This window comes from Impatiens glandulifera, chromosome 6 (assembly GCF_907164915.1).
Source record: "Impatiens glandulifera chromosome 6, dImpGla2.1, whole genome shotgun sequence".
In the NCBI taxonomy this organism is placed as follows: Eukaryota; Viridiplantae; Streptophyta; class Magnoliopsida; order Ericales; family Balsaminaceae; genus Impatiens; species Impatiens glandulifera.
In genome coordinates this window covers 19,871,034-19,943,122 of record NC_061867.1, presented here as the reverse complement: position 1 = coordinate 19,943,122, position 72,089 = coordinate 19,871,034, and the positions used below count along the sequence as shown (strand labels likewise).

The 72,089-nt window shown below is 31.7% G+C and overlaps 2 protein-coding genes and 1 long non-coding RNA gene across 3 annotated transcripts; all 3 read right to left on the bottom strand.

The window, feature by feature from the left end:
- Window positions 1-14,896: 14,896 nt before the first annotated feature.
- LOC124944028 (probable BOI-related E3 ubiquitin-protein ligase 3) lies at window positions 14,897-16,119 on the bottom strand. Its single transcript, XM_047484486.1, has 2 exons — window positions 15,600-16,119; window positions 14,897-15,528 (listed from the first exon to the last, which is right to left on the bottom strand). Exons 1-2 carry the CDS (start codon window positions 15,864-15,866, stop codon window positions 15,016-15,018), a joined length of 780 nt encoding a protein of 259 aa, XP_047340442.1. The 5' UTR covers window positions 15,867-16,119; the 3' UTR covers window positions 14,897-15,015.
- An 8,631-nt stretch (window positions 16,120-24,750) lies between these two features.
- On the bottom strand, window positions 24,751-30,433 carry LOC124941471 (BTB/POZ domain-containing protein At1g04390). The gene is made up of 8 exons (XM_047481805.1): window positions 30,228-30,433; window positions 29,971-30,088; window positions 29,321-29,831; window positions 29,098-29,231; window positions 28,544-28,995; window positions 26,545-27,648; window positions 26,310-26,459; window positions 24,751-25,402 (listed from the first exon to the last, which is right to left on the bottom strand). The coding sequence occupies exons 1-8, from the start codon at window positions 30,368-30,370 to the stop codon at window positions 24,967-24,969; spliced, it is 3,048 nt and encodes a 1,015-aa protein (XP_047337761.1). The 5' UTR covers window positions 30,371-30,433; the 3' UTR covers window positions 24,751-24,966.
- A 3,046-nt stretch (window positions 30,434-33,479) lies between these two features.
- LOC124944023 lies at window positions 33,480-34,237 on the bottom strand. Its single transcript, XR_007099788.1, has 2 exons — window positions 34,107-34,237; window positions 33,480-33,763 (listed from the first exon to the last, which is right to left on the bottom strand). It is a non-coding gene; the product is annotated as an uncharacterized LOC124944023 (long non-coding RNA).
- Between the last annotated feature and the right edge of the window lie 37,852 nt (window positions 34,238-72,089).

Below are 72,089 nucleotides of genomic sequence, written 5' to 3'. Positions count from 1 at the left end.
AATTGAATCAAAAAAGGAGGGTGGAAAAATCTTCTCCAAGTTGCATAAAATTACCGGAATTTGAGAGTGCAAGTTATCCACTTGGTCTAAGCTAAAAGTTGTACCACTCAAGTCATTCATGAAATTACTTAAATTCGTAAGTGTTCCCCATAAAGATTTAGGTAATAATCGCCTAAATGCAATAGGAAACAACCTTTATAAAAAAAATGACAATCGTGGATTTTGAATCAAATCAACCTTGATTCGGTTGTGTGAACACACCGTGATAAGTTTGACGCATAACCATCTGGAAATTTCAAGGTTTTCAACCATTTGCAAATTATCAAGTTATATAAACATAAATTAATGAATTTGTATATCTATATATATATATATATATCTAAATATAATAAAAGATAAAAATAGATAAAGTAAGTAATGAAGTTTATAGATATAAAGTATAAATGTAGACATAATTACCTTGAAATGGTGATTAACTTGAAATGCAAAATCAATGTATTGATGTTCTTGATTTTGGTGACCAATGTATGAAGATCCTCTCAAGTGTGGTGATGAAAGATAGAGTTTTGGAAAAGAACATGATAGATGAATGATGTAAAATGAAGATAAATGTAAGAAAAATGTAGAGAAGAGATGGTGATGGAATAAAAGAAAATGAAGAAGAAGAATTGAATAAAGTTAGTAAAGAAGTACATGGGTACATGGGGGTGGGTAGAAATAATTAATAATTAGTTAACGTTAAAATTGTTACTAATTAAGATGTATGATATATTTGACATTCGATTTGCACTAGTTCTTGCAAAACACAACTTATGGGTTAGTGCAAACACTAATGTAGTATAATTTCCTAAATGGATTATTACAAATATTAGTGCACACAAATATAGGGGATTTGAATCCCGAGAGTTACAAAATAATTACAATATATGGCATTCGATATGCATTAGTTCTTAATACACATCTTATTTATTTTTTTAAACGAAAATGGGACAACGGATTAAGTATTTAGCCCATAAACACATTTAACCATTTAACTAGGTGCAGAATTTGCCGTCTGACAGGTTCAAACCCAGGAACTTAGGGTTTGTATCCACATCTTATGGTTGTTAGGCTAGAAGAGGGGATCATCTTATTTGTTAGTGCAAACGTTAATGCAATATAATTTTCTAAATGGGTTAGTGCAAAAATATGTGCACATTAATATAGGGGATTTGTACCTGAGAGTTAAAAAAATAATTACAATATATGTCATTCGATATGCACTAGTTCTCGCAACACACATCCTAGTTGTTAGTACAAACGCTAATGCATTATAATTTTTTAAATGAGTTAGTATAAAATTTTATGCACACTAATACATGGGATTTGTACCCGAAAATTAAAAAATAATTACAATATATGTCATTCAATTTGCACTTGTTTTCGCAATACACATCCTATTAGTTAGTGCAAACGCTAATGCAGTATAATTTTTTAAATGGGTTATTGCAAAATTAGTGCACACTAATATAGGGGATTTGTACCAAAAGTTGAAAATTAATTATAATATATGTCATTCAATTTGCACTAGTTCTCGCAATACACGTTATATTGGTTAGTGCAAACGCTAATGCGTTCTAATTTTATAAATGGGTTATTGCAAAAATTAGTGCACACTAATACATGGGATTTGTATCCAAGAGTTAAAAATAATTACAATCTATGTCATTCGATATGCATTAGTTCTCGCAATACACATCATATTCATTAGTATAAATGTTAACGCAATTAAATTTTTTATTGGCCTAACAACTATGTTTCCACTTATGGGTATGCAAAATTTTGAAAATATATTTGAAGTATAAATTTATAAAATTTACTGCAAATATTATTGCGAGAAATTTATGAATGATTATTTTTAATAGGGCTAGCAACTAAGTTTGCACCGATAGGTTTAAAAAAATTTGAAATTATATTCTAAGTAATTTTTATAACTTAATGCAAGTTTTATTGCGAACAAATTATGAATAATTATTTTTAATAGGCATAGCGATTACGTTTGCACTGACGTGTTTGAAAATAACTGACAAGTAGAAATTTAAATAAATTACTGCAAATCCAATTTCGAACAGATTTGAATATTTTAAAAGATATTTTTAAATACTAGTGTAATATATTTTGCAATGTACTCTATAATAGTACTGCATATCTAGTTGCAAAGAGATTATTTTTTGTTTATTGCAATATATAGTATAAATGTAATTAACAAACCATCATAGTTATTTCATATTTATATTTGCAACCATAACAGCCTTAGGTGTATATTATTTGATGGTTAATGGAAATATAAGTTATTGCTAAATATTTTGCAAACATTGAAGCTTAAATTTTTTTGCGAGAATATTTGCATCGTTATTCGTTTTTTGTATTAAGATAATAGTTACAGCCTTATATTTATAAAATTTTCAAAAAAATATTATATTTAACCGAGAGCAGTAGTTATCTCTCGCGAATATATAACAAGGTCACCAAGGGCAGTAGTTATCTCTCGCTGATAGAGTATATTTCTGAGGGCCCTTGAAGTCAGTTCTCGGTGAATAATTTATTTACGAGGGCCTACCTTACGCCCTCTATGACTATTTAATTTACCGCTTCCTTCTTTCTTTTTCTTTTTCTTTCTCTCTCTTTCGCTTCTATATCAGCTTCCTTCCTTTTTTTTCTTCTTCTTGTGACGTCGATCCCCAATCTACAGCATCGAATCATCTCCAGATTTGCTTCTCCAATCAGCATTCTTAGGGTTTACAAACATATTACGTTGACGGTGTTGTCTTCTTAATCATCGCCATATTTGCTTCTCCAATCAGCAGCATCGAATCCCCAGATTCCACGATTCTAAATCGGACGTTTCTACTTAATGGATCTGTACAATCCTAACTCACGGCACATCCTAGATCTCCGTCTAGAACTAGGTATTGTTCTGTTCCACTCACTCATGTCTCCATTCGATCGTATTTCTTCTATTTTTTTTATTTACGTTTGGATCTCTTTGATGGAAGCAGATAAGCATAGTTACATCCACTTAGGGTTTTACAATCGGTTTCTAAACTGCGAGATCACGGTTATGCTTGCATCTTCCTTTTTCTTTTTTCTTTTTATTCTGGAAGTAGTTTAGGCTTCGATGAGATACAAATCTTCTTAAAATGTATCATGTATTCATAATTTGAATTTGGAAGAAATATCATTATCTAATTTCAGCTCCAGTAGTTCTGATGATATATTTATGCCTGCAATCGGAAAATATTGGATATAATTGGTGTATTGCTTGATGAGAATTTAGATTCTAATTGATTGTTGTTCATCCAATAAGTCATCTTAATGAATCTCTTCATCGATTTCGTGATCCTATTGGATGACTTTTCATGTCGTTTCTGTTTTTAATAGTGGAACTCATTAAGACCACAGGTCCTAATTCATTCTCTCCTCCTTGTTTTTACTATAGAAGAAGGGATGGCAATGGGGCGATTCGGTTCGGTGAATGACAATACCATCTCTGCCCCGAATTTACCCACCCCGCCCCGATCCCTGCCCCGATTCCCAACTTAGTTTTTAAATATAAACCATCCATGTCCCGATCGGGGACGGGGTTTCCCTGTGGTGCACCGAAACCGAATAACAATTTAAATTTAAAATATAAATAATAAAATAAAATAATTCATATATTTAGTGTTATAAATTATCAAAATATTAAATATCAAACAAAAACAACATTCAATAATAATAATTTTAAAGTATTTAATACCAAAACAAATAAACTTCAATAATAATAATGTTTCAAAATATAACATAAACTCTAATGGACTAAATCTTCATTCTTCGTCTTCAATGATTAGGATCACATTCTGTATTAATAAAAAAAATATTAATAAATAAAATGAAGTATTATTATATATTTAATTATACATATTCAATAAAAAAAAAAAATTTAACCTTCTTCTTTTTCTCATATTCATCAACTCTTACTACTTTCAAAAACGACATAATAGGCTAGTACCATATTCAATTGGCACTAATAACATTAGATTCTACATTCATAAAAAAAAATATTAATGAATAACAAGACAAAACAATTTTCTTGATTAATAACATCATAAGAATTCATAACCTCTTTCTTCATCCTCGACTTTAACATCTTCATCATCAACATCTAATAAAAATAAAGAATAATATATTAAATTTATTAATAGGATAAAAAGTTTAAAAACAAATCAATAAATAATAGAAAAAGAAAATTATCGGGGACACAAATATTATACAAATTAAATAATAGCGGTCTAAACTAATTGTTTATAATGGAAATAAAATAACTAAACTAACCTGAAATCGAAAATATCGTCATCTCTCGAAGATGTAACAAATATTATGAAAGACAAAGACAGAGATAGAAAAAACTCTACAGAAAAGATGTGATGTCGTATTGTTTATATTAATTAGTAAGAAAATAGTAAAATAATATACAAAATAATATTAACAAAGAGTTCAACTAACCTTCAACCTGAAATATTCTCAAGATTTAAGATAGAATCATGTGTGTAGAAAAAGAAGATGATTATAATAAATCATAAAGAGAGAGAAATGATAATGAGGAAGATGAGAGGAAGATGAAGAGGTAAAAAGTAAAAGATAAATTAGAGATAGCGTCTAGAGGAAAAGAAGATAAAGAAGTTTTGAATGAAAAGAGAAAAGTAATGATGACATTAAATAATGATTTCATTAATTAATATATTTTCATTAAATAAATATAATTATATTTTATAGGTTCGGTTCGGGAATCGATTCGGTGAATGTAAATACCATCCCCGCTCTGAACCCCAGTCAACATATTTCGGGTTTTCCCCGATCCGCCCCGATCCCTTGTCAAAGCGGGGAAAAACCATACCAATCGGTTCGGTTCGGCTCGATTTCAGCGAGGAGGTTTTAAATTGCCACCCCTACATAGAAGTGTTGAGCAATCATATATCAATGAGTTGATATATTGTTCACTGTAACTTCAGCATCTTGGTGCTAATACAGAAACTATTACCATATTTCATGGATTTCTTCGTAATTGTCGAATTTATTTTTTGTGTTTGTGATGTACCAGGATATGCAAGACATGGGAAATTGCCATGACAACTTACTTTCTGCAGCTGTTGTAGCCACAAATAGTACTTATGACACTTATTATACTTCGAAGCTATCTGTAATTCCACGTTATATTTTTTTTTGTGAAGACTCGAACTCATGATCATGAGTACATGAGTTTCTACACTCTATCACTTAGATTTCAGTCTCCACGGTTATGTTACAAACCATGGTTTTTGAAGATAGAATATGTGCATGCATGTGAAACCATTCAATGGTTCTCCTGCCGAGTTCTTCTTAATACTACTAGTACATCCAATTATTTAAATGGCATAAATATTTTTATTGATGAACTATTTGAATTTTTTTATTTCAGAACTTTCAGTGTCATTGCAAGACATTGGTGCCTGTTTTGTGGAGAAAGATGCATTGGATAATGACGATGAAAGTTGTACGATGCCATTCTGTACTCCTTACTAGACTCGTTTTCTCTAGTTGTTGTTACTAATATGTATCATTCTTTTTTCATAATCCTTTTGTTTTGTCAAATTTTACAAAAGTTTTGTTGACTATTTGATAAATCCTTCTGTTCTAATTAACATTGTTAGTTTAATTTATCAATTTGATGGTTCTACTTCTTTAGCTTGATTGTCATCTCTCTTGATGACTATCTGATACCTAGTGATGTTGCTGATGTTTTGATCAATTTAATATGATAATTTATCTTTTGGTTTTCCAGAATTATCTTTTTGGAGCTTTCAAACCGGCATGTAATATTTCCATTACATTTTCAGATGAAAAAACTCAGAAAAAGGTTGGTCGATTTTAGCTCAGCATTTTGATATAATACAGTCTGTGCTGGTTACAATTTCTCTAAAACTTTGTTGATCTGCTGAATTGTTGTGGTTTTATGTTTTTGTGTTTGTGCAAGTTAGCATGTAAGAATATGATCTCCACTGTTTCAACTTTATCACCTCATTAGTTGTTCAGTTTCTCTTGTTGCATTATGATGTAAGCAAGTAGTAATAAGTGAAGGAAAGATAAGTAGGAAACAAATCCAGCCTAATGAGAGTTGTCTTGAAATTAGTGAAGTGGTTGTTCATAGAACGGTTTATGGTTTCTTTAGCTGGGCATGATTTATTTGTGTGCTTAATGTTGATTTTTTTTTTTCTTTCAAGCAGAACTGGTGGATTTTATCTATATTTTTTTGTTAAAAATATCCAAAGATGCATTTAGAAAGTGTTGAGAATGTACAGTAATAAGGTTACAATGTTACATTAATATAACTTTAGCTAATTTGTAAACTCTTACCGTCTGAAAATAACTTTTTAGTTGTCATAACTTGATTTTTGATATGACTGAGTTTTCTATATCCACTTCAGCCGACGATCTTTCATCGAACGGCTTTAAATCCAAGAAGACCAAAGCTATCCAACTATGTGATTTTAGGTACATCTTCAGATTAATACATGATTGACTTCGAAAAAAGAACAGTTGGAGTCTCTTGAGACACAAAGACAAATGACAAGACAAAGAGAATAATTCCAGAACCAGCTGGCAGCATTTATGGCGAGATATCCTCCACCTCTAGATCAGTCGATCTGTATATGATATATTATATAGACTTGTTTTTATTTTTTAATACTTTGATCGTTATATTGGATGATTGGGATTTTGGTTTATTAGATAATTTTATTTCTTAGATGAATTGAGATTTATGTTTATTGGATGATTGTATTTTTGGGATTTTGGTATATATATGAAATTCAGTATTTTTAACTTATATATTATTTATGTCTGAAATTTATTGGTTTAAATAGGTAATTATTCAATTTAAAATAGTTTTATTTTAAAAAAATATCATCATAGCCGAGAGCAATAGGCTTCTGCACTTGGTAAAAATAAACAATCTTCACCGAGAGCCTTTGTTTGCCCTCACAAATACTCTCTTCTTTTCACCGAGAGCCTTTGATTTTCTTCACAAATACTCTATTCTTTTCACCAAGGGCCTTTGATTGCCCTCGCAAATACTCATTTCTTTTCACCGAGACACTTTGAGAGCATTTATCGCCCTCGGTGAAGACTATCACCGAAGGCATTTGAGTTTTCTTCGAGAGTTTTTACTCTCCTTAATAATCAATTTTTTACTAGTGTATATTTTGTAAATTATATTTCCGGATTTTATCTTACGGAAAAATATATCATTATTGTAATAATTGATGCAATATTTGAAATGGTGAATTATTATTTGGTTGCAATGTAAAATGAAATTTTTAAAAATTAGCATTAATAAATTATTTGTTACAGAAAAACGTTTCATTTTGACCATTTTTTTTTAGTGATATTAATAAATGGTTGAAAATTTTATTTCATATATTTTCAGAAATTGACTCATTAAGGATTAAGAATGAAGAGTTTCAAGACCAAACAAACATCATCATTACGGATTTAGAATTATTTTAATAATTTGATATAATTGTTATGTTGGTTAAACTCTTTCACTAATTCTAAAAAATATTAACATATGATATATTTCAATTCATAAAACTTTATTCAACGATCTTACCATAAAATTCTACCAATTCAAGACCATTCAATAAATAAATTGTAGAATGCACATCTATTTTCAACATAGAAATTTGTAGTATTTATTATCTAAAATAATTTTCCTAGAGAAATAAAAGTGTTATGACGTGGTCTCTTTTTCAACATATAAGTAAGTAAAACTGTATGCATGTGACCCTCTTTGAACTATTCCAATTTTATTTTTTTATAATCAAAGATGACGTGCTAGCTAGATAGCTTTAAATTAACATTGGTAAGCTTCATGCTTACAAACTGCCTAATGAAAGCAATCACATTGCTTGTCTTTTCTTTCTTATTTTCAACCAAGGATGGAATATTTATATACCCTTTTTCTCAGTTATACATTTATTTTATTATAAAATAGTGAAAATGTTGATTAATAATTGAACTCATTATCAAATAATTAATATGACTAGAGTTTTGAAAGTTCATGTCTTATAGATTATTTTTAAAATTTTTTTAATGAACCGCTTCAAGTTTGAAAGATGGGTCAACCCTAACCCAACAACCTGATTGGTTGGGTGTGTTTACAGGTTATGTGATTAATCCATATCGATTAGTCGAACTTAGAAATAAAAGCGAAACCAGCGTTTTAAAATATAATAATTTAATGAAATTCAAATTATTGTGATTTTATAATTCTCAATTTTGTTATTCTTAAGTTTTATATTGTAATTATGTTATCTATTTTATTCAAACAAAACATCTTTATACAATAAATATTTTTTATAAATTTTAAAAAAAAAGTTAAAATTTCGAACAAATATTTTTTTTTTAAAATTTTAGAAGTTAACATATTTAACCAATATATTTATTTTCTTAATGAGAATCTAGCTCAAGCTCAGACAAAACTCTTGACACTTGAATTATCTAAAATATTTTATGAGACCATTGAATTATAATATATATTCAAATTATTTTTAATAATAGAATTGAAATAAAATTTTATATTTTTTTCAAATATAAGAATTAGATTAAAACTAAATATTAATTCACGTGAAATTAGAATAAAATTCAAATGTAAATTATAATTCCAATTCCCTTAAAAAAAAAAAAAATTATAGGCGATCAGTTATTTTATGTCATTACTTACTAGAATAGTTAGAGATTGGTTATTCTTAACAGTTTGATTTCCTTATTTATCTCAACAAGTAATTAATAGTATATATAGATAGACTAATGATCATTTTAATTTTAATTAATAGATTCATTCAATAAAACATCAATCTAATATATTTTTTTAACAACTCAATCAAATAGTATTTATTCATTTATCACTTTCTTAACACAATCAATTCAAAATCCATACTTAAATCTACTCGATATCTCAAAGTATTGTACCATTGTTCTCTTTCTTTTGATTTATTAATTGGGATGGGTAGTTAATATTAAATTAATATATTTTATAATTTAAATTGAATTCATTTGACTAGAATAATTTATAAATAACGAGTCAAAATTTCTCATATGAAAAAAAAAACTTGGATCATAGCATTATGTTGACCATTTCAAAAAAAAAAAAAAACTATATATTATATAAACTGTTATATATAATTATATGACATTTCTTGATGTCACATGTATGTTGAGTTTGTAATTAATATGCCATGTTTGAAATACAAATTTTGAATAATGTAGCATTATTCAATAACAAAGGAGAAATACTTTTTTTTGTATGGAAAAACCTTCCTAAATTTATTTACTTTGCTTACCTCGCACTCGCACTCGAGAAAAGAGTAATCGGTTTCAATACGCTCCAATTAGACCAAATTGAATGTGTGAATCAGTTTTTTCCCGATTTAATTGAACATGTATTAACTAACATCGAACCTTTTGCAACTTGATTGAATAAAATTAACTCGATTGTAGTAATAAATAAATAAATAAAAGAATAGTGATGAATTGAATTGGTGGAGCGTAAAGTCGGTTGGAGATAATGCATTCATCCAATTCACATATTGTTTTTTATGAAAGCTATAATTCATATAGTGATAGCTGAGTCTTTGTCATGTCATTATCAACTTTCTACTCCATTTTTTTTTATAACTTTACTTAGAAATAAGTTGAAGGATTCAAACCTAGTAAAAATTATATGAGCCATTTTTAAAATAAATAAAAGTGGAATCTTTTCATTAATTAATTCAATTATAATTGTGATTATTGTCACATTTAGCATAGAGAAAACTGAATTACAAACAAACAAACAAGTCAGAATATCAGTTATCCTATATTAATCAAAAAATGAAAATTTGTGGTGACAGAGAGCTCAAAATTTTTATTTTAATAAATGATCTAAATATGAATATTCGAATTCAGTATTATATATAAGAGATTTAGTTTTTACATGACAAGAATGAAGAATCATAGTCTTGTTTGATTATTAGATGAGGATACTTCTCTCGGAGATATATTTTGCCTAGTGACGACCAAAGTGGGTAGTTGATTTGGGAACAAACTCAGCCTGTTTTCGAGTAAATTGAACTCAAATCAATAGTGAATAATGCATATTTCTTAGCGAAGTATAATAAATACTCATTTAATTTAACGATAGAACTTAAAAAATTATGTCAATAATAGTATGAGTTCAAATTTTTATGACAGATAACCATTCTTTTAGTTGAAAAAAAAAATAGTAAGAAATTTTTAAAAATTTGATTTATCAGATGCTATACATTCCTTAACCAACTTCATCTTCTTATTCCGATGGAGTTTACTTTCATTTAAAGGTAAAAAACGCTTGATAAATTGTAATGTACCGAGAGCAAACAATTGTAAGAAGTACCTATAAAAGGTATTTATAGTTTATTAGCATCACTCTTATAGAGATTTCATACACCATCTTGTCGCGATTCAAAACTTCCCGGTTATGATTCTAGAAATTACCTACATAACATTTTGTTCCCGCAGGATTCAATATGTGCTCTCTGTGACACTTTCGTAAAAATTAGATCAACATATATGTGCTCTATGTGACACTTTCTTACCATCAGATCGACTCTGATACCACTTGTAACGTCCTAAACCTGGGTACCATTACTCAAAAAAAAAATAGACTACAAATACTCAATGTAAATCCCTGTTTCAACCCAACCCAAACTCAAAATTTATAAATAGCATATCTATAGTCTATAAGTCTCACCTTATAATGTGAGTTTTTATCAATGTATGACATGAATAAATAAAATATATTTTGTCATAACTAATTATAATTCAGTTCATTAAAATTTTGTCTTAGATTCTTCTTCTCCACTACGTCTCTTCTTGCACATTGACTGATTCAAGAGCTTGTTTGATCTTGAGTATTTCAGGATTTTTATGAGTTCTTGAGACTTGGATAAAAAATTGTAGATTATTTGAAAACATTTTTAAGATAAAATGTTAAAAAAATATATATATTTTTTTAAAATTAAACTTTATTAAAAATAAAATAAATATATTTTAATTAATAAATTAAATGATTAAATAGTTATAATTTATTGTAAAAATTAATCGATTACATTATTGTCCTCTATCACTTATATGGATAAGAAGGTGATAGATTGATTTTTTGAAAAAATCCAAAAGAAAAAAAAACAAACAAAATCAAGTATATCAAACAAGTTCAATAACAAACAAGAATTAAAGTTATGAGATGGAATCCATTAGTATTTAAACCTTTTTTTCTCATATATTTTTTATATTTATTCCAAGAGCTATTTCATTATAAATTTATTGAAATAAATATGAATTATTTAGAAAAGGTTGATTGCGGATAATTTAAAAAATATGAGTATTTTTTTTTAAAAAAAATATTAATATATAATGATCAAATAAATTTTAATTTTTTAAATAAAAATTATTTTAGATAACAAATTAATAATGTGATTGATAAGAGATTAAAAAAAATTATGTTTGAATTAAAAAAAATACGGAACACTCTCTTAGAGTATTTAAATAGTCTGGTACAAATCAATCATTATTTTATTGATTTTTTATCAATTAAATTATTTAATTCATTCATTAAAATATATAAAATAACTCTCTTTACCATTAAAAAAAACTATTTTTTTCAAAAATTTAACACACATTGTTTTCAAATAAGCATTGAATTCTGTGTTTTAAATGAGAAAGCAAAAGAAAACCTAGCTATTATAATAACCCTTTTGTGTATTGTCCTATTCCTTTGCAAGCTGCAACAATTAACCACATTCATGGCAGTTTGTGCTTTAATTTCTGCAGTGTCCTTCTGATCCTTTTATAACCACCTTCAAATTTGCAGTCTTTGTCTTGTAGCTATCTATACAATAATAATATGTAATTTGAAAATATTATCATACCACCCTTCAATCTTATATTATAATTTAAATCATCTAATTAGACTAATCATTTGATGAAAAGGTTATTTGACTTCATAAATAAAATCTCATAGATTTAAAATCACACCCAAGGGATAACAAATTAAAACTAGTGGTGAGTCGGGTCGTCAAACTTTCATCACATTCTTCTTCGGCTTCTTCACCGTGTTTATAATAAAATTAGGGATGGTGACAAATATTAAAATCGTCGATGGTTCTTGAATTGAGAAGTGATTTGTATGATCGGTGAGTTGGTTGGCTAATCGAAATTGAAAAATTTCAAGGGACAATTGATTCAAAGCCTTGTAGAGGAATTAAAGATTTTTGAGGTCATTTCTCATTATATTTTTTGAATTTCTTTAATTTTATCTAATTTGTGTTGCAATAAGTAGTTTTATGATTATTGTTAATTTGGATTAAATATAAATTAATCACTTATAAATATTTATATGTTGTTTTTAGAACGATAACAAATTGACATATTTAGATGATAAATAACAAATTAAATTATGACTTTTAATTAATGTTGTAGTCTAGAAATAAGTATTACAAATTGAAATACATGCAATATGTACATTTGTTGGAATCAATATGTAAGCTATGAATTTTAAATGATGAAATGGCCTTAGATTTTAAATATATTGAAATAATAAGATATTTTATTATTATTTTAGTTTGCTATTAAAAATAAATTAAATATAATTAAAAAATTAAAAATAATAATAAAGTCATGTTAACTTTTTAAAGTTTTTCCCAAAAAAAAACTTTTCAAAGTTATTGAATGACATGTTATTTTACTATATAATAATAAGATGAGTTCAAAAAATATAATTTTTCATTTTTTTAACTTATTTATTTATTTATTTATTTCTCACTTATCCTATCAAATTCTCTCACGTAACTTTACCATTTAAATTATTAATTCAAATATATATTATTATTTTTAAATATTTCATTAAACATTAATAATTTTATATTTATTCACTTTATAATCTTACTTTTTATAATTCCAAAATAATTAATAACTCAATGAGCTCAACAAACATTTAGTAAACTATTAAATTTAAATATACTAATTATTTAAAATATTAGAAAAAATATTTAAATATATTTATACATAAATAATATCTCAACAAAATATCATGATTGATTAAAAAAAATTAAAGAATTTATTATTATTTTTTTATTTTAGAAAAATAGCATAAATTCTGTATTTTTATAAAAAAATATACTTTAAGAAGAAAATAAAATTATTAAAATGGAATGAAATTAAGTAGTTTTTTTTATAAATAAAAAAATCTCTTTATAATAGGACAGGTTCATTATGGATTATTTAAAAATTTAATAGAAAATAAAATAATGATAGGGAATTTTATTTTTGGTAAAAGATTTAAAATATTAATATATATAATTAAAATAATAATTATAATTTAAAATAAAATAAAAATATTATAGTAAATAAATTAAATAATATGATAAATAAGAGTGAATAAAATAATATTTAATTTGTGTGAATGGTTAAAATAATTTAAAACTTAGTAAATATATATAAAATTATAGTTATTATTAACTTTTTATATCATGATTTTATATTAAATATAATATATTTAATAAAGTAAATAGGAAGAAAGAAAAAAACATTGAAAAAGGACATGGACGTGGTAATTACGGGTAACACTGTTCGAGAAATCCGAGTCTTCCCACGAATTGGGTCCCACTTCAAATATTGTCGCGTACCTTGCTGACATGGTCCTCAATCTTGACAGTTACCTGCATTTAATTATCACATTTTCAAAAAAAAACTCTTTTTATTTATTATTTATTTCACTCAAAATTTAACTCCATTTAAAGTAATTATTTATAGGAAATTTGACCATATTATTAACCCACGCAAATAAATTAGGATTTCCTAATATTTTAAATCATTTATTTGTGACTAAATATGATTTTAAAAATATATATATGATTCCATTAATTGTTTGATTTTAATGTGATTAATTATTTAGACACTTACCTATTTCATTAACTAAGTAAATTTTAAATAAGAAATATGTTATAGGTAAAGTCAATTTAGATTTTTTTTTATTTTTTTTTTACATTTATCAGATTTAGTGCAAAATGACCATTAAACTTAGATATTTTTTTTACTGTGGGTTGTTGTTTCATTTCATTTACGTGACCCTCACCAATAATGTGAAATCATTAAATTATTACATTTAAATAAATAAATAAATAAATAAAATTTGTGGGATTTCATCTTTTTATTGATCTTTTTACAAACACACAAAAACAGTGGTATGAACACGTGGGTCTTTCCATTCCAATTTGAATCTTTTAATTTATTTGAATAAACATAGTTATTTGTAAATGTTTATAAGTTTGTTCATTATAGATTTTATTTTAATTTTTCCAAAATTAACTTTTAAATGAATCTATTCTCACCAATTAAATCACTCATTTTATTAATTAAAATACTAAAATACCTTTTATTTTAAATTATTATTTTATATTTTATTTATAAATATCAATACACTTTTAGTATTTTTTACCTAAAATAATCATTACCTTCTCAAAATCATCACCCAATCATTCAATTTTTTTCTCTCTTAATTTTTTTAAAAAACCCATAAACAAGGCCTAAATTTAAATATTATTAGTATTTAATATATTTTAAAATACTATAAAAATGTGAATTGATAATTTGAGTGAAACTAAATATAAATCATTTTAACCATATATAAAATAATTTGTTTATTAAACAAAACACATTCTTTCCTTATTAAAAATATTTAAATACTTTTTCTCTTATATAACAAAGAAGATCTAGATTTTTATAGAAAAAAGTTTAAAATTACTAAATAATCTGAAATGCCATCTAGATAAAATAGTCAAAATTTTAAACTTATTTATTACATCTAGTTAAAAAAGAGATAAAAAGAGATAAAAATAAAAATAAATTATTTAATACTAGATCTATAAAAGTTATTTTCTTCCATTACTGCAAATTAATATGAACGCTAGCGGTTTTGTTGCATTCACAAATGGGGCAAGTATAAACCGACGACCCGCAAATTCTACAAAGACAAAGATGCCTACACGGTAAAAGCAAAATCGACGCCTCCGCCGTACCACAGCTCCGGCAAAGTCTATCAACTCCGATCACCGGAATTTCATCATTGTTATTACTTCCGCAACAAGAAACTACGTCGTCGTCGCCGGAACCGGCTCCGGCGCCGGAGCGGTTCTTGACTTGAACTAGTACTTGTTCAAGATTGTTTCTCAGAGCGTTTGCTGTTGCTTCATTATTCTGTGCTAAATCTCTCCATAACTGATTCTCGATGCAGAGAGATTTCACTTTATCTTCTAGAGTAGAATTATGATTTATAATATTGGATATCTCATCGTCTTTCAATTTCAATTTCTTCATGATTCCTTGTTCTATTGCATTGATAATTCCTCTGACGTCCCTGTTTCTTCTCTCGGTAATTTCATATTTCATTTTCTCTGCCTGAGAAATCATAATAAGAATCAATTTAAAATCAGTAATCTCAAGTTAATGCATTATTGTTATAGACTTACATGTTGATACACTAATTGATCAATCTCTAGTTGATGCTGTTGTTCGATCTGTGAAAAAACGAAAGAACTGCTGTGATTGTACGATGGAGATGGATCAGTAACCAGATCTCTAGAACGCTTTCTAGAACCACTATTATCCGTAATCGTCGGTGCGGCATTAGAAGGTGTGAAGATTGGAAACGGTGTACTAGTCGTGATTCCGGATTGTTGATGTATATAACCGTTGTTAAAGTCTGTTCGATTGCCTTGAACATTGAGACCTATCATTTTAACCTGAGAAATCGATCAGAATCGTTCAATCGACGATCCGATCAGTTCGAGAAACGATTAACGAAGAAGAATAGAGAGAGAGAGATGAATCAAACCTGTTGGCGATGAGATGAATGAAGATTCTTCTTGAACGGTTTCCTCGAGTGAAGCAGAAGCATGCAGTTGGAACAGTGAAAACGCTTTATAATTCAGAGCGTGTGGGGTTAGAGAGAGAAAAAGTGACTGTAAAAGTTTGTTTTAGAGAGAGAAGTGAAGACTGAGAATTCTTTATAAAGAATGAAGATGATGAAAGGAAGGAAGGAGGGGAGAAGAAACGTGTGATTTCTTTACTTTTAAAATAATAATAATAATGGTCATATTTTTGTCCTTGTAATCAGTGATTCAATATTGGATAAACTTTTGTTTTATTTCCATTTTTTTTATTAATTTTACTCGGTTTTATAAATATTAGTTATTCCATTTAAAGGGAAATTTGACGAAATGACCCTAACAAAATGGTTAGATGCGTGAGTGATAAGCGTATAAATTAAATTGTGTGGATGATTATTTATTTTTTTTTATAAAAATATTATTTTTCGTGTAACATGAAATGGAGGATCGTCACGTGAAGGGAAGACATGTAAAAGTTTAGAATAATCGTGCCCTTCGCGTGACGATCATGCCTATTCGCGTGACGATCATGCTCTTTCGCGTGACAACCATGCCCTTTCGCGTGACGATCATGCCCTTCGCGTGACGATCATGCCCTTCGCGTAACGATCATGCCCCTTCGCGTGACGATCCTACTTTTCACGTGATGATCCTGCCCTTCGAGTGGGATGGGTAATTTCATTCGAACTTTTTGAAATGGTCATTTGTGCAATTTAATTTATACGTTAGTGACAAACGCATTTAAAACTATTTTGAGGGTCATTTTATCAAATTTCTCTAATTTAAGTTAATAATTTAAAATAAATAAAATATTTATTTTTCTACCATTTAGATAGCTTAATTAGTCAAGTAAATAAATATTTATTTTACTCTTTATTTCATTTAATTCAAATTAGTTATATATATAATTATATTTATCATAGAATTGTTAAATAAGGGTTCTTTATTGTGAGTAATTAGAACTTTGAATATTTTTATTAAACTTCATAATTTTAAGTTTGTTAGTGTTAAAATTATACAAAAGTAGTAAAAAATCAAACTAACTTAATTTGCTCAAATTTTGTAATTAAATTTTAATATTAATATTTTAATATTTTTTTAAATACTAAGTAAATAATAAATTAATTTTTTTAATAATTTTAACGTGATGAAGTATCAAAGTGTGTGAGATTTGAATGAATATATCTAAAATATTAATTGACTCTAAATAAGAAGTATTAATTTAACAATTGAGTCATATATATTTATTTATTATATTATAATAATTTTAAAAGTTATAATAAATTAAAATAAAAGGTTTAGGTAATTATATTATTGATTTTTGGGTAGATAAATTAAAGTTTTAAATTGAGAATATTTTTTGATTAATATTTGAAAAGAAAATTACATTTGAGCATAGATAGCAGATGTGCTCAATTTAACTAGTTTTATACCATATGTTAGTTTTTGAATATTTCAAAGTTAGATCTTTTTCCACTATTAATAGTTTGTTGTAGAATAATTCATGCTTGCAGGTTATTTTGTTTGTTTCTTTCGTTGATGAATTCAATTCAGAATAGGGAGTTTTTTTTAGATAAATTATTTTGTTGGAAGTATCAGCATGGGCTGTTTACCATATTTTTTTTTATTTGTGTTGTACTCATTTCGATTTTTAAATTTATATTTTTTAAATAATTTTGAACTTATAAAAATATTTTTTAAATCATATACCTACTTATTGATTAAAAAAATATTTTTTAAATTATGTACCGGCTTATTGATATTAGTAAATAATCTTGTATGTATCTATTATATCCCAAAATAATTTTAATAGGACCAATTTTAATAAATAAAATGTTACACATTAAATAAATAATAAGTTGATAAATATGTTTGTAACCCTAGAAAATACCTTTTCTTGGAAAATTTCTCTCAAAAATCTTTTGATAAAATTTTATTTAAAAGAGTGATATAAAATGTATTTTGATATTTATTATAACAATAATTAATTTTAAATAATTTTTTGAATTTAAAATAATTAAAGCACCATTTAATTAAAAGAAATTTGTATTTTAAATTAATTAAAAAATAATTAATTTAAAATATTATTTATTTGATAAAATTTATTCAATAATTTTTTTATATACGTATATAAATGTATATTTGTCCATAGATTCTTTTTAGTTTTTTGTTTGGTGATAATCGAAAAAAAGTTTTCGCATTATATCCTCCATACCTGTTAAAAAATGATCTCAACATTATAAAAATTTTGGCTTTTAAAAAAGCAGTCTTATTACATTTTATTTAACCAATTATTCTTCAAATCCTAAACATGCCAAATATTTTTTTGCATTTAAATAATATTTAAATTCTAGTACATGCGATTGATGTCGATGATTATCGAGAAATGTACATGAAATATTTGTTTAAGTCATTAGAATTAAAAAATAAATCCAAACAAGCCCTTTTCAAAATATTTTTTATGAAAATATCCTAAAAATATTTTGAAATTATTTTCTATTTTTTTTTGGAAAACAGCTAGTGTCATTTCATTAAAAAAACCCAAAAAAGGGGAAAAAATACAAAAGTTTAAGATCAGATCTAGACAATTTCTAGATTTGACAATGAAATAATAATTGATTACAGACAATAACAATAATCAATTAGAGCCTACAACGTTTTTACTTTTATTCTAATTGTGACATTCTCAAACGAAATATCCCATATCTAGCAGAACTTTCTATTCTCTTCATTCCTTTCGATTCCTCTCCAGGATTGAATGAGTGAATTTCCATCTGAAGTTATATCTCTCCAAATATCTTCAGCGGTTCTACTTCTTCCACTGTGAGTTCTTGAATTTTTTTCTTTCCAGATATTGTAGATTATTGTTCCAAAGTAGCATTTCAACATACTTATATAGAAGAATCTTCCTTTTGTTTTATTCTTCATCCACTCTTGGATTTCTTCCCATATTCCTGGAAAGTTGATGATGTTCATGTTTGCAGCAAACATCCTCCAGATTTGTATTACAAAAGAGCATTCCCCAAATAAATGGTTTATGCTTTCCTCAACTCCCGAACATAGAACACAGTTAATATCAGGAATGTTTATGTATTTTCGAATTCTGTCTTTTGTTGTCAACCTTTTCTTGTATACCAGTCAGAGAATAAATTGGTGACGATGAATAATCTTTGGAGACCATACCACATTATGCCAATCTACCTCATGTCCTCTTGTTCTAACCATTTCTCATGCCTTTCCTGTAATAAACTTTTCATTGCTTTCTGTTTTCCAGCATATTTCATCATTACTTTCATTGAGTTTCTTCTGCCTCATTAGGTTTAGGATTCTATCACCTTTTTGAATACGCCTCAAAAGTGAATCACATTTACCTTCATAGACGTTTCTAAATGAGTACTTGATGTATTCTCTTCTAACTTTGTTTCCTTGCATTTCTTCTTTGAATATAATGGGAATATTATCCAGCCAAGGATCATGCCAGAATAGTACCCCTCTTCCATGTCCAATTGTAGTTTTCACCATTTGAAAGGCATCTTTTCTTGTTTTAGGATTTTCTTCAATGACCATGCCATTCTTTCATTAATGCTTCGTGTCCACATACTCTGCTCTTCTTTCATAAATCTTGTATGCACCCATTTGACCCATAGGGAGTCCGCTTTTTGCTCCAACTCCCATAAGTTCTTGATGGTGAGGGCTTTGTTTCATTGAACACAACTTTTTATTCATAGTCCGTCTTCTTCTATGGGAGTGCAAACATCCTCCAATTTGACTTTTTTTCCTCATATGCCTTGTGTTCCCCAGATGTAGTCTCTCATGATTCTATCGAGTTCAGTCATTACTTTCTTTGGGATGACTATCTGTTGTGCCCAGTAGCCAATAATTTCAAAGATATCTCTTTTAACGAGTTCGATTCTACCTGCATAAGACAGTTTTTTCGTAGCCCAACCCAAGACAAAATTTCTAACATTTTCTACCAGTTGTCTGAAGCGATTGTATCAGAGTTGTTTTGATGACAGGGGTACTCCAAGGTATTTCACTAGTAGTTCACCTTCCTTGATCCCCATAATATTGAATATGTTTTTTTTCCTTTCTTCATTAACCCCTCCATAGAAAGTCTGACTTTTGTCCTCATTGATGTATAGACCTGGCGTGTTGACTGCAGAAAATGGTTTGGGGCTTCTATTTTACAAAAACCATTTTAAAATTAAAAATCCCAAACAAACGGACCCTAGGGTCGGTCCTCTCGATCACGGGCGTTAAACCCTCGGTCGGGTGTGAGAGATCCTTGGTCGAGGCTAAGACTTCTCAGTCGGATGCGGGGAGTCCTCGGTCACACACTGATCCCTTAGTCGGGTGAGAATGATCCTCTATCGGGTGCTAGAACTCCACGACCGAAGCTAGAATTCCTTGGTCGGGTGCGAAGAGTTCTCAGTCGAGGCTAGATTTCCTCAATCGGGTCTAGGGGAGTTCTCGGTCGGGGTTAAGAATCCTCAATAAAAAACCATGACGAGCTTGTTTTCTCGTTCAAAAATCAAGCCAAGGCTAAAAATCCCTCAATCGGGTGCGGGGTTTCTCGTTCGGGTGCAAGAGAGGGTTCAATTTTCTAGGTCGGAAATCGAACCCAATTGAATTCCTCGGTCGGATGCAAAGAACACAAAACTACAAGTTTGGTGATTTTGATTGGAGCCTTTGTTCTTCGATCTGAAGGGATGAGGAGCTTCGTCAGACCTCAAGAATCGTTTATAACATCTTCCCGATGCATCATTCGATCGGGATAATGATCCATTCGAATCGAATAGTTTTCAAGTAAAAATCGGGATTTCGATTTTTAGGATTTATTAGAGTGTAAGGAGTTTTCCAATAGCTTCCTTATACATCATAAGATCAAATGGAACCAAAATAAGAACATTGGCTGTTCGTTTTAACTGATTGAAGAACTATTTTTTTCCAAAATTTCGAAAATCTTGATTTTGAAGCAAGCATGATAAAAACCGATTGGAATTAATCTAAAATCATTCCTAACATCATTTAAAGGTGTTAGAAAAGTTTTCAAACTATAATCCGAGAGCTAGAGTTCTGAAATATGTCGATAGGTGCAAGAGATTGTTAGTACAAGATCCCGTTTAAACCCTAATTGTAGTTAGATATCCAAAAACCTATATGTCAATAGATACGTGAGATCATTTGTACACGATCCTGTTCTAACCCTAATTGTAGTTAGTTATCTAAACTCTATATATCGATAGGTGCGAGAGATTATTTGTGCACGATTCGGCTTACAACCCAAATTGTAGTTAGATATCTAAACCCTATCCGTCGATAAGTGTGAGAGATCGTTTGTACACAATTTCTCTAAACACCCTAATTATAGTTAGGTATCCAAAACTCTATTTTTCGATAGGTATGTGAGATCATTTGTACACGATCCTGTTTTAAACCCTAGTTTTAATTAGGTATCTAAACCTTATTTGTTGATAGATACAAAAAAATTATTCGTACACGATTCCGTTGTAAGCCTTGTTTGTTGACAAGCATATAGATCATTTGTAGATGACCCGTTAACAATCTTGTTTGTCGACAAGGACCTGAGATAATACGTACATGATCCGGTGAAAACCCTATTTGTCAATAGGTCAAGACATCATTAAAGAACGTAATTTTATTAAAGATATGTTGAGTTCGATGATTGGTGATACTTGGAAAAAGGCTTTTGCGCTATATCCTCCGTACCCGTTAAAGAACTGTCCTTACTTTATAAAATCTTGGCTTTTGAGTTTGAAAATTTGGTTTTAATATATTTTGTGTAACCAATTATTTTAGTCCTAGATATGTATAGGTTTTTCTTGTATTTAAAATTATAAACAATATTTAAATGTTAGTACATGCGATTGATGTCGATAATTATTGAGGAAAACACTTAAAAAATCAGTTTAAGGCATTATGATCTAAAAAAAAATTCAAACAGGCCTTTATCAAAATATTAATTTATAAAATATTTTTAAAAAAATTTGAAATCGTTTTCTATTTCTTTCGAATTTTTTTTGGGCTTCTAATTGTTAAAAATGCAATTTAAAATTAAAATTCCAAGCAAACAAACCCTTAGGTAGGTGTCCAGGTTGCGAACTAGTCGGATATAGTGGTCTGGAGCGGGTTTGGCCCCAAGTCATTGGGTTGGACACCCGGTCAACACGGAGGTTGGATTCCTTGGTCGCATGCGCTGGTCTTCAGTCGGATGTAGGGGATTCTCGGTCAAAAATCATGTCGGCCTTGTTTTCTCGGTAAAATATCAAGCATAGGCTGAAGTCCCTCGGTCGGGTGTAGGGGAGGGTTCAATTTTCTCGGTCGAAAATATAACTAGGCGAAATCCTCGGTTAGAAGCCAAGAACAACAAGTGCAGGTTATAAGATTTCGATTGGAACCTCCATTCTTCGATCTGAAGGGATGTAGAGCTTCATCTAACCTCAAAGATTATTTATAACATCATCTTGATGCATCATTCGATTGGGATGATGTCACATTCGATTTGAATAGTTCTTGAACAAAAATCGGGATTTTGTTTTTAAAGGTTTAATTGGGTATAAGGAGCTTAACAATAGCTTTCTTATACACATTAAGATCACGTAAAACCCAAACATGAACACTGGTGGTTCATTTTAACAAATTGAAGAACTTAAATATTTTTTATGAAATTTTGGTTTTTGATCAAACCTGATCGGGATTGTTTGAAAATGATCTGAACATATTCCTAACACCTTTAGAAATATATTAAGAAAGTTTTCGGGTCACTATTCTTGAGTTACAGAAACCTGATTTTGAAAATTTTGAAAATTAAATTTGATCTGAACATACTCCTAACAACTCTAGAAACTTGATTTCGATTTGGATCGATTGATTCAAATTAGTTTCAACAAAGAGCTTATAAATGATCTTATAATTATTTTCCAATCAAAAAATTGAACAATCAAGCAATATTCAAGACTGGTTGAACTGAATTGTGAAAAATTCAATTTGAATTACAACATGAACTGAAGCTTATTGTGAGTTAGAGAACACTCTTAAACTCTTTTAGAAGCTTTGTGTAAATCCAGAACCGAGCACTAAAGCTTTACACAGAACTTCAAAATTTTCAAGAAAAACTTGAAAATTTAATGGCGAATTTCTTTAAAGGTGGATTGAGGGATTGGGGCTTTTGACTTCGTGTTGGATGAAGAGGATTATTTATAACCTCCTTAAATCGGTTGAACAATCAAGTAGAGCGAATTTTAGACAAAAGGTCATTAATGGATTTTGTCTGTTCATCATTCCACTTGATCTTTTAGGTGATGATTGAACTTATGATCGTAGTTGAAATGATCACCAAGTTAGGGTGATCATTTCAGGTTTGAATCAGGCCATTTGGTGGAGTATCGATCGAGTTCCATCGTTGAAAAATCAAAGATTTCAGTCGATGTTGATCTAGTTTTTCGCGAGGAAGAAGACAAACTAGGGTTGAAAACGACGGCGTTTGCTTCTTCCGCGTTTGTGCAATGAGCGAGTCTTGAAACGACGTCGTTTTTTGCCAAAGCACGAACGCATGTGCGTTCCGTCAGCCCAGGGTGTTTCGTGTGCGTTTAGGCTAACAGTGTTGAGGTGCTCGTTAGTTGATTCGATGCTACGCGGACGCACCTTTCTTCTGTTGCAGTGGGCAACATGGTTCGCTATCATGCGTTGGATGAAGCCTCGGCGTTCATCCAATGGTTGTGTGGTCTGTTGTAACAATTTCTCTTATTTTCGAGATCACAGCCCTTTTCCAGTCTTGGATCTGGTTTGAAGTTGATTTTTTCAACTTTTTTTTTGACTTTATTCGAACCTACAAAATACACAAAAATACGTTTAATAGACATATAATTTATTTTGTCGTGCATATTTTGGGACTTTATAAGATAATTAATTTATTATATAATTGATACAACATTTAGATCAAATTATTTATTTTAATTTCTTTTAACCTTTTAAAATTAATTTGAATAAAATGAATACATCATTTATCTCAAATTATTTTTATTTTTTTCCTTTATTCTAATTCATTAGGATTCAATTAATACAATAATTATTTCAATTAATTATTTAATCATAATTGGTCTTGATTTTAATAATTTTGAATTTATTTATTTAAAATAATTATTTTAAAATTTATAAATTAAGTAAAATTTTAGTACTTAAAATTACACTAATTATATTAAATATATATATAAAAAAAAGTCACCCACATAAACTGTAACCAAACGAGCTGTTCATAGTTTATATCGGCTCCAGAAAGTAATCATTGAAGGGAGTTGCATTATGTTATCAGGTAGAATATAAAAAAGTGATGGAATGCCGTTACTTTCTTTCTTTGATTATGTTTTTTTTTACAAATTGTGTTCTATGAGAATAATGCTTCACTGACTAATTTTTCCACATAAACTGATATATTGTACTACGGATGCATATCTATAAACGGTTAACGCTCGGTTTACCAAGTTTCAAATCGTCGGTCTATTGTCGGTCTATTGACAAATTTGTTAAAATACAATAATATCCCACATACACACCGTCTATTTAAGAATTTTTTTACTAAACATTACACCAAAAAATTTGCCAACAATTATAATATTAAATTTGTTATTGTGTTCAGTTTGATAAAAAGAAAATTATAATAAATTTAGTTTAACCAATTCAGTTTAATATTCAGTTTAGTTGAACGGTTTAACCACAAACTGTTTTATTAAAAAAAAAAAAGTTGCCATGGCTATCCTTCCAAACTAAGGTAGTCACCAAGGTAAATAAATTACTAATCATTCGACCATAGTTAATAATAAATATTGTAAAATTGCACAACCCATATTGGGTCTCATTTGAAATCAACAATTCCCTAATATTGCAACCCTTTAAAGAAAAAACACCATTATCATAGTACAACAAGACTTCACATATCACGCATTTGGGAGAGCCTAACCGACGCAGCCCTTACCATATCAACTAATCCTTTGTCGAGAGCTTCAAATTCTTCAGTGTTACGAAGTTGGTTATAAGAACTCGCCAAACAATTTGCCGCCGCTTGAACAACATCCCACTGGGAGAGTTCGGCCGCAGTTTGAATTACATTTAAAGACAAACTTCTAGAAGATTCCAGAAAGCCTATTACCACGTTTGAACAATAATCATGAAGATCCGACAAAAGCCAAATATCCGCAAGCCAAGATAACTCGAGGAATGGATAGAGTTGTTTTGTTTTCTCCTCCATGCTTAAATTCTCCCATAGGCAGCTGGAAACAAGGTCTGGTAATTGTTCTGTGTAAAACCAGTTTACTAGTTTAACTAATGCCTCCCAACTAACAGGAATCTTTATTGCACCTGATAGGCTGCCAGACCACATAGATTATACAACGTAAAAACAGTTAGAAATCATTTTTTATACTTCATGTATCAAATAATTCAAATCATTAACTAAAATTGCGTTATTTTATTTTCTATAACAGCCTAAAATATTAAATATCAAACAAACCCAAATAATCTAGCTTTATCAATAAACATTTGCCTTGTTTGTTTGATGAAGGATCATTAAACAAATCATTTTAATCATCAACTAAATTACATAACTTTTTTCTGAAACATTTTAAATATTAAATACAAAAACTATTCTATGTATAACCCAAAAAAAATAAGTTTCAAATCATCCAGATTATGTACAAATAACCCTACATCAAACTCGTTCAAAGTTCTTTTCCAAGAAAATCAAACTATTTTCGAAAAAAATTCTTTATGAAACAAGCTCTAAAGGGTTTGTTGGGTTATGGGGTTATTTGAGTAACAAAACACCAATGTATAAGTATATAATGATTTTTGTAATTACAAATACAGAACATAGAGAATATTTGATGATTTGAATGATAAGTTATTTAAAATTAATCCCAAATCACCCCAGCTGAACAAGACCTAACCATTCATCAGGTTAGATGTGAGTTATTTGAGATTAATTTCAAATAACCAATTATCCAATCAACAATATGTTCATCATTCAAATCATCGAACTAAAACACTCTATTTTCAAAAATATATATTTTCATTATATATTTATAACCTAATGTTTTTTAACTCAAATCCCAAAATAACCTAATTTTCATTATCTTAAGGTTATAACCACTTAGTTATTCAAATAATCCTATATCGAACAAGACCCAAATGACTTCCTCAAATTCAAATTCTGCACATATATCAATATCATCTCCGTAACCATTTCTGAATTTTCAAATCAAAAACCGCAAGTACCTTTCTTGCATCCCAGACTGAAACAAGGCCTGCCAATAATCGCAGGTTGACCACATTACAACTTTATGAGCATGCACGTGTGGCACCAACGAGGAGCAAGAACTGCAAGTTTGCGTTATCTCACTACTTGTGGCTTCTAAAGTAATGTCGCTGTAAAAGAAGTAAAGAGATGACAATAAAAATAAAATAAAATAAGGTTAAAGAAATATAAAATACTATGGAAGAAATCACATACGAGAAACGGTACCCATCTTGCCCGAGAGCACGTGAAAGATCAAAGCTAGGAAAATGAGACCCCCAAATTGGACGTTTTCTGCGTAGCGTTGATAGTAGATACTTCATGTTACAATGTTTGGCAAGCACACTGAGCTTTTTCAAAACGGTGGGGTCCACGTCTGAGTAACAACCGAAGTAAACGTATTCTAATAACTTGGTCAAGGCACGATGATCCACATGTGCCGAAAGATGAACTCGCTTCCTCCTTTCACACTCGGACGTGGTTATTACAGAAACGTCATTATCATACATCCTTTCTTTTTCGTGAGATAACAAAGAGGGACAGCGAGCCAGTAAGAACACACCATGAACATTAAATGGATCGCCACTTCTATGGACGAGTTCGAGATCGGAAAACTGCTCATTGTGCAAGGCACTTCCGATCCTCTTTCCGAATTCGCTAGTATATCCATAGATACCGAAATGGCTGAGAATATAAACAGAGTACCATTTAGGTCCATGGGAATAATCGCCATTGCAAATGCTCTGGAGTTGACTGACAAATTGGGTTTCATCAATGTCGATATGAAAACGATGAATCCACTCTGATATTGCCCATAAACAAAACAATAGAAGGGAATCTTCGCCATCCCAATCTCCTTCACGAACGCAACAAAAGATTCTGTCACTTGAAGAACTGTTTTGTAAATGAGGAGCCACATTCGACCTCTTCATGCGGACATCATTGTTTAAGCACCAATGCATGAAAGCCAGCAATTCGTTTATTCCTTCTTGGCTTTGAATGAAATGATCTTCATAGTTCGGAAGAGCAAGAAAACAAGCTAAGCTCATCAAATACATGATAGAAAGAATGTTGTCCCAATTGCTTGCCTTATTAAAAGAGGTAACCATGTTGAGTTTTTCAAGCAAAAGCTTTGGATATTCTGTTCCGTTTGTCATTAAAACTTTAGACAGGATGTATCCGGCTTTGGACGAAATGGCCTTCGAAGGAGAATAGATCATAAAAAGAACACATCTTAAAGCCGATTCCTTTTCAAAAATATCTGAAACGTCACTTTGAGAAACTGAAAGTACCCTATGAATTGCATCTACAGAAGTCAAACTGTCAAAAGAAGTTAGAATGTTAAGATATGGAAAGAAACTCTTTTCTGCTTGGATGATTTATGAATTCAACGAATTTAACAAGAAAAAATTGCAGCTAATGGTAATTTGAGCCATTTTATATGTTCAGAAAGCAAAACAAGTCTTTCATGCAAGTTTAGGGAATAAAATGAGCTTCTTTCCTACAGATGTTAGCAATCTCTTGAGGATTGGGGGTGAGCTTATGGGTAAACAAAACTCATAATACTCAACCCAAACTAAATCTACCTAACTCATACTTAATAGATTCTACTCATTAGAACGGGTTTGGTTAAATAAGCCCACAATTCAAAATAAAATGCTTTTTTCATTTTCTTTTTATGAACTATTTCTTTTGTGCATCTCCACTAATTTTCCGATTCTCTTGTTCATCATTTCATATCGTAGTCAAGTCACTTATTCACCGTTCCATTATAGTCGAGTCTCATTTTTCTTTTTGAAAATCCAAGTGAAGATTATTGATATAAAATAGTAAAGACAATCTACAACGTTCAAAATGTTTGTTTCATGATCAAGATAGCCCTGGAGTGAAGAATCCAGACTGAAGTCCTAAGATTTGTTCGCGTAAAAGAAGAGACTTTTTCAGGTAGTTTAGGTAACCTGAACTGAACCTAATCCAAAGTGACTCAACCTAAAAAACCTTTTTCAGGTAAGAAAAACAAACCTTTTGCAGCAAAAAATCTTGTAAATATATGAAATCTTTTCGGGCAAAATAAATATTTATTTGGTAACCCGAATTGAACTCAACCCAAAATATCATACCCAAACTACTCAATTTGGGTATGGGTTACCAATATTTGCTCATCCCTACTTGAGGACAATGTATTTAGTATGCAAAGTGATTGAAAGATATTTACCATGCACAGGCAATAAGAATGTTGAGGCAAGAGTCATTCCTCAGCTCATTCGGGTTAAAACCTTCATTACAATGTGTTGCAAGACCACCCAGAATATCCCAAATAAAGGGCCTCAAAGCAATGAGAATATTTGACCTTAAACCCTTCCGGGCCATGGAAAGTTGTTCTTCTAAAGTTTCCAGATTCTGATATTGTTCAACTTTTCTGGAGTCGAAGCCTTCTGATAAGAGACTAAGGAGTACTTTGTCAAATCCCAACTCCCAGAAATAAGAATGATGATCTCCTTCCCAACGAGTAATCAAAGCTAACCGACATGCTTCCATTAGAAAAGAGAGCCGTTCCTTGGACAGTTTTTCAGCTTTAAAGCTCCAAGTGCTCATTGCACCCAGTATAGCTCTAACAATTGGTTCACAACATATTTTCATAACCGTCGAACATCCAGGTTTATTCACCTGATCTATCAATTAGGGCAACAGAGAAATCATAACATTAGAGGGGTATGTGAATATATGAATTTATAAAGAGAAACTTGACAATCAGCGTTATGCTATTACCATCAAAGATTGAGCAAGTCTAAATCCCTCCGTTTGCAGAACGTACGAGTTCAAACTGCCCATGGAATCTGCCATGAGGGGTAAAAAGGTTTTCCCATTTTCTAGTATTTTCCGAGCTCCATAACCGCACATAGCTGGAATATAGACAAACATACGAAAGACAGGGTGAGTATAGAAAAACAAAGAAATGATTTTATCATATAAAAAAAATGAAGCAACCTACCTATAGCACAACACAACTGCAAAATTGCAACTTTGCAAGAAGATTCTGGATTTAGAAGTATAATCTTTTCTAAAGTTACCATCATCTTGACGTTGCTCGACACACGGAACCTATAAGGTGGCCATCTCCACAATATTTTACTAAGAAGAGAAACCGTCTCTGAGAAACGACGTATATAATTCTCTTCAACTGAAAAATCTTGTATGTTGCAAACAAGCTGAGTGACAAAATTCGTGTCTTGCAAGATCTCCCATACTTGTTTCTCCCTTTTGCTATGTAGATTTGAGAACACCAATTTTAAAGCAGGCAAACATGCAACAACTACTTGTGATCGACGAGATGATATCAATATGATCAAAAGTCGAACAAGACCTGATATATGATCTTGCAGTATTGAATTGGGTAATTTGTTGATGATCTTTATGGCTACATTTGAAGCTAACGTAATTATAACATCACTTCCATATTGAACAATACATTCCAATGCACCTACAACATCACCAGCAGACTCCTGTAAATCAGAAGCCAATGACAAAAGGTAAGAACAAAAAGAAACAGGAAATGCAAGGCCTTTTACAAAACAATCAAAAGTAAGAACATCTTGTTCTGCTGTTCTGAGAAATTAGATGGACATGAACATCAAAACATACCTTGACAATCGAGTGTTGAGATGTCTCAGGGGAAATACAATCAAGAAATGCATTCATGGAGCGCAAAATTAATCTCTGTGTCTCAATATCAGCTAGAATTTTCTTCCTTTGGTCATCACTGGATTGTGTAAGAATAAAATGAATGAAATCAAACAAAAACAACAAATAAACAAGCTTTAAACTGAAAACATCAAAGAACCAGTCTTGAATTCACCACTAGAAACCCATTTTGCTCCATTTCATGTGAAAAGAGTTACCTGAATCCTAGGTTGAAGGCATCGTAGAGGCGTTTATGAACGATAGACATATGAGAGCTTATGCAGCCGCGGCTCTTATCCGCCGCCAGAAGCTGCTTCGTCGACTTCATCTTCTCTCCATCTCTCATTTTAGACATCTTCATTATTCCACGATGAATTCTTCCCCGCCCTGTTCTTCCCCTTTTCTGTATATGGTTCTGAGTCTTCTGACTTCTGACCGACTCGGTATGAGTCTCTATTATTACTCCTAAAATACTTAAATAAACAAATTGTTTTTTTTATATTAATTTCAAATAAAAATAATATAAGATAATTTAGTAATAAATAATTTTAAAAATTTTTAAAAAAATCAGGCATTAACAAATATTTTATAATTTAGTATATTTATTAATTTGATTTATTCTTTTATTCATTACTCTTTTTAATAAAATTTGATATCATTTAATTTATTATTTTGTATTAAACTGTTTTTTTTTAAATGATAAAAGTTAAAATGATATCATTAGTTCATTTTAATACGTTCGGAGTGAAATTGATTTTTTTTTTTTAATACTTTTTATCACTTTAATTACTTTAGTAAGTTAAACTAATTATATATATATATATATATTAAATTGTTAATAGAATAATATTATAAAATAAATAGTAATTTAAGTACACCCCTAAAAAAAACATAAAAATATAAATGATAGTGAAGAATTAAGCAAATAAATGTAAAAATAATATGGAAAGAAATTTTAGTAGACAATGAAATCTCCAACTAAACTAGCATTAATCCATATTCTCAAGGAAGCTTTAACGAAAGAAAGGGCACTAATTCTAAGTGGTAAAGACCAAGGCGAGAAACCAAAAAAAATAAATTAAAAGCACGCGTTTCAGTTTTCCCATCTTTCTTCTTCCTCCTCTTTCTTCTTTTCATTTATCATTTTCAGCGACTTCTTCTCTAGTTTCTTCTTTGGCAATTTGGCTTTTCGGCGACTTTTTTTCCATTCTTCATCATCTTCTGATCGAAAATGGTAGGTCTTCCTTCGTGTATTTTCACTTCATTTATATTGTCTTTCTTCGTGGTTTAGGGTTCATACTATTATTCTTTTCAGGCTGATGGTTCAGATACATCGTCATGCAAGACTCCCAGATCTTCAATAACTTCAAGAACTACAAAGTAAATAAGACATCTTATTTTTAGAAACATAGATAATTTTGCACAATTATGAATTACCTAACTAACAAAAAAAATATATTAATTTTTTTTCTTTTTATCTGTTTTTCTTCATTTCCACTTTTAATTTTTTTAGTGATCATTGAAGTGAAATTATTTCTTATATTTTCTCCATTAATTATTTTTCTATTAATTTTTAATTATATATTATAAATAACTTATTCATTTATATATTTTTGAAAATAATAATAAAGAAAGTAAATTAATAAAATATATATAGATTTTAAAAAATATATTATATTTAATAATTATATATAAAAGAGTATAAAAAATAAAATATAAAAATTATTAATTATTTTTCTCTTATCTTATCCATCAAATATTAAACACTATTTGAATATATTAAAAATAATTTATGACTAAATTATCTTGTTTGATTTTATAAGGTTAGATTGTATTTTTTAACAATATTTAAATATATATTTAATTGACACTTATATTTGATTCATATTTTTAAATTAATGATTGGATTATTTTAAATAAGTAAAATTAAATTAAATATTATTTATTTTAGTTTGACTAATTGTTATTATTTAAAATCATTTTATTTTTAATTTTATATTAGGTAAAGAAAATTAATTAGTGGGAAGAATAAGATAAAAATAATTTTCACTTTCTTTATATAAATATTCAGAAATTATATATAGTCTTAAAACTATAATATATATATATATATATATATATATATAACAAACTTAATATATATTATAAATTCATATATATCAAATATATATATATATATTTATATATAATAATTTAAAATAAAAATAAAAAGAAAAAAAAAGAAATTATAACCTTCAATTAATTTATTTTGACATCTAGAATCTGTTATTGTCCTATATTTTTAAAAAAGAATCTTACATGTCCTATTTATAAGATGTCATTCATTAAATATATATATTGAAAAAATACATTTTGATTTTTTTTCATAGGTTTTCAAAAATCTAAATCTGTCAGTTTTAAAATAATCAAACTGGTTCACAATTTATTAATCGATCAGAAAGTAAATTCGATCGAGTTATTGACTGTGTCAGTTACACCCAAAAAGTAAACAGCAACATCTTTTTTAAATGAATAATTGGACCTTGAAATTTTTTATAGTTTAATGAGGTTATAACATGGTGGATTAATGACTCAAGGAATACAATCTAGGACAAAAAAAAATATTAAACAGTAAATGTTCTTCACTGCTTTTCTTTTCCTTTTTATTTAATTGCACTGAATTGTTAAACCTTAAAGTTTTATCATTATTTATATTCATTATTAGCAAAATTTAATATATAAATAATAATAATTAACAAATTTGAATAAATTATAAAAAAAAATACTAATAAAAGGAAATGAAGTTAGAAGGAAGAGTTAAAGAAAAAATATTTTGCAGAAAATAAATCTTCTAGAGGATCAACAAATGTAGATTTATATGAATAAAAGAGATGTGTTACAATTGAGGCAAAAACTAGTTGGAAAATTGAAACCTAATGAATTAAATTACAAACAAATCTGAGAATTGAATATTTTTTCATTATTGATATTTTAAAATTGAAAACACAATTTGATAGTAAAAGTTTATTAAGATCCTCCAAAAAATTCTCAAAGATACTTTTATATAAAATTTTCAAATCCCTGTGTTTATTAAAATTACAATAAGTTTCTATACAAAATTCAAGTTTATATAGCAAAATGTAAGATATTTTTGCTCAATATACAAATTCAAAATTTCAAGGGAATATAAGAACCTTGAATAATTTATAATAAATATAACAAAAATTAAAAAAATATTTATTTAGTGAGATTTCAGCCAATTTCAATTTTACAGACCTAGTTTTGTATATTCAAAAAACCCAAAAATACACAAGATCAAAAAAGTAGATTTACAAAGAGAAGTATTAAAAAAGTAGTCATTTCTAATAACTTTAAATAACATATTCAGAATTGTTGACTGTTTTTCTCAAAACCCAAATGGTTTTTTTAGAATTAGATCAATGTGATAATTAGCAAACACATACAAACAATAATCTAAACCAAAAACAAAGAAAACACAATACTAAACTCAGATTCATTAAATTTTCCAAAATTCTTATAAAATTCCAATCCAAAATTCAAACACAGATACCAAATCATATAGTATCATCTAAAAGACCCAAAACAGAAGCAAGCTAAAATTAAACAGTCTGAAAGAAGAAGATCAAAGATGAATAATTAAACAATCAAGAAACTGCAGCAACCATTAAAGAAGACACCTTTATAATATCTACTTAGATCGCTGTCTCATCTTTCGGCGCTTCCTCTTCAATCTCCTCATCCTCTTCTTCTTCCACTGAAAAATTATCAAATGAAATCTATTATGTTTCTGCAGTTAGCTCATATATGAAACTTGTAACAAAACAAATTCAAAGAAAATAAAACAAAGCAGAAATTCTTCCGATTAGGCTGATTCATTTACATATATAGATTCATACATTCATAGATTCATATATCAGGATGTAAATCACAAAATACTCCAAATTCGTCTTCAGTTTGGGGATAAAATCAAATAAATCAACAGATCCATTGTACAGTCATGTAACAATACTATAACAATGCACAAATTAATCCGAGATTCATAGATTCATGTCTAAGCATAGCAGATCATTGATTCATGCTATGGAAATGGATCTTACCTTGGCTCTCATCGTGACAGTGAGCTTCTTCAACCTCTGGTTTCTAGGGTTCCTTCGAGAATGAAACAAGTGCGGTTATTTGGGTCCGTGATTGGTATTTAAAGGTCTAGGGTTTCCAAAGCTAGAGTTTTAGTTGGGCTGAAACAAGGAAAAAATATCCGGCCCAATATTTAAGAATGTTTTATTTTATCAAAATAATATTTTTTGTTTAAAAATTAGTGAAATATGGAAATTGAAATCTCAATAGAATCATCTTGATTTTTTTTTCAAGGAAAACATTGATTTATAAGATGAGGATATAAGAATAAATAAATAAATTATTTTAGAGTTTCATAATAAACTGAGTATTTTGTTTTTAAATTATAATATTTATTAATAGAGCTGTCAGTCAATAATTTTACAATTTAGCAGCAAGTAGGGGACATATCATGTGATCTATAAAGTTTTGAATGGATATAAGACTAAAAAAAAATTGTTTTTAAAAATAATAATAATTTTGTATTAGTTTTTTAGTTTTTTTTATAAACATCATATATTAGAATATCTTAAATTTTGTTTTCAATTGTAATATCATATTTTACTTTTATTTTTCTTGAGGGTATATATATATATATATATATATATATATATATATATATATATATATATAAAGTTTTTATAAAAATGAAAAATTTTAAAAAATTATATCTCTTACCATAAATTGAAAAATATTATCTCTAATCATTTATTTGTCATTATATATAATATATATATACTCTTCATAATAATATATTTATAAATTTAGTTATAATAAAAATAAATAATTATATTAAGAAAAAAAAATTATTTCCTAATTTATTTATAAATATATATTTAAATAAATATTTCTCTTTTTATTTATTTCTTAATATATATATATATATATATTATTTTTTCATAATTTTATAAATACATACATTTTTTCATTGAAAATATAACTTAAGAAGAAGGAATAGTGACAATTTAAATATTTTGTTTGCATGTTTATCTTAATTATTTTAAGAGAAATGATTAGGTGAAGAAATTTGGTGAGAGAATGACTTGACATAATTTTATAAATTATTCGTTAAAAAAATCAAATAATTTCTCTCTTTTCTTCTCACTTTTACATTTTCCAACCAAATTTTCTCTCTCTATCACTCCTCTTATTTTAATTAGTAAAAAATGTTCACTCTCTATGGAAGTTGTAACTTTAGGCACTAATCTGAATTTTTTTTTATATGAATGTATTGAATTGGGTGATTATGTACAACTTTATCTTATGATCTATTTATTATAACTTATAGTTATTTAGACATTATCAAATATTATAATTATGATATTAAGACTTTTAATAAAAAATACAATTCTAGTCCTATTAAGACACACATTATATAATATATACAAGGTGACTTAAATTTGGGTGATGTGCGGGTAAACAATTTCATTTATTTGATATATTTGTCACGCAATATTTGTTCCAATTTTGTTTTAAAACATAAATATTTTTGTTTGAAAAAATGTAAAAAATTAAATTGTATCACAAATTAAAGTTGAAATAGATTAAATATCAAATCAAATAATTAATAAGAAGGCCATTATGTCAACTCTACTATCTCTATATATAATGCTTAATTTTAAAAGTGTCTGGATTTTCGGGTCGAGAGTTGTGGTTAATTTGGATATATATGTGAGAGTAAATGGACACTTGGGTCGGATTCTAGGTTGACCCGCCCATAAACTTAAACGGTTAAAAATAAAAATACTATAGGTATGTTTCGAACTCGCAACATAACAAAAACAAGTACCTGTAGTAAAAAATTGATTTTTAAAGAGAGCAAAAACCCTCGGAGAAAGAGATAATGCCTTCGGTGATAGCTTTCACTGAGGACAATAAATGCCCTTACAGCGTCTCGGTGATACAACTGTCGGTGAAAGAAAAAAGAATATATGCGAGAGCATTTATAGCTCTCAAAAATAAATTATCACCGAAGGTGAAAGGCTCTCACCGAAAATATTTAATAATTACCGAAAGCTAAAGCTCTGCTCTCCGGTGAAATGCTAAATTATATCAACTAAAAACCAGAACAACAATATGATAATATATATTAAAGTTAAGGATCCCACAACACACCTACATGATCATACATCAATATGATAATATATTAAAGTTAGGATCCCACAACCCACCTACATGCACTAGTAAAAAATCGACCTTTACCGACGACTATTTCCGAAGGTTTTATAAAACTCTCCTAAATACTCCCGAGAGGAATAAATCTTTCGGTATTAAAAATAGATTCCGAGAGGGGTGTAAAACCTTCGGGTTTATTAATTATTACCGAAAGTTATACAAAGAACTTTCGGTTTTTACCTTCCTAAAAAACCAAAAATAATTCTAAGTGTTGGATGTGGGTTAATTGCGAAAACTTTTACAAAAACCTTCGGTTTTGCAATCCCGGAGATTTTTATTTGCGAGGGTTATTCAAATAAACTTCGATTTTAGCTTTTTTAAAATTCTCTTTTGCGAAGGTTTTCCAAAAAACCTTCGGTTTTGACTCAATTTAAAATAATTCTAAGATTGGTAATGGTCATTTCCGAAGGGTTTTTAATAAACCTTCGGTTTTGAGTAATATCAAAATCGAAAGTTATATGAAAACCTTCGGCATCTACTTCTATAAATACAAACACTAACCCTTCTCTTTTTCATTCCAATCTTTCTTTTCTCTCTCTCCCGCGCCGCAGCCGCCTCCTCCTCCACGCTGCTTTTTCTCTTCTCGCAGGTTTGTTTCATTTGGTTTTTTTTGTTGTTTATTATTAGATTTAGATTTAAATTTCTTAAGTTTATATATTATCTAGATTTAGGCTAATTTAAATTATTTGTTTGTTTCATTGATTTAGATTTGTCTCTACGTTATTGTTTAGATTAGATTTAGGTTAGTTTGTTAAATATATATGATTTTGTTAGTTTTGTTATATATTTTGTTTGATTGAAGTTATATATATTAGATATAGGTTACGGTTATAATTTGTTTGATTAATATATATATAATATACATATATCTGAAATGCATTTAGGATGGGTGATTCATGGAATAGTCTTCGGCGTACACCGGAGAAACTGCCTCTGTGTTACCAGAATTTGCTAGCACAAACTGAAATTACGGCACATGAGGAAGAGGTGAGACATATGACGCTGAAAATGGAGCAAATCCGATTGAGGGATGCGGAAAGAGGCCGATTGCTGAGTGAAATTAAAGCGGACAGGGCTGAAATGACCCAGAGATTGGAGAAACTCGAACAAGAACTTGTATTGTTGAGGAGTCGACTGAATCAACCACCCCCTCCTCCCACCCCCTCTAATAATTTCTAGATTAATTATGTGTTTATTAGTTTTCCGTACGAACGATGACATTAATTTTTATGTGTTTTGTTTTAATATTCATGAATTATTATTATTATCTTTGATTTGGTTTTAATATTTTTGTTGTTCATGCATTATTTTATTTTTGTTTGCTTTTCACCTTTAAAAAAAAAAAAACAGTATGGCCAAAACCGAATGTTTATTTGAAAACCTTCGGTTTTGACCCTTGTTCAAAAAAATCTAAAAATTTTCTAAGTATGGGGAAGGGTCAAAACCGAAGGTTTATTTGAAAACCTTCGGTTTTGACCCTCGTTCAAAAAAATCTGAAAATTTTCTAAATATGGGGAAGGGAAAAAACCGAAGGTTTTCAAATAAACCTTCGGTTTTAATCCTCGTTTAAAAAAATCTAAAAAATTTCTAAGTATGGGGAAGGGTAAAAATCGAAGGTTTATTTGAAAACCTTCGGTTTTGACCCTCGTTCAAAAAAATCTGAAAATTTTCTAAGTATGGGGAAGGGTCAAAACCGAAGGTTTATTTGAAAACCTTCGGTTTTGACCCTTGTTCAAAAAAATCTAAAAAATTTCTAAGTATGGGGAAGGGTAAAAACCGAAGGTTTATTTGAAAACCTTCGGTTTTGACCCTCGTTCAAAAAATTTTGAAAATTTTCTAAGTATGGGGAAGGGTAAAAACCGAAGGTTTTCAAATAAACCTTCGGTTTTGACCCTTGTTCAAAAAAATCTGAAAATTTTCTAAGTATGGGGAAGGGTAAAAACCGAAGGTTTTCAAATAAACCTTCGGTTTTGAACCTTGTTCAAAAAAATCTGAAAATTTTCTAAGTATGGGGAAGGGTAAAAACCAAAGGTTTTCAAATAAACCTTCGGTTTTGACCCTCGTTCAAAAAAATCTGAAAATTTTCTAAGTATGGGGAATGGTAAAAACCGAAGGTTTTCAAATAAACCTTCGGTTTTGACCCTCGTTCAAAAAAATCTGAAAATTTTCTAAGTATGGGGAAGGGTAAAAACCGAAGGTTTTCAAATAAACCTTCGGTTTTGACCCTCGTTCAAAAAAATCTGAAAATTTTCTAAGTATGGGGAAGGGTAAAAACCGAAGGTTTTCAAATAAACCTTCGGTTTTGACCCTTGTTCAAAAAAATCTGAAAATTTTCTAAGTATGGGGAAGGGTAAAAACCGAAGGTTTTCAAATAAACCTTCGGTTTTGACCATTGTTCAAAAAATCTGAAAATTTTCTAAGTATTGGGAAGGGTAAAAACCGAAGGTTTATTTGAAAACCTTCGGTTTTGACCCTTACTAAAAACATTCTGTTTAAGGTCAGGACCGAGAGGTTTTCTTAAAACTTTCGGTGAAACCCATAAAAACCGAAAGTTATACTATTAACTTTCGCTGTTACCAAATCATAATTTGGAAAATTAATTGGTTTGATACATTCCAATCTAGAATCTTAACTAATCTAATCAAGTGTGTGTTGTTTTTTAAAAATTAAGATTGTGTTTAATGTTAAAATGTTTATGATTGTGTTTGATTATATAAAGAAGTGTATTTATATGTTTGTGTTTATGATCATGACATGAATGTGTATAAAGTTTGATCATATGGCTTATGTAATGTGTTAAGGTTATTAAATGTGTTCAATTAATAATGTTCAAAGTCATTAGAAGATTAAAAATCAATTAATTTAACAATTTGTGAAATGGTAATTCCGAGAGTTTAGAGTAAAACTTTCGGAAATACCCATAAAAACCGAGAGTTTTATGATTAACTCTTGGAATTACTATGTCACAAATTGTTAAATTAATTGGTTTTTTTGTTATAATCTAGACTCCTAACTAATATTATCAAGTGTGTTTTTTATTTGAAATTTTTAGATCGTGTTTAATGTTAAAGTGTTGAAGAATGTGTTTGATCATATAAAGAAGTGTATATGAATGTTTATGTAGGATTATCCTATGTATTTGTGTAATGTTTGATCATATAGATTGGGAAATGTTTTAAGGATATCAAATGTTTTAAATCAATGTTGTTCAAGGTTATTACAAAGTGAGAAACCAATTAATTTAACAATTTGTCAAGTTGTAAAACCGAAAGTTAATTACTTTACTTTCGGAAATATTGATCAAAACCGAAAGTTTTATGATTAACTTTCGGTTTTGATCAATTAACTAATTCCGAAAGTTAATCATAAAACTTTCGGTAATGAAACATCAAAACCGAGAGTTTTATGAATAACTCTCGGAATTAATTAATTGATCAAAACCGAAAGTTAATCATAAAACTTTCGGTAATGACCAATTAAAAAAACAAAACCCGCGACTTTCTTTCTTTCTTTTTCTTTCTTTCTTTCTTTCTTTCTTTCTTTCTTCTCTCCCCGATTCCTCTTCCGCGCCGCCCCCATTCCTCTTCCGTGCCGCCCCGATTCTCTCTCCCCGACGCTCGATTGAAGACGACGCCACATTGAAGACGACGCCGCCAACAGCCTGCCGATTGAAGACCTCGACGACGCTTGAAGAACTGCTGAGCCGCCGCGCCGCTTGAAGAATCGGACTGCCGCCGCGCCCGATTGGAATTCTGCCGCCGCCGCCGATTGGAGAATCGCCCAGCCGCCGCCCCACCGCCCACCACCTACATCAAAGGTCAGTTTAGATTAAAGTTAGTTGTTGGTTAAATTTAAGGTTTGATTTAGGGTAGTTGATATAATTTTAGGTTAGTTGATTTATATAGTTTGATTTATCTAATTTGTTAGATATGATGATTATTTGGTTTGATTTGAGTTTGATTTAGGTTAGTTTGAGGTTTGATTTTGGTTTGATGAATTTGATTTTAGGTTTGATTTGAGTTTAGTTTGATTTGAGTTTGATTTAGGTTTGATTTGAGTTTGGTATGAATGAAATTGATTTTAGGTTTGATTTGAGTTTAGTTTGATTTGAGTTTAGTTTGATTTGAGTTTGATTTAGGTTTGATTTGAGTTTGGTATGAATGAATTTGATTTTAGGTTTGATTTGAGATTGGTTTGATTTGCGTTTGATTTATGTTTGATTTGAGTTTGGTATGAATGAAATTGATTTTAGGTTTGATTTGAGATTGGATTGGTTTGATTTGAGTTTGATTTAGGTTTGATTTGATATTGGTTTAACTTGAGTTTGATTTAGGTTTCATTTGAGTTGGGTATGAATGTATTTAATTTTAGGTTCGATTTGGATTTGGTATGAATGAATTTGATTTTAGGTTTGATTTGAGTTTGGTTTGATTTGAGTTTGATTTAGGTTTGATTTGAGTTTGTGATGAATGTATTTGATTTTAGGTTTGATTTGGATTTTATATTAATTTTGATTAGTTTAAGTTCTTGTCATTAGGTTTGGATTAGGACCTTCATCCGCCCGCTGCCCGCCCGTCGATTTACATCCGCCGCTCTTCCTCGTCGCTCTTTTCTTTCAAGGTTAGTTTAATTTCTGATTTATGTTAAATTTAGGTTTATGTATGTTAGATTTAGGTTAGATTTTGTCAGATTTATGTTAGATTTTCATGTTAGATTTAGGTTAGATTTAATTTTGATTTATGTTAGGTTTGATTTATGTTATATTTTGTTAGATTTAGGTTTGTGAATGAATTGATTATTGTTGATTTAGGTTTGAGTCATGTATTGAATGAATTGATTATTATTGTTTGTTGAGGTGAATTTTAGTTAGAAAATGTTAGATTTATGTTGAATTTGGGTTGGAAAATGTTAGATTATGTTGATTTTTTTTGGAATAATGATAGATTAGGTAGAGATTATGTTACAATTATGTAAGTCTAATTAATTTAGACAAATTTAAGTAAATAATAATGGGTTGTTTTCCATTTTATTAGAAATATGGAAGTACCCGATAAAAGCTGGATGACCTTACGTCGAGATCATCCAGATTACGAGGAAAGTGTTGACAAATTTCTCGAGTATGCTGTTAGGAATACATCCCGACGAACCGTGAAATGTCCCTGCGTGAAATGCTTGAACACGCCGTTTATGGAAATAGACGAAGTGAAGACTCACCTCCTCGTTTATGGAATAAATGTTCATTATGAGTATTGGTATTTTTATGGAGAAAAGAGACGTACTACTCAAGTGGTTAATGACGATGTCGATGAAGATGCCGATGACTTCGATGATGATGATGATGACGATGATCAGTCGGAGGATGCCGTGCCAGAATTCAACGATGCGAGACATGAGATGAATAATACAGTTAATGAAGAGGTCAATGAAGAACGTTATATGCACGAATTTATAAACGATATGTTCCCCAACGTTAATGACGTCCCGAGCAACGATGAACCAGTCGAAGATGCGCATAGATTTTATAAATTGCTTGATGATTGCAAACGGCCATTGTATGAAGGTGCTCGAATAACGAAATCATCGGCACTACTGAAACTACTTCACATAAAAAATGTTTGTCAATGGACGAATTCTTCGTTCGATATGTTGCTGCGTCTGCTTAAAGACTACATATTACCGATTGACGCTTAATTGCCAAACTCATACTACGAAAGTAAAAAATTCATTACTGATATCGGACTTAAATATGACAAGATAGACGCATGTAAGAACAACTGTATGCTATTTTGGAAGGACGACATAAATGAAGATTCTTTCAGAGTTTGCGGTCTTTCAAGATGGAAAGTCGAGCAAACAAGTGGGACAGTTCGGGAGAAGCAAAATGGGAAATTCATTCCAAAAAAGGTGTTGAGATATTTCCCTTTAATACCAAGACTGCAAAGACTATACATGTCCTCAAAAACGGCTCCAATGATGAGATGACATAAAGAAGGAAGAGTTGATAGTTATACGTTGAGACATCCCGCTGATTCCTTAACTTGGAAGACGTTTGATGAAAATTATACAGATTTTGCTTCAGAATCTCGAAACGTGAGACTGAGTTTATCAAGCGATGGGTTTCAGCCATTTGCAAATGGGAAAAAATCATACAGTGTTTGGCCAGTTATTCTTGTTCCTTATAATGTGTCACCCACGACTTGCATGGATTCTAGCAATTTCATTTTATCTATGTTAATTCCGGGTCCAAAGAGTCCGGGAGATGCAATTGACATATTTCTCCAGCCATTGATCGAAGAGTTGCATGAACTGTGACAAACAGGTGTGAAAACGTTTGATGCACACACCTCGCAATACTTTAACATGCGAGCGGCGTTGTTGTGGACCATTAACGACTTTCCCGCCTACGCGAATTTATCAGGCTAGAGTACGAAAGATAAATTCGCTTGTCCTTGTTGTAACAACGACACAGTATCTCTTCGATTGGTTCATGGTTCCAAACAATATTACTTGGGTTATAGACGCTTCCTTCCACCGAATCACAAATACAGAAGGGATAAAGAGTCGTTTGATGGTCGAACTGATTATAGAGATCCCCCTAGATTGTTAACGGGGCAAGAAAGTTACGAGCAAACACGAGACCTAGAAGACATAATTCTTAGTGCAGATCTGAGCAAGAGAACCAAGACATATCATGAAACGCGGGGAGACAATTGGAATAAACTTAGCATTTTCTTCCGTCTGCCTTATTGGAAATCACTATTATTGAGACATAATTTAGATGTGATGCATATTGAGAAAAATATCTGTGATAGCGTGTTGGGAACAATAATGAATGTGAAAGAGAAGACTAAGGATGGTCCTAAAGCCCGTAAAGACTTAGAACTCTTAGGCATAAAATCATGGTTACATCCTATAAATGATGAAGGAGTTGTTCATTATCTAGAAGCGCCTTTCACTTTGACATCCGAAAATAAAAAAACGTCTTTGTAACTTCTTGAAAGATCTCAAGTTGCCTGATGGTTTTTGCTCAAATATCGGTGGTTGTGTAAATTTGGAAGAGAAAAAGATTTCGGGATTAAAGAGTCATGATTGTCACATTTTATTGGAATATCTTATTACTTTAGCAACTCGTGGATTACTTCCAGATAATGTGTATGATGCGTTAGTAAATTTGTCTTGTTTCTTTCGGTTGTTGTGCTTCAAAGAGTTGATTCAAGAGGACCTGGAACAATTGTACACGGATATTACATTGACACTTTGCAAATTTGAAATGATTTTTCCGCCGTCAATCTTCGACATAATGATGCATCTCCCGGTTCACTTGTCATTTGAGGCTTTGCTTGGAGGACCTGTTCAGTATCGAAGAATGTATCCGTTTGAACATTACATGGGTACAATGAAAAAATATTTGCGGAATAATAACCACCCCGAAGCCTCTATAAGCGAGAGCTATATTGTTAATGAGAGTATTAGTTTATGTGCCAGGTATATGGAGGAACAAGAGCAAGAAAATGCACAACCTGAAATCTCGGGCATTTCAATATTTGCATCGTTGGAGGACCTATCTAACGGAAAAGTATACAACTTGGATTATATCGATCGAGTGATAGCTCATTCTTACATTTTGAAAAATTGTCCCGAAGCAGAACCTTTTTACATGTAAGATTCGATGTTGCTGTTACTAATTAGCATTAAAGAGTGTGCTATTTAATATTCGATCTATTTGCAGAGATTATATGCAGTATTGCAATAACAACGAGTCCACTGGAGAAACGTTTGCCGCCTATTTCAAGCATCGATTGAGTAAATTATAAACCATATATCCTAACTCTTTTTATTCATTTTAACAACTTCATTTCGGATACATATATAGGTCGCCCATTTAGCAGGATTTAACGACGACATATCAAGAGACCTCAAGATCTTAGGAGAAGGTCCAAGTATGTACTCGTCTACGTATGTTTGGTGTAAAGTAAACAGATACAAATTCTCTACAGAAAAACACGACGAAGGTTTGACCACTCAAAATAGTGGGGTGGTTGTTGAGGGGTACAACGGGTCTGAAACTATGTCAAACTACGGAGTTTTAACGGATATAATCGAAGTACAATACTTTTCTCACAAACGAGTTGTTTTATTCAAGTGTAAGTGGTTTGATACACACTCGGGGGAACTAGGAGTGAAAGTGGATAAATATGGCTTCGTAAGTGTAAATGTAAACCGAATTTTGAAAACACAAAGTCAAGACCGGTATATATTGGCGAGTCAAGCGAAACAAGTATTCTACGCCCCTGATATGTCCGCCCGACCCGGTTGGAAGATTATGACAAAAATAAAACCGCGGTTTACAAACATATAGTTCAGATTAATTAATTAGGTAGATTTATATTGGTTACTTTATATTCGTTCTTATTACTACTTCATTTCAAATATTCGCTCATTTATTAATGGTATGCATTAAGAATGTCTGAAGGTCGTAAAGAAACTTGGAAGAGTATGAGGAAAACACCCAGCAAATTGTTAAAGCCATACCAGAACCTACTTGCCCAATCCGAGTCCTTAAAGTTCCGAGGATCGTCTTCTAGAGACCAACCACCTATTGTTGTGGTCCCGATAGCTACTGCTCCCCCAACAGACGAGGATGTTGAGGCTAGTGAGCTCCAAGAGTTTATAGAGAACACGTTTGCTGATATGGTGGATAGCGATGAGGCTGAAGACGAGGGTCTCGAGGAGCCTATCGAGGAGGAGGATGGCGAGGAGGAGCACGGTTCCACTCCCGACCCATCATCGACAGGTAACTCGTTTACAAATTAGTTAGTGTTTCAATTGATTGACATATCTAATTATGATTTTGATAATTTTGAAGATTCTTCTGCCCGCAAGAGACGGGGGAAGAACAAGAATATTGCGCTGTCTAAGAGGGTAGCGGGGACAAGGATTCCTCTTACATTTAGAGAGAAGGATAGGAGGCCAGGCGGTATAGACATGGGAAGAACACGGTGGTCTAGACATGTGGGGTCGATTATCCGGGACCCCGCAGCCGTCTCACACCGTCTTCTAAAGTGGAAGGCTTTAAGTGTAGACCAATTGGATTCACTGTGGACTGCTATCAAGGTAATAATTATTACTTGATTATACATTACGTCATTAAATAATTATTTTTAACATTTGGATGTTATTTTTTTCAGGATCCGTTCGAAGCTACTAATAGTGATATTGAGTCTTTTCGAAAGACCGGATTGGGACACGCCAATCAGATATGGGATAGATGGCGGTCAGATTTGAACAAGACATATATCCGCATCCACAAAGGAGACGAGACAGCGGTACTGACTAATCCTCCACCAGACTACGATCGAGATGATTGAGAGTTTGTGTGTCGCAACCATTTCTTCACAGAAACATTTAAGGTACGGTTTCATAATTCAAATAAAAGTTGATATTAATTAATCAAACTTCATTTTTTTATTTCAAATACAGAAAAACAGTCGTACAAATATGAATAACAGGAAGAAGCTGAAATTCCCGCATCGAACGGGAAGTAGACCGTTTGCACAAATTGAAGACGAGTTGGTAAGTACATTATTTGTAATAACTTAATCTAAAGATTTTTATTAATTATATAAATCATTTATTTCAACAGGCGATTGAAATGGGACGGGCACCGTCTGTAATTGAAGTATTCAAGAGGACCCGTACCCCAAAACCGACAAAAGAAAACCTAACACCCGTCCCGGACGAACACGTGCAAGAGAAAATTGTAAGTGAATTGAATATGCCTAGTTTTTTATTATAGAAATGATATTTTATTTCAATTGTGCAGGTTGAGATGGAGGAGGTTGTTAGTAACGAACCAGGAATATCAGATTTTGAATTGACGGAGAGGGTGTTCGGACAACAAAAACACGGGGTAGTGTTCGGAATGGGATCAAGCGTCCGACCCACACATTTTCGTGAGGATCGTCGAAGTGGAAACAGTTCACAGCGAAACAATGAGCGATTGTTAGAAAAAAAATCAAATAATGAAGCTCAAGCTGGAGGAACTAGAGAAGAGGGATGAAGAAAGAATGCGCAGAATGGAAGAAATGCAAGCGGAAAAGGAAGAAATTGTGACAAGAATGGAGAGGGAGAAGTTAGAGATGAACGCGAGAATGGAGAGAATCGAATTGTATATGAGACAACAACCACCTCCTCCCCCCACAAGCTAAGGTTGATTCGATTCAAAACATGTTTTCATTAGTAGTTGTGTCAGTTTGAATTTATAACAGATTGTTTGGATTATTAGTTTGGTTGCGAATTTTGTAATGATAATGATCATTTAATGTGATCGTTTAATGTATGTGACAATTCTTTTATCATTGATATATTGGTTTGGCTAAACAGGTTTTGGTTGCGAGCAAAATAATCCGCCCATTTCTAAAAAATTACGGGAAAAACCGAAAGTAATATTGAAATCTCTCGGTTTTTCTTCAAATGGAAAAACCGAGAGATATTAGAAAACTCTCGATTTTCTCCATTTGAAGATAACCGAGAGTTATTAGAAAACTCTCGATTTTTACACAAAGAGAAAAACCGAGAGTTATATGAAAACTTTCGGTTTTTCTCTTCGTGGAAAAACCGAGAGTTTTCAATATTACTTTCGGTTTTATCCATTACAAGAAAACCAAGAGTTTTCATTTAACTCTCGGTTTTCTTCAAATGGAGAAAAGCGAGAGTTATATGAAAACTCTCGGTTTTTCCACGAAGAGGAAAACCGAAAGTTTTCATATAACTCTCGGTTTTTCTCTTTGTGTAAAAACCGAGAGTTTTCTAATAACTCTCGGTTTTTCCACGAAGAGGAAAACCGAAAGTTTTTCAATTACCTTTCGATTTTACTCTAGGGTATCTAAACCGAAAACTCTACGATATCTCTCGGTAAATGCCCAATTGTTTTTAACGAAAGAGTCAATACTGAGGGATGGAGAGAGTTACAAAAACCTTCGGTAATGTGTCTATACCGAAGGTTATAGGGTCAAAACCGAGAGTTTTTACTCTCGGTTTTGACCCCTTTTTCACCGGTGATGATCATTCACCAAATATCTGCTGATGCTTCTTATTTTTAATAGTAAGATAAATTATGACCATCTTACAAAAAAACAAGGGTCTTACAAAATAATAGAAACTTACATGATTATAATTCCATCTTGCTCAATCCTACCTCCGGTCTTCAGACTAAACGTCGTACCTAAATCATAAACTTTAAAACAATCAAACCCCCATTTCAAATAACAACAGTAACAACAATAAAGCAGAATAGAGTTTTTTAAAGAGTAAAATTTTTACCAAATTTCCTAACAAAGAATAGTCCACAATCCGATATGTATCATTAACTAAAAGACTGATGAAAAAAAAAACATTGAAACATCCCAATAAGATTTTGGGATTAAAATAAATAGAGAATCATTATGTTTAATTTGAAATTTAATCATTAGGATAAAATATGAAGCCTCTTAAGCTACCTATACACATATAAATATGAGATAAAAGTTTAATAAAAAAACACAATAACTTGCAATAACCTTTAATCAAATCTGGTGAGAAAATAACAAAGATTCATATCAATAAATATAGATAGATTCTTATGGAAAACGCCAATCCTATAAATATATATAAAACATTAAAAAAACACATAGGATAAGAAACAAGAAAATGAAAGGAAAAAAAATGTGTAGCAATTTTTTTGAGGCACCTCTACAAATTCCTTCCCCATATATTCATATTCAGAATTTCCAGACTCATCCTCCAACAATGATTTGATCGGGTAAGAAAAATCCAAAAGAGTATAGAGTATTACTAAGAAGACAGAATTAAGATCCTAATTACATGCATAATAGCCAATTTAATTAAGCATCTAAGAACATAACACATGAAAAATCATGTGCAAATAAAACTTTACATAAAAATGATGTCTGCCTAAGAAAATTGTTATTTCAACTTTCACATGTAAAGAGACCAAACAAGAAAGCAACCATTAGAAGGCAAATTAGTGATTCTTGTTTCAATGAGGGGCTTAATGACACCATAATCAAAACTATCCATTCAATAAGTTTATACAAAAGGTGTTCTAGGGTTCCATATTGCTAAGAAGCGGAAATGAGCATATGAATGGAGCGATAGAAGATCATTGAAAATCAGATAGACATACAATCAAACAAATATAAAGCTGTTTAATCTGAATTACGTGAGTTAAACATGTTACATATCTTATGATGATGAGTCATCTTCTTCATTATCATACCATGGCATATCCCTCTTCATGGTTCAAAGACCAGTGTTAATGAGATATAGCAACACATATCAGTTGCAATGCCTAACCATGAGGCTTTTACATATATTAACAAACCAGGTTTACGAGACTAATGAATGCTTTGGCATACCATACACAAAATGTACAGGGTGGGTTGAAAACTTTAATCGAAGATCATAAAAAAGAAACAACTTTTACTAAAGCTAGTTATTAGGAGATAAACTAACACTTAACTCTAGAAAATTGAAGAAACCATTAAAAGATGAAACTATTTGGTTCTGCTTGAAGAACAAAAATAAGTTGTAAGAAAAATTTTCAGTATGTTATTGGCGTTCAATTTTCAACAAAAATACAAGTATAATAAAGCAGAAAACCACAACATAATTCAATCATTAAAAACACATATTTTTACATGATTTAAGACAAAACCTACATGAATTCCTAAGGAAATACAACTTCAATCTTAAAACAAAATAATCAGTAAAGTCTAAAGAAGAATATTCATAATAGAGTCTATATTTACAATAGAGTCTAAAGAGAGAGTAAGATTTCACCGTATGTAAGAGGAATTGGAGGCGCTCTTAACCTTAGACTGGTCAAATTCATATTTCAATCTTCGGATTTGATCAGGGAAGTCAAACCCTGCTACCATGATTTATGTTCATATGTAAGAATGGCAAGAACGAGCGGGACACTCGACGATCGCCTGGTTGTAAGCCTGGACGTAGTCCTCCTTTTCGCCATTACTAGAAATCGGGGAGCCGACGGAGGGCGGTAGAAATCGTAGAGCTGATGGAGGACGGACGGAATCGAAGAATCTTCTTTTAGCTCCTTCTACGTGCTTGGATGAGGAACGCTAGAATCGGAGAATCAGAAAGGGAGATGCGGTGGAAGCGAGAGGAAAAATAAAGAAGAAAGAAGGAAGAAAGAAAGGTTAGGGCAAAATAAATGAATTTTACCGAAAGCAGAAACTAATACCTTTTAGTAATAAAAACTATCAGCGAGGGAGCAATATTTCTCTCGGTGATTTTAATAAATATCAGTGAGGGAAGAGAGTTATTCTCAGTGAAATAAATATTTATGAGAGCATTTAAACGCTCTCGGTGATCGTCCTCGGTAATTATGCATTTTCTACTAGTGTACACTCTTTAACCAATTAGGCTAATACAATTTTATAATTTAAATTCAACATCAAATTTGATGAACGCAGGACATTTTTAACTAACTAATATATATATATATATATATATATATAATGCTTAATTTTGAAAATATCCGGATTGCCGGGTCGAGAGTTGTGGTTAATTTGGATATATATGTGAGAGTAAATGGATACTTGGCCGGATTTTGGGTTGACACGCTCATAAACTTAAAACGGTTAAAAATAAAATTAAAAATGATATAGGTATGTTTCGAACTCGCAACATAATAAAACAAATACAACTCTTTAACAAACTAGGCTAATAACACTTTATAAATTAAATTCAACACAAAATTTGATGAATGCGAGACATTTTTAACTAACTAATATATATATATATAATAATAATAATAATGCTTAATTTTGAAAGTGTCCAGATTGTCGGGTCGAGAGTTGTGGTTAATTTGGATATATATATATGTGAGAGTAAATGGATATTTGGGTCGGATTCTGGGTTGACCCGCCCATAAACTTAAAACAATTAAAAATAAAATAAAAAAGGTTATAGATATATTTCGAACTCGCAACATAATAAAATAAGTACAACCCTTTAACCAATTAGGCTAATAACACTTTATATTTTAAATTAAATACTAAATTTGATGAACGCGGGACATTTTTAACTAATTAATCTATATATATATATATATATATATATATATATATATATATATATATATATATATATATATATATATATATATATATATATATATATATATATAATGATGCTTAATTTTGAAAACGTCTGAATTGTCGGGTCGAGAGTTGTGGTAAATTTGAATATATATATTCAAACTCGCAACCTAACAAAACAAATACAACTCTTTAACTAACTAGGCTAATAACACGTTATATTTTAAATTAAATTCAACACCAAATTTGATAACGCGGGACAACAGAGTTTTTGTCCGAAAAATAGGAAGTGATTATTTGCGCAATTATTTTCGACGCTGATAATTTGCCCAATATAACAATTATTAGTGTCATTTCCAACCAATTTCCCAAACCCAATCCAACATAATTCTACATTATTTGATATTTTATTATTATCGATTTAAAAAAAATAATATTTGTTCATATTTTTTACAAATTTTCTATTTAAAGAATAAGTAATAAAAGAAATAATACAAATTTTGGGTATATATATATATATATTTATATATTGGTATATATATATATTTATATATTGGTATCGATTTTTCATGGAAATATTTATTACAATTATTGGTATTGATTTTCAAAATTTAAATTCGTCGGTTCAGTTTTATTGATGTAACGTCGTTTTGGTCGGATAATTAGTTTAATCGCTGAAAAATTAACACATATATATAAGTTTATCTTTAAATAACTAAAATTATCTCAAAATTCGAATCTTAACCGAAATATACTACACTAAGTTAAATGATTGATTTTATTATCTAAACAATAAGACTAGATAAGAAAATTGTTAATAGTATATACCAAAATAAAAACATTAAAAATAAGTCAAAATATACTATAACATAACCAAACTTACAAAGAAACACAAAAAGTTTTTTTAAAAAAATAATTAGTTTTATATAACTAACATTTTGAGTGTAAAAAATTTAATAAAAGGATAATTTAAGATATTTAATATTTTTATTCATATTGTTTAAATTCAAATAAAATAAAATCCTATTTAACATTTATATATATATATATATTTTTATTATTTGTATATTTTTTAAATGTAAAAATAATTAAAACTAATAATGATCACAATATCTAAAATTTATTTAAATGATCAAATTAGAAAATAATTCAGATATTAATCATAATAATTTATATATTAAATTGACTCAAAACCATATTATAATTTAGATCATATTTTATAATAAATAAAAAAGAATTTAAAAAATAAACTAACATATCTAGAAAAAAAAAATTATTATTGTAATAAATTTATTATTTTAATAAGTTTTATCAAAATAATTAATATACTACATTAATATATATGTACTTTTGCACTTTATTGATTATATGCATATTACTTTTAACACTCTACTTTTAAATATATATATATATATATATAGACTTTTAAATATATATATATAGACACGAACATCCAAATTTATTAGAAAAATAAGAAATTACTTATTTATATTATTTTTCTTTTGCCTAATTTATTATTTGAAGGGAAAGATATGGGAAAGAATTTTGTGCAGATGATTGTCTTTGTGGTTTTACTAGGTATTCTTTCTCTTTTTTTTAGAAAACATTATTTGTGTTTTATTATATATTGTTTTACTCTTCCATCTAAAATAAAAAGGTATAAATTAAATAATTTATTGAAATAAAATAATAATATATTTATTGTTTTTAATTTTCTAATGAGTGTACAATATTTTTAGGTATACTATCATCAGAAGCTTTAACTTGTAAGACGGAGAATGATTGCAAATTGTGTTCTATGGGCATAAGAATATGTGTTGAAGGTAGATGTTCTTGTTTTGAAGAAAAAAACAAAAGGTGTACGACAAATAAAGAGTGCGATGCAAAACAATGTCCCTTTACTTCGGTATTTTGTATAAACGGAGAATGTCGGTGTGATTTTGTTAATAAATAAGATCTGGACTTATTGGTATAAAAATTATGTAATGAAAGATATTAATAAAAAATTAATTTTATTTGAAGTAGGTAGGCTGGGTTAATATGGTGTACTTATTCATTATAGCTCACACTTCCTGTAACACTTATATATAATATTTTTAATTTAAGTTTAAAAAAATAATTTTCTAAAAGAATCAATAAATAAATAATCCAAACTTTTTAATTCTCACAAAATGGATAGTAAGTTATTGTGATGACCCAATAACAATATATAATTATACAATTGCAACTTATTTTAATATAATAATGCATTTTTTAGTAGTCCAATTTTTACTTTGAATTGAAATTCCAATTTTATTATTTAGGGTAAATAGATTGGTTCATTCAATTTTATCACCGGAATATTCATTTAAATATATGGGTGTTGTTATTTCAAAAATATATATATATATATATATATATAATAATGTTAAGTACCGCAGTAAATGAATATTTGGGTCGGATTCTGGGTTAATCAGTCCATAAACTTAAAATGGTCAAAAAAAAATATAATTATTGAAATTTGATGAATGCGAGACGTTGTAAAAATACATTTTTATCCGCGTGTATCGCACGGGGATCTTCCTAGTGGCTAAATAAACATTTAAATAGTATCACTCTCCATTATTTATTTACTATCACTAGAGGTGAGTCGGTACGGTATTCCTTAATGTTTTATTCATATTTATACCTTATCGAATATTTCAGTATACAAAAAATTATACAATTACCTTATATTGATTTCGGTATACCTTGATTTCGGTATACCTTAATTTCGGTATACAAAAATTTCATACATTCACCTTATCTTGATTTCAGTATACCTTAATTTGGGTACGGTATTAGTATTATACTTTTGATACCTAAAAAACATATTAATTTAAAAAAATCAATGTAATATAGTTATTACATAAACGTTACACAAAACTAAAAAAAAGATATTTATTATAAATTAAAATATTCGTTTTAAAATCCAACAATTGTAAAAATTAGCAAATGTTAAAAATTAAAATTAATTAAAAAATTTGTAGTTAATAAGAATAAACATAAGTATAGTCTTCAAGTTAGACTAAAATGAAGGCGGAAAAGTGAAATTTAGAATGACCTTTAATGATATTTGAACCTATAAATTTGTTTTATAAATTGATAAATATAATAAAAAATATTAGTTAATTTATACTTAATCAATAAAAAAATCACTTTTCTCACTTTTCTTTAAACAATTCAAGTTCATCATCGCCGTAAGATATTTTCATAAGTTTAATTCTTTTTCTATTAGTCAATCATTTGTGCAAATCAATGTTTCCACCATTTTAGGATTCAAACTGTTCCACTATTTTTTTTATCCAATTTGAAAAGGACTCACTAACTAACAAAATGATGAGATTGCAAAAGTATCTTTCACAATAATTGAAAATATTGAATACCAAATTTCAATTCATTTCCACTATTGAAGAAATTGAAAGTTGAAATAGAGATTGCATATATTTATTTCTATAATTAAATTACTATCAAATCTATTTAATTATTTTCTAATAAATAATATATATATATAAATTTATAAATACTATTTCGGTATTTCATATATCTCGATATACTAAAATGTTAAAAATCTCATACCATATAATTAGATAAAATATAATAAAAATTATTATTTTTAATTAAATAAAATATAATAAAAAATAATATGGAAATATTAATACTAGTTTCATTTAAAAAATAATATACTAATAAAAGTTAGTTTTCAAATAAATCACATTTTTTTTAAAACATAATAAAATTATTTTGAATTTTTTGAAATTTTGAGATGCTGTACAAATGTTATATGAAAATAAATAAATGGAACCAAACTAATCCTTAAGTAAAATAGTTTTTTATTTTGTGTAAAAAACTATTTAAAAGAATTTTATATTTTTATAGATTTTTAAATTTTTTAAATAAAGTTCCAAAATGCTAAAAACATTTAAATTTAGAAACAAACGGGACCTTAGGGCCAACAAGATCTGGCAGGTCAATTTGCGGATCAGGGGCATGCGCTTTTGGGCGCGGGATGAACCGAGGTCAACGTGTGTATGCCAAAGTCAACATGCATAGGGATCCTTCTTGGTCGTGGATAAAGCCTACGCGTGCAGATGGAAGTCTGAGAGGCTAGTTCGACACAAGGGCGGACAAGGGTCAGTAGGAGGATGATTTTTGACCATGTTGAGATTATCTTCAACATCTCAACATTTATTTTATTTATTTATGTTTTTGTTAGGAGTCTCCAATCCCGAAACTAACTATTTGAAAATCTTTGTGTTCTTCATGTAAAACTGTTTTTGACTTTTTTGTGACGGTCATTCATCGTTTAATTAGGGTATCATTGGAGCTTCGCTTTTAAAACAAGTTCTTTGTTGTAAAAATCGAATGAGAACTAAAATGGACCAACCCAATGCGGCCCAAATCAGTTCTATGGTAATTATAAATTCAAACCTGAGAGATTTATTAAATTTTGTGATTTTAAGCAAACATTTACCAAATTACTTGTTTTTTTAATTTAAAAATTGAAATTGGACGTTTGTTGTTTAAGATGAATGAATCAATTCCAATTCAACGGAAAATTTCTAAATGATATAAGAAATAATTTCCAGGAAGAACAATGCAGTATTGAAAAACACACAAAATCAAGTGTAATTCTTTTTTGTTTGTTTAGAAACTTGTATTACAAAAGAATTTAAGTCATTTCTATTGACTATAAGAAACTTTTGGATGAACTAAAATAAAATTTAAACTTTTTTGTTAAGAAAATTTATCAAATATAAAATTGTAAAAGTCATACCAAATATAAAAATTGTTAGGATAATTACTAACTATAAAACTCCATGTGAACTTTAAAACTCGATGTTGACAGTAAATTCTTCATTCGCCTCACAACATCACTTTGTCTATAGTTGGCATTATCACAAAAGTATTTGTTTCAAACCATTTTAGCATCATAGTCAACTGTTTAAAACATCGACTCTTAAAGTCCATATGTCAAATATAAAAGTGGAGAAATAAATATCAGCTATAAGAATCGATGTCGACCATAAACTCTTTATTTGTCCCACACTATTACTCGGTCATCTTAAATCTCTCATCCTCAAACAAATATTTCAACTTTCTTTTACCATCATTGAAGCTCAAATCATTTTGTTTCATTACTTTATAAGTTCACTATTTTTTCTCCTTATTTTAGTTTGAGAAAATGGATTGAAGATTAATGTTTAAGGATTAATAATCAAAACCAATTACTCATCCCTATAAAGATTATTGAATTTCTTTTAAAAAAGACTTTTATTTCATTTTATTCGTATACCTAGTGGTCAACTTTAAAGGTTAGTTTATTTATAACATTTTGTTAATTATTCTCTAGTACCAACACAATTGTAACAACGTTGTCACCCTCCGCGGTCATCTCATATCTCCCAGTCCCATAACTTAGCACGCGTCGTGGTTAGGCAGACGCGTGGCAATGTGGAAGAAATATCGTGTCACGAGATGGTTCAATCGATGCGTTTCAACCTTGGTTTGCGTGTCAAACATCTTTTAAAATTAAACATTTAGTTTTTAAAATATTTTAAAAATACCTGGAGCGGTAATAAATTAATTATGTAAAAATAATTCATTATTTGTTCAAAACTTAATTATTTGGGGGCTAAATAATATTTTAACCAGAACCCAATTTAAATTAATTAAACATAACTAATTTGAAAGATTATTTATATCCTTTGCGCCCGCCTAAGGACGTTTTTTTTTAAATTCTTCTAAAATAAATAAAGTCTAGCTATGCTAAATTCAATTATAACATTTATTACCTTTAATTAGTAGTTCAGAGTCCTAAACAAGGATGTGTTTAAATAATTGTACAATATTATTTAAAAAGGGGCGTGTACCTGTTGCGTTGGTATTTAGATTTAACAAAACCTGAAAATATTAGAGGAAAATGTTAGAATTTAAAAATAAATTCCAGACGGGGCCTTATCCAAAATATTGGTTTAGGAAATATGTCGAAGATATAAAAATATCATTTTATGACCTTTTGGGATTATTTAAAAATGAATTCGGTTTCAAATTTACAAAAATAATTTTGGATTTTGAAAAGTTGAACTAAACAAGCCTTAGGAACAGAGTCCTAGGGTTTGGGTTTAGCTTGTCTGATCTAGGCTCGATCGGGCTCAATCAAGACCGGGGTGGTCCGGACCAAGGCTCATGTCGTATGGGTCAAGGGTTCGGGAGGCACAGTCCCAAACTCAGGCGGCTCGGTCGTAGACTTGGGAGGCTCAGTCCTAGGTCAAATCTACTAGTCTAGGTGCTTGGTTCTAGAGTTAGGTAGTTATTGGTCCTAGGTCCAGGGTTAGGGTTATTTTTATTGGTCCTAGGTCTAGAAGGCTCAATCCTAATCATCAGTCCTAGATTAGATGTTCTCGGTCATAGTTCACGGTCCTAGGCTAAAGGCTCTTGGTTCTAGGTTAAAATAAGGCTTGATTCTAGTTTAGAAAAAATGGTCCTAGGCTAAGGGAAGGACTCGGTCCTAAGTTAAAAAACTCGGTTGGGCTCCATGGTCCTATGCTAAAACCTTCGGTCCTGGTACTCGATCCTTCCACAAGAACACCGGTCTTGGTCCTCGGCTGGAGCTGAAGTACACCGGTCCTGGTCATCGATCGAAGCTGAAGAACACCGATCCTGGGTCATATAATTTGGCCTTGAAATTCTCGGTCCTAGGTCAATTTTCTCGGTTGGGTTCCTCGGTCACTACTAAGTTCTTCGGTCAGACTCCTTGGTCGCAGGCTAAGATCCTCGATTGGATGCATGACCGATGTGTTCTTGGTTTGGTTGAAAGTTTGAATTGCTATAACTTTTGATTCAGATAATGGAATCATTATCTGTAAACTACATGTTGATTCATATGATTATGTAGAACAAAAACCCTAACATAAATCACGAATTCAAAATCTTTAAAAATATCAATTTCAAAATATCATTTCTAGGTTAAATATTGAGATTTTTCAAATTAGGCCATTTCAAAGTATGGTTTTTGTTCCATTAGATTTGAAATGATGAATATAGCCAAACTTAACCAAAACAAGAATATCATTCAAACATTAAAATAGTTTTTGAATATTGAATCAAAATCTAAAAATGTTCAAAAATACAATTTGATCAAACATGATCAAAATGATGAAACAGTTGCTTATAAATCATTCTAACATGTTAACAAACATGTATAACAACTAATTGAATCAACAAATTCAGATTAAACTCAAGAACACAAGATTTCAAAAATCCAGTTTTTAAGTTTAACTTTAAAAAACGCAGTTGGATTTGCTTGGAAATCATTCAAACATGTTAACAAACTTGTATAGAAACTAACTGCATCAAAAAATCTACATTAAAACAAGAAACACGAAAATATTAAAAATCCAGTTTTCAAACTCAAATTTTCGAAGTTCTTGATTTAGGTTGATTTGATTAATCTCTTTCAACAAAAATTTCATACATGATATATATAATGATGCTAAACAAAAAAGTTACATAATTAAGCTTTACAATAGATCAAATCCGATCAAACAAGAAAACTTGAAAAAAAATTCAATTTTCAAATACAAACTGAAATATAAATCTTTTAGATTCATACTAACACATGGAGAACACTCATGGGAGGTATTTAAGGTTATCCAAAAGTCTGGATCGAAGCGAGAGTCGACGGATTGGGTTTGGACAAAAACTAGTTTTGGCCGGATTCTTCAAAGGTTGATTTAGTGTGTATTCTTAGATGTTGTTCGATGATTTGCTTCATTGAGCATTGTGGACTATTTATAGTGTCCTAAGGTCGATTTGGGAGGGATAATTTTTGGTCAAAAATACCCTACGACGATCTTATCTCAAAACGTGGCAGGATTATCTAGGACAAGATAAGACTTAAGGATATTGGTGTTTTGCTGGTGGGGATAAGGGGATCACGTGGATGAAAAATTAAAAGATTTGATTGTCTATGGAGGAAGCTGAAGCTTCTAGAAGTATCGCGTCGGCGATGATCACGAATCTAGCGAGGTCGCAATTCCAGCAAAGAAGAGGACCGATACGACGTTGTTTCGTCTAATGTCGTCCATGTTCCGTTAGAGATCCACTGTCTTGACTAACGGGGTTAGTCCATCCCGTTAGTTGATCCGGTGTGGCAGGAGCGCGCTTGATTCGTTGTAGCGGACTGCGTGGGAGCGTCTAGAGTGTTGGATGAAGCCTGGACGCTTATCTAATGGTCCAGGATCCTGTAAAAGGAATTAAAAATATCTTCTGCTACACCAGATCATCAAATTTTATTTTTATTAAAAATGTTATTAAAAATCGATTATAATCCCATTTTTTACATTTTTCTTCACCAAAAGTTTCACAAAAAATATTTCTAGAATCATAATAAAAATTATGATCATATTTTATTTTTTGGGGGATTTTTGGGAATTTTGGAGTATTTTATTTAATTGCATTAAGTCATAAATTAAACATAATTCATGATTAAATCTCAATATTTTTAACCTCTTTTTAGTCTAATTTGGGTAAAATAAATACAATATTTTAACCTCAAATTATTTTTGGAATTTTGAATAATTAATTTTTCTAATTAGGTTAATTATTGTGATTAAATTTTAATTCATTCTTTGAGTTATTTTGAATATAAAAAAATCAAAATATTATTTTAATATTATTAAAAATAAATATTAATTAAAAATAGGTTAAGTCAAATTTTCATGTTTACAAAATGCCCCACTTAAACTGAGTTTGAATAAAAAAAACTTAGTTTTTGGAAAACGTGCGTCAAAGGTTTGACCATAAAAAGTTGTACCCTAACCTATATAAGGTAGAAGGATAAAACCTGGATGGCACTAAATACTAGTGAGGAGTCATAACAATGACTCATAGCTGGGGATATCATGCGATCTTCCTTTGTATGTTGTCTTCTACCAGGGATAGACTATCATAATAGTCTTATCATGCATTGAGAAGACGATAGGATGCTGTTGGGGATGAGTCATGATAATGACTCATTCTTTCCTTTGTCGAATCTTGTTGAGCATGATTATTACAATAGTCTTACGATGCTGAGGAGTAAACATAACTCCGACTGGGGATGAATTATTATAATAATCCTATCATAATAATGACCAATGGTGCATATCAATACATAGGGTTTACCTCGGAAGTGAAAAGAACTCTTTGTGGGGAAGAGTCTCATGTTAATAAGACTATCTTTCAAAAAGTAAGAATTTCCTAAAGAATGCTATCATGGGAATAAAATCCCACAAGGATAGAGATAAAACTCTTGAGGACAGTGATAATAATCACACCACGTCTTTCAACAGATAGAAACCACTTGTGGAGATTAGTCATTATAACAACTCTCGAGGATGTCTGTAATGAGATAAGGGCTTACTATAGGAAATGGTATCCACATCTAAGACTTTTTTGGAAAATGAAGAGAATTTTATACTCAGGATGAAGGGAAATCTTCTAGGTGACGCGACAATAATCACATTGGGTAGTGATAACAATCACGATGTGTGGGGAATGTATCAACAATTGCTCTATGGGGATGATAACAATCGTGCTAAGGATATAAGTTATAACAATGACTTATAGACAAGATATGTGATAACAATCATCCTGAAGGGACATGTGATAATAATCATTCTGGTGGGGATAGGTCATAACAATGACCTAACAATGCCACTTTGTTGGGGATAGGTTATAATAATAACATATATAGATGCCTATGAGAATAGGGCTTTAGAGAGGTCCTGTACAAAATGACCTTCATAGATGATTGAAATATCTTACTCCCGCTGGGGATTGTTCACGAGAGGAGCTGTTCTGATTGGCAGCTTATCACTTCTGGATTTGACAAAGTGTCCTTCGCAACTAGGTGAAACATCGACCGCGGTTTCCTGAAGGGAACTTTGGATTTGATGTGACGAAAAGTTTTTCGCAACTAGGTTAAAACCTTCGACTTTGTGGGAATTTTTAATCCTTAGGAAACTTTCCTATAGAGCTTTTCCTTTTGGTCTTGCAAAGTGCCTTTCACAACTAGGTGAAATATCGACCGTGTTATCTCAAAGGAAACTTTGGGTTTTAGTGTGGAAAAATGTTATTCACAACTGGATTAAAACCGTTGACTCGGATTTTATCACTTTCAAAGGAGGATTGCACATAATCTATCTCCTTTTGGTTTTACAAAGTGACCCTCACAACTAGGAGAAAGGTCGACCGATCACTTTATCATCTTCCGTTACAAGAAAGGGATGCATGTTGTCTGAAATGCATTATGGCGCCTTAACAAAAGCTGTTTGGGGAAGAATTATTCCCAATTCTGAACTATTCTTAATTCTATTTCAAACAAGGTTTGAGAACTGAAGAGATTTTGATTCTAATCATGTATTAGGGTAACTTGGATTTGAAACGTGTTCGGGGCTAATCTACAAGCATTTTTGCAATTTGGTAAAGATTGTCTCGTTTTGAAAGATTCCGAGTTCCTTTTTCTCCTATTTTAAGATATTGATGATAAATTCCATCTCGTGCAGACGATTATCTAAATCATCAACTTGCGGGGAATAAGGTCATGTTTAATTATATTTTTGATTGCTTTCGCCATAAGTCGCAATCCTTCAAAAGTTTGATTATTCGGGGTATAGTCACAAAGAGAGTTTCAACTTTCTTATTGGGAAATTTTTCTCTTTTTTCTTTCTTTATTTTTTTTACTTTTGGGGTATATCTCGAGGAATCAATATGTTTTTCTGTTGCGATAGTCATCAGGACAGCCACATGAGTGAGCATAAACAGTGATTTCAACACCTTAACCTACACGAGAGTATTTTCTATATTTTTTGATCCCTGGGGTATATATAGAGAGGAATAAATACTGTTTGATTAAGTTAAATAAAGAAAAGAGAAAATTAATTAAGAGAGAAGTAATTAATTAACTTAAGAAGAATATGTACAACATAATTTTGATGATGTGATTTGAATAAAACTAAATTGTGATTTGAACAGAACTAAGCTGTGTAATTTGTCTTTACGTAGGTACAACTCATAAGACATATGTCATCAGACGTGGTATGTAGTAATGCGCGAGCAGACGTCGTCTAATTACATCACATGTGGTTTGAAGTAATGCACGACCAGACGTCGTCTAATTACATTAGACGTGGTCTGAAGTAATACGCGAACAGACGTCGTCTAATTACATCAGACGTGATCTGATGTAATGCGTGAGTAGACGTCGTATGACTTAATTAGACTTATAGTTTATAGAAGTGTGTATTTAGACGCCTTACTTCAGTAGACGTTTGAAGAAGTGTCTGATTCCTTGCTTTAACAGTCGTCTGAAGAAGCATCCGACTATCTATCCAACTCATCACCAATGTTCGTTATCAACAGTCTGACAAGTCAGTTTAAACAAAAAATAAATAACTGCTACGTACGCTGTTATTCAAATTGTCCGCATTATACTATTCTAATACAACATGTTCTTAGAGAATATTCGGCGCACTATTAATCCGGTACTTCCACGATCCCAACGAATATATTTATGTGTACGATCTCGTACATCAGGCGTACATCCAACAGAAAGAGGACATGTGTCCACGAAGAAGATTCGATCGTTGGTACGATTTCAGTATAAATAGAAATCCAAAGACAACAAGCAAATATCTAGTTTTTGAATCTCTCGAACACTCTTGCTTACTCTCTCTTGCTATCTGATCATCTGAATCTCTCTAGACTCAAAAGCTCAAGTGCGAATTTCACACGTTGTGAACATTCTGTAATTAATCTACTATTCTTTCTCGGTGAAATTTTAGTGTTGTAAGTTGAACAAATGTTGTTCTGTTCAACAGAGGGTTAACTAGAAGTTCAAAAATAAGCGTATGTTAAGTCCTGTATTTTTTGACTGGGTTTGTGCAGTTGCTGTATAAATCAAAGCCTTTTAGTGAATATCCTCTAGAAACAAAGGAAGGGGTGACGTATTAGTTTTATCTCCGAACATCCATAAAACTCCGTATGTTATTTCTTTTTCGTTCCTTGCATTCGTTTTCCTGACGCTTCAAATCTAGCAAGAAGTTCCGCACTTGAATCCGTTTAAGAGTTTGCGAAGATTTGTAAAAAATAGAAACAGATCTTAATCCCTCACAGAATTAACATCGAATCGAAAATTAAAAGTTGTTAACTATAGTCAGACCTCCCTCTCTATTTTCGACACCGATCCTAACAAATACGTACTACTCTTGTGGTAGTCATTGGGACAACCGTCTGAGTGAGCATGAACGATGACTTCACTTCAACCTACGGGGGATTTTTTGAAGCCTTGAATCTAGCTCTCTCTGTTTGCTTGTACAAAGGGGAATGAGAGGTCCTTTCTCAGATAGCGTTTTGGATTAGCTTTTGAGGGGTTTATTCAAGTTATTTTTCAAAAGACTTCCCAAGATGGTTAAGTTTTTTGATAATCGCGTAGCATAAGAACGTGCTTTTTAAGAATATTAATTGATTGGAGTTTCCAAAAATTCAGGGGGATTTTGGTTTAGGGAGATTAATCATCGTTTGATTAAAGGACATGCCCTTGACTTTTGCCCTTACTTGTTTCCTAAAATCCTTATCACCAATTGATGGAAAGATTCACGGTTCTCACTGTCCTAAGTACCTACGGGGATAGAACTATAAATAGTTCATTCTTTTTTATTCGTTTTATGTTGGCATTTGAGACCGAACCTATAAAAAGACTACCTACGTATCTTCCTTTTGTCCTTGATGTATTCTTTTATTTTCTTTGGAAGAATCAAGTCTCACATAGTTCTCCCTTTATTTATGTGACGTAGTTATACAACACTAGAGGTCGACCAGTCTATTAGAAGCTGAGGACTAACTAGAGATTTTCCAACATAGTAATACAGTACTAGAGGTCGATTAGTCCACTTTGAGTTGGGGATTAACTGTTGGGGAATTTTAACATGGTCCTACAAGACTAGAGCTTTGATTAGTCCACTCCTAGGTAGGGACTAACTCTAGGAAATTACGTAGTAATACAATACTAGAGGTCGATTAGTCCATTCATATTTGGAACTAACCCTACAAAGGTATGACTTAGTTGTACAATGCTAGAGATCGAGATGTTCATTTCCGACTAGGAAATGATCTTGTCTTTATCTTGGTAAGGCTAGATTGAGAGCCGTTATAATCCTGGTAACGCTGGATTGAAAGCCATCATAATCCTTCTAAAGCTGTATTATAGCCGTGATAATCCTGTTAAGGCTTGACTGAAACCGTAATAATCCTGCTAAGGTTGGATTGGAGCCATGATAATCCTGTTAAGACTGGATTGGAGCCGTAATAATCATGCTAAGGCTGGATTAGAGCCATGACAATCTTGCCAAGGTTGGATTAGATTCATTATAATCCTAATAAGGTTGGATTGAAGCCATTATAATCTTATTAACGCTGGATTGGAGCTGTGATAATCCTGCTAAGGCTGGATTGAAGCCGTGACAATCATGCTAAGGCTGGATTAGAACCGTGATATTGTGCAAAACGATATTACACATAATAACGCTTCAGGGAGTCTAGAATGCTTGGAACAATATATTCTCCGCCTTCAACTATTGAAAGGCGAACTATGCATCTTGAGAGAATTTTCTTGATGAATAAGGGACATTCCCATCGTGGTTGGAACTTGCCCCTAGAGTCTAACAATTCTTGGGTTACCTTGAGCACCAGGTCACATTCTTTTAGGCTTATGGGCTTGACCTTTCTATTAAAGGTATCGGCCATTCGTTTTTGGTAATCCATGATTTCGTATAACGCTCCCAACTTGTGGTCTACCATCAACGTCAACTAGTCATATCGAGATTTTACCCAATCTTCTTTAATGACATGAGATTCCAACATGACTCTCAATGAGGGGATTTCAATCTCGATAGGTTGTACGACGTTCATACCTTAAACCAAAGAATATGGAGTTTTGTTTGTCGATGTTCGATTAGTCGTACAATATTCTCATAAGGCAAATGATAGTTTTCATGTCAATCCTTAGATGTGTTGGTCATCTTCTTGATGATCCTGATCACATTCTTTTTTGTCGCTTCGACCGCACTGTTAGTTTGGGGTCGATAGGGAGAAGATTTGTGATGTTCATTCTTGAACTCTTTGAGTAAGGATAAAAGCTTTCCCTAGAAGTGTCTTCCATTATCTGAAATAATGGCGTGAGGCACTCAGTACCGGTCGATGATATTGACGCGAATTAACTTCGTCACTTGGGTAGATTTGAGAATAATATAAGAAGATTTCTTGACCCATTTATAGAAGTAGTCAATGGTTACGAGTATGAAATCATTCCCATTGGAAGCATGGGGATAGATTTCCCCAATGACATCAATGCCCCATGTCGAATAGGGCCATGGTGATGTCATGGAGTAAAGAAAAGATGCTCTAACACATTCATGTTCCATGTTTGCCAATAATATTCGAGACTGACTATTCTCTTGGCAAGGGCTATTCCATTAATGTGTGGACCATACACACCTGTGTGTACTTCTTCTATGATCCGTCGTGCTTCGGGACCATCGACGTAGAATATTTTTTGACCATCAAAAGATCGTTTGTATAGCTTGTTAGCTATCCAAGTATAATAAAACAGAAAACCACAACATAATTCAATCATTAAAAACACATATTTTTACACGATTTAAGACAAAACCTACATGAATTCCTAAGGAAATACAACTTCAATCCTAAAATAAAATAATCAGTAAAGTCTAAAGAAGAATATTCATAATAGAGTCTATATTCACAATAGAGTCTAAAGAGAGAGTAAGATTTCACCGTATGCAAGAGGAATTGAAGGCGCTCTTAACCTTAGACTGGTCAAATTCATATTTCAATCTTCCGGATTTGATCAAGGAAGTCAAACCCTGCTACCATGATTTATGTTCATCTGTAAGCATGGCAAGAACGAGCGGAACACTCGATGATTGCCTGGTTGTAAGCCTGGAGGTAGTCCTCCCTTTCGCCATTACTAGAAATCGGGAAGCCGACGGAGGGTGGTAGAAATCAGAGAGTTGATGGAGGACGGACGAAATCGAAGAATCTTCTCTTAGCTCCTTCTACGGGCTTGGATGAGGAACGCCAGAATCGGAGAATTAGAAAGGGAGATGCGGTGGAAGCGAGAGGAAAAATAAAGAAGAAAGAAGGAAGAAATGAAGAAGAAAGAAAGGTTAGGGAAAAATAAATGAATTTTACCGAAAGCAGAAACTAATACCTTTTAGTAATAAAAACTATCAGCGAGGGAGCAGTCTTGCTCTCGGTGATTTTAATAAATATTAGTGAGGGAAGAGAATTATTCTCAGTGAAATAAATATTTATGAGAGCATTTAAACGCTCTCGGTGATGGTCCTCAGTAATTATGCATTTTCTACTAGTGTACAACTCTTTAACCAAATAGGCTAATAAAATTTTATAATTTAAATTCAATATCAAATTTGATGAACGCGGGAAATTTTTAACTAACTAATATATATATATATATATATATATATATATAATAATGCTTAATTTTGAAAGTGTCCGGATTGCCGGGTCGAGAATTGTGGTTAATTTGGATATATATGTGAGAGTAAACGGATACTTGGTCGGATTATGGGTTAACCCGCTCATAAACTTAAAACGGTTAAAAATAAAATTAAAAATGATATAGGTATGTGTTAGGATCTAGGTCGCGGCTGGGGGACCGGGGTTGGCCGGTTATCGCGTCTCACTCAAAGGGTGGTGATTAATCCGGTTAGAGATTAATACCGGGGTTTCAATACTACACAAACTGTCACAAACCCTTGAACAGAGTTCAAGCGCGGAAGTGGTTTGTTTCAGGTTGAAGCAGCACACACACGAGATAGGCAGAACCGGATTTGAATAGGATATGTTTGGAAATTGTTGGGTCGGTTTTGGAGCTTAGTAATTCGGTTTAGGTAATGTTGAGTCGGTTGGAGCGGTATTAGTAGGTTAGTGCAGATGGGTTAGAAAGTAAAGCAGGCGGAAAGTAAATGACAAGACAGGTTTTTATGGATGTTCAGAGATGAAACTCCTACGTCACCCTTTTCTCTTGAAACCGCGAGAAGGATATTCACTAAGGAATACAAACACAATCCGATCGAGACTTATTTCCTGCTCGATAACACTCGTACAATTTTAACCGAAATTGTAAATACACTTCAAATAAACGCTTAAGCTTTCTAGAGATAGATCACAATCTTTTTACTTAGGCTTTAGAAAATTCAGAACTTGTGACTCCACATTTAATCCTCTTCAGCTCCTACTTAATATGGCAACTGTCGGTTGGACAGTTGTCTGTACTTGAAAGATTGCCTTTCTGATTTATCCTGAAGTAGAAAGATCTTGTAGGACGGTTTTCTGCAGCCTGCAGACTGTCCTCAAACTTGTATGAATATGGCAATACTAAGTCCGTTCCTTCGGTATCATTCTTAATAGATACCCGAAGTGTCTATTTGTGCTGGTCGGTTGTTTATGTTAACCGGATCACTTCCGGTTTTTTCCATAGCTTCTGATTGACCGACTGTCTAGTGATTCTGGCCTTCTGATTTGATCGATCATTGTCTTTCTTGTTCGGTCAAGTTTTTGGTCGGTTTGATTTCTTGACCGGTTGAGTTTCTTAACCGGTTGAGTGACTTGGCCGGTTGAGTTGCTTGACCGTTCGCATTGCTTGACTGTTCCTGCATAGGAAGTTTGTTTTTGTTAAGTTCTATTTAACCGGTCTAATTTTATCTAACAATTTCTCCCTTTTTGATTATTTTATTTAAAATATTCAAAATCATGTAAGAATGCAAATATAGGCCGGTTTTGTTTTTAAGAGTTTATTTGGCCGGATTTTTGGAAATTAACTTGGGGGAATTTTTCGAAAGATTTTGGATCATTTTGAGAAAAATTTTGAAAATTTTTATCTTATCAATTTCTCCCTTTTTGATTATTTTAATTAAAATATTTAAAATCATGTAAAAATGCAAATATAGCCCGGTTTCCAAAAGTCACTTTATATATAAGAAGACACTAAGGCAAAAATACTATATATATATATATATAACCGAAATAGACATAGGTAAATAAAAGGAAAGAAGGCCCCTATTTCTTTGCTCTAGGCGGCAGAAACTGTTCCAGTAGTTCATCGGTTGTTTGTCCCTTAGCCGGCCTGGAAGAGGGACCTTGACCGCCTAAGGTGCCGGTGTGAGGAGAGAACGGTTGACCGATTGATCTGATTGGAGCCACATTCAAGCACCGCTGTCTTTGGAGTTGTGGCTCGATCTCTTCCTCGAAATCATCCTCGTCTTACAAAACCGGGTTGGGCGGAGGGTCAACAATCGTGTTAGTGACTTTGTCCAGTAGTCCGGTGATTTGTGCCTTCTTCGAAGCCGCTTTCCTTTTACGTGTGACCGGAACAGAAGAGGAAGAAACCGCCTGGGACTTCTTGTGAGCCTTGGAAAAATTGTTGTACGTTTCTTGTTGAGCCTTTAACCGGTTAGCATCTTCGACTTTTAGAGCCGCTATGGATTTTGCGATCGCCGGTGCATTGACTGCCAGGTTTTGCATATGGCCGACTATGTTCGCATCAGCCGCTGCCGCTTCCTTTTGTATCCGAGTCTGCTCATCCAACGCATCTTGGAGTTTTTGAGCCGTGAGGGCATTCGCCTCCTCAGTTGCCTTATCGGCAGCCAGCTTAGTCGCTATTAATTCTGCCACCTGTTCGGTGACCGCCTTGAGATTGGCTTCAAGCTTGGCGTTCTTTTCCTCTAGTGTCGTATTCTTTTCTTCAAGAATTATTACCCTGTCAAGTGTCGAGCCGGCTTGGGTACTTGATCGAGCCAGGTCCTCATCGACCTTTGTCAACCTTTGATCGGTCTTTTCTTGAGACCGTTCTATCTCAGCTACCTTTTGACTGACCGAAGCAAGGTCGGTCACTAGTTTCGGAGTTATAGCCTCCAAATCCTTGGTTCGCTCAAGATGACTACCGTACAGTTGATCCGTGTACCGTAGTTTGTTTCAACCGACGTGATCCGATCAACCGCCTTGCCAAGATCATCCTTTGTCGTCTCAGCTATCTCGACTGCTTTAGCCGCGGTTTCTTTTATCTTCTTCTTCCAGGGCTGAACCGCGTCGTTGACAAACTCTTCAATGAGAGTCTTGACCCTCTCTTCTGTTACGGCCAGTTCTGAGTTCCCGGTTTGAAAAGACCCACGCTGGTCGTTGGAGGGTGTACCTGTCCTCACTTCGGTTATGTTGATGTTCTGGTTCGGTGGAGGAGATGATAGCTCTTCATTGGTTGGATTCTGACCGCCAACATCCTCAAGAGGCGATGAGTTCGTTGTATCTTGGTGTTCGGGCACCGCCTCAAGCCGCTCCACCTCCTCGGTCAGGGCCCTTTCCTTGACCGCAAACAGTTCGATCACTAGTAGTTTAAGCTGAGCGTTCGGTGTCCCCGGAGTATACTTTTCCTAGAGACGTTGAATGTGCTCGGTGAGCCGTTGTAACCGAGCATGCGGTTGGACCATCGTGTATCGTTCCAAGGCGGTTGTGACATCTTGAGCCTTTGTGAGGTTGATGACTTCCTCCTCTATCTCCATCAATTTTTCGAATTTTTGGCCAACGGTTAGACCCGGTAGCATGTGTTTGTAGAATAACTGATGCCGGTGCCGAATCCATTGACATAACACTTCGGATGCCTCGCGAGCTTGCTGATGGATTTCGTCCATGATTCTGCTCACGAGATTTTCGGCCATCTCCCAGGTGTTATCGTCAGCGTGGACATTTTCTTCCCCAAGGCCATCTGCACTGGTGTCAGTATTATCATGGCTGACCGATTGGTCCTCGACTACCGGTCTTTTCCCTTTACCAGACTGATCTCCTCCGGTATTTTGCGAAAAGGTTCGGTCAGAGCTGGAGGCCGAATCCTCATCATTTAGGGTGTCTTACCGCGGATCAGCCGATCTGATTGGTTGTCTTTCCTTCTTGCTTCCGGATTTTTCTCTGTCCGGAACTGCTTTCTTACCGGTTGCCTTCTTCTTTTGGCCACCCGTAGAACCGGAGGCCTTCCTTTTGCTTTTCCTCTCCTTGAATTGCTGAGACTTTATAATTTTGCTAGATGAGAGGAGGACACCAGAGCCGGTGTTGATGTTGAAATGGTGCATGATTTTCCCAAGTGGGATGGCGTATCCCCATGACCGAGTGGAAGCCGGATCCACCATTTCACATAGGTTATTGAAGATGACCTTAGCCTAGTTTATTTTGATGTCGTTGACTAAACCGACAAGCATCTCAATCTTTTCCCGGGTGAGACTGTCATAGTTTCCCCCTCTTGCTTGGACCGATTTTATGAAAATATCACATAGCGGTCTGTACTCCGGTCGAAGAGATGATTTCTTTCCGGAGATCTCGATAGGGACCTCGGTTTCCGAAAGAATCTGGCAAGCTGCCTCGAATGTCTCCTCATCTAAGGCCGCCGAGAAGTTGCTCCCTACGGATGGTAGATGTAGGATTTCAGCGACTGACTCCTCCGTCCGTTCGAGCTGCTGACCGTCTATGTTTGCAATTATTGATCTTCCGGTGATGGATGCGGTTCCGAAGCGTTAACCGCTTCTTGGTACCAAACAAATGGACCGCCTAGAAAGTATTCGAGGCCGGACTCGGATATCCGGGATAACACCTGCTTTGCCGGAGCCGAACCGTTTGCTCGGATTTCCTCAAAGTCGACTTGGATGATATGTTTGAATAGTACGGAATCGCGACCCATTTTGGGATAATTGAACTGCAAAAAAATAAGAAGTTTGAGAGTTTGAAGAAGCTGAGAGCTAGAGAGAGAAAACCGATTCGCGTGAGAATGAAATAAAATAACTAAGGGCCCTATTTATAGTCGCGGTTTTGAATTCCAACCGTCGCGAACCGTCCCATCACTTTTAGGCGGGAATTTTCCCTCCAAGAGCATTGAGCGGGAAACCATGGGCGGGAAACCATGGGCGGCAAACCGAAGGCGGGAAAGCCATAGGCGGGATTTTTTGAGCGGGAACCTATAGGCGGGAGTCCATGGGCGAGAAATTTCCCTCCGAGGACTTTGAGCGGTCTTTTGATTTCGGTTATTTTAACCTTTGATGAAGCGGTTCTTCTTGAAACCGTTTATTAAATGATGCGATTTATTAACCGCGATGATGCGGTTTTCTAAGTTTGATCGGAATTATTAACGAAGTAATTTATTAACCGGTTAGTTAGATCGATGGATATTATAATTCCGCAAATTTTGACCCGGTTATCAAGCTAAAATAGATATTCATTGAAATGAAGTATTCAAGTTAAAAACCGATTCATTTATCGGTTTAGAATACATAGGAAATAAAATTACAACCTATGTAATGACTATCTTGGAGAGCTTGTCCTCCACCCCATCCACATCAAGAATGTTCGAAGGGGATGTCGGTGTACCTGGTCCAAATTCTGGACGCTACTTAAGAAAGAGTCGGCTTAGGTGTGGAGCGTAACCGAGACCTTTCTTGGTCTCCACCATAGTCCTCAGATTTTGGAAGATGATCGATGACCAATTTATAGGCGTATTGCTAACAATGTAGGTCATCATGTCAAACACTCTCTTAGAGTAGTGTTGGTTCGGAGATTGGCAAATTATGGATCGGTTGACAATCTCGTGGAGGAGTTGGATGTGGTGGTGAAGGCGGGTTTTTAGCCCGTGGTTCTCCACCGGTACATCGGTTCCGGAGAACAGGACCGAGTAGTCGGTTACGGCGCTTCCCACCCGTGTTGGGAAGTCGGAAAACCCTTCTGTGGGCAGATTGAACGTTTGAGCAAATTCGTTTTCCTCCAGCCAGAAGTCGCGGCCTCTCACTGTGGAAACAATGAAATCTCCTCTTATAGAGGCATTTTTGAAGAAGTTGATTACGTCCGGAAGGAGTATGGGTCCGGATTCTTCGAGAAAGTCTCGAAGACTTGTATCGATCAGGGACTCAAACATGAGCTCCTTGGTTTCCAGGTCCCAATGTTCCATGCAGGAATCGAAGTCGATGCTCAAGAAGTTCTTTAGAGTTAGGCTTGACATGATTGCAAACTTTGCCAAGAGAGAGAGAGTTCAAGAAATTTTGTTTTGAGATGTGTTAAGTTGATAAGGTGGGGTTCCTTATATATAGATCCGAAATTGGAGGGAAAATATCAGCATTTAATGTTGAAATTCAGTTTTGTCTTATTAATGAAGAGAATATTTATGTTTCCAAAACTCCTTGGGAAGGAGTTACTTTTGACCGGATGCGGAGCTCGAGGTAAGGAATCTAGTTCAAAAGTAACCAAGTTAGTTGGATAGCAATTACTCATGTAGTTGAAAGTTGAAAGTTACTTTTCATTAATGACGAATACTACAAGAAACCGGAAAAGTAACTGATTAAAACCGAAGAGAACATAAACCAAGCCGAAATGATCATGATAGAGTTGAACAAAGATACAACCGGTGCGTACAGCAAAATGACCGGTTGTAAGAAGGAGTGACTTAATGTTCGTTGGAGTTGGCGTGACCGTTGGAATTGATGTGGCAGTTCTTTCTCTTCCAAAATTTCTCAAACGGCTCATAGAATGAGTCGGTGA

What these genes read in the sequence shown, in the direction of transcription:
- LOC124944028 (XM_047484486.1), bottom strand. Translation starts at nt 15,866, where the DNA reads ATGATAGGTCTCAATGTTCAAGGCAATCGAACAGACTTTAACAACGGT. An exon ending in ATCAATTAGTGTATCAACAT is followed by an intron (nt 15,529 to 15,599) that starts GTAAGTCTATAA and finishes ATGATTTCTCAG; the next exon opens with GCAGAGAAAATGAAATATGA.
- LOC124941471 (XM_047481805.1), bottom strand. Translation starts at nt 30,370, where the DNA reads ATGAAGATGTCTAAAATGAGAGATGGAGAGAAGATGAAGTCGACGAAG. An exon ending in GACTTGCTCAATCTTTGATG is followed by an intron (nt 28,996 to 29,097) that starts GTAATAGCATAA and finishes TTGATAGATCAG; the next exon opens with GTGAATAAACCTGGATGTTC. An exon ending in CAGTCTGGGATGCAAGAAAG is followed by an intron (nt 25,403 to 26,309) that starts GTACTTGCGGTT and finishes GTGGTCTGGCAG; the next exon opens with CCTATCAGGTGCAATAAAGA.